We start from the raw sequence: 72,089 nt of genomic DNA, 5'->3' as shown, positions 1-72,089 counted from the left end.
AACATGCTGCCTGGAGGTACAGGTTCAGCAAGATGAGAGGTCAGCACTTGGGGATAAATATTTGGGGAATGTGATTGGAATGTATGTTGAGGAAGAGGATGGGAGCAGAGATGAGAATCCAAGATTGATCTTTTGGTGTGGGTGGCAGGGAGCTCGATTTATATTTCATCTTCTTCCAAACCTCTAGACTCCTACTGCTGTGCAGAACTTTCTGTTCCCTGAACTTCCCATGCTTCTGTACCTTTGAGCATGTATTTTCCTCTGTCTAGAATTCCATTCACTCTTCTTTTTCTGGAAAACATCTCTTTAACTTAAAAAATGCAGTTCCAAATTTATTTTGCAAATCTCTTGCTGAGCCAACCAATGTTGAATTGGATGCTCTTGTTTTGAGATCCTTTAGTCCAATATTGCCTCAGATACTTACCTCAGAAGCATCATTTTTATGACTCTGGAAGAATGAAATAGAGTTGCTGAGAACTGATGGTCCTGAAGATTTTCTCATCCTATATCTAAGTGTGGAGTTGATAATCCTGCAAGGTTATTCTAAATGTATAAACTCCTTAGATTTTAGGACAAGGGAGAATTGAAAGCTTTACACACACACACAGACACACACACACATGCACGCACACACAGGCAAAATCTGAAACCTTGGGTAGGGCTTCCAGAGATCCTCACCACTGCCCCCATACTGCACGTTCTCTACCCTCGACATATCTACCTGATACCCTCACCATGCTTTGTACATAATAAGCAATATGAACAACTGAAGTTCAGAGGAATTACGTAAATTAAGGAGAAATATGATCAAGATTAGAATGAACTAGACCCTTATGGTATTTGGGCCTTTGCTGGGAAACAGTGATTCTGTCACATTGATTTCCAAGTCCAACATCCTGTTTCCAATGCATATCTATCAACACCTTCACCATTATCTTTTTTTTTAAAGAATTACTATTGTATTACAAATGTTTTCTTTTGGCTGTAAAATTTTGATTCAGCAGTAAAGTTAGATTTACTGACTGGGAGAGCAAGGACTGTTTACTTTTTTCTCTGCTTCGTGCCAAGTCTGTAGTGTGTGGTAGAATAGAGCAGTAGATAATTATTGTTTTTCAAATACCATTATTTTTTCCAATCAAACATTCATTGAGAGTCATGAATTTTACAAGTGAATTGATCACTAGTGCAAATATAGTGATAAATTCATTAACATTTATTTTATCTTCTCTATTCACTGAATTTCCCATATGTACAATCAGGGTCTATTAAATAAAAAAAGAAGAAAGACCTATTAGGGACAGCACAGCAAAACATGAAATGCAGAGTTAGCAACTAACTGGTAAATCTAGAATTTTCAGGCAACAATAAAAGGCTTATTTGTCTATGTTCATTGTCCCCCCTCTCAGATATTTACTGGCCCCTTTACTTTGGGCTATATTGATCAAGGATAAAAGGGAAGCAGAGATCTATGGCTTGATTTAATCATTGAAAATAAAAGTGTTTGTCTTTGAAATATAACTTGGATCATGGTCTCATAGTTTTGTGGACTGGTGCTAATGCTGAAAATTCAAGACTAGCTTTTGTGATTCTTGGTCAACAGTCAATGCTTGGCTTGGGCACTAAAGTCCTAAAAAGTGGGCTTGTTAAGTAACAAATACATCTAAGTTGGATGAACAGAACAGTTTCAAAATGTGTCTTTGGTCTGGCATTTCTGCATTATTTTTTAAACCCACAAATTGTAGATTTTTATCTCTAACTTCTGTTCACTCACTTGTGGCTACTTTAGGAAGTAGTTTTCCTTTTCTTTACTTCCTCAGTGAGAACTGCAAGATCATTGTTGGTGCAACTTGGCGACTGCTTAACAGAAGCAGCTTGTTTATATTACTTCCTGTATTTTTTTAAGACCAGTGTTTGTTATCCCTTAAGAATTTCTCAACGCTTTCTGTCTTAGGGATTTTTTTTTCTGGAGGAATAAGTCAGGGACTCAATTAGGCTAATAATTTCTTACCCATGAGGACATAATGAATTTATTCTCCACTCAATAGCCTTTGGAGAAAATTACTCAGTATTTAGAAGGGGGGAAAATCAGGCTATAAGAAATCCTTTCTTTGAGGCTAAATTTCCCAGATTCTTGCCTTAAAAAATGCATTTCAGTACTTTTAAATAATACTCCATGTGATAAATTAAGGCTCTCTATTTAAATCTACCTACTCTTTTAGGAATGAGAGGTATTAAAAATTCTAGTTTGGCTGAGTAAAGAAATATTAATGATCTGTCTAGCAGTTGAATTTAAGCATACTAGCTTGTGATTATGCTGCCAAAACAAATGAAAATTCATTGCTATTGGAACCAATTTAGTTAGGTAACACTTCATTTTTCGGGCATCATCAGGGGAATGAGTTATTCCACTTAAGTGAATTTTCCACATAAATGCTTTAGAATTATCTTTTTAAAACAGAAATCAAGGCATGTTGGTTTCTTATTGAAATCCTTCAGTGACTGTCCATTGTCTAAAGAATAATGCATTGCTTTATAATCTACCATTCCAGTTTCATCTCCCTTCAATTCCCCTACCACCTATGATCCACTTTAATTTGTTCACCATTCTCTAGACCTATCATGCTCTTTTAATTTTTTGATTCCCAGATGCTGTTCCACGTGGTCATGACTCCTCAACAATTTACTAGATCTCTTCTCTCTGCTTCCAGGGCCACAGTATGTTTCCAATATGGAAGCCATACCATATGGTGATTTTTAATTTCTATGTTAGCTTCCCTCACTAAATTGGGACCTAACAGTGGTCAGGGAACACACCCCTCTCCACCTTTATTTTTTAATCTTCTTTATCTTTAGAGACTCATTTAGTGCCTGAAAAACAGTGATATTATATTTATTTCCTGTGGGAGCTGTAACAAATTGCCAAAAACTGGGTGGCATAAAATGAAATTTATTCTCTCATAGTTTTAGTTTCTAGAAATCAGAAATTGAGGTGTCAGAAGGGCCATGGTCCCTCCAGAGACTCCAGGGGAGAATCTGTTCCATACCTCTTTCAGCTTCTGGTGTGTATCAGAAATCCTTGTCATTCCTTAGTTTGTAACCATAGCAGTTTATCTTTGCCACCATCTTTACATCACCTTCTCCTATGTACATCTGTTTCAAAACTCCATCCACCTTTCTAAGGAAATACATACAATTTTACTTAGGGCTCACCTGGATAATACAGGAGAAGTTCTTCCTCTCAACATCCTTAACTGAATCACATTATTAGCCACATAAGGTAATACACACAGGTCCTAGGCATTAGAACATGGAAACATGTTTGGGGGCCATTATCAGTCTATCACAGATACTTAATGTATTTTAAACTGAATTACCCATTCAAATGCTAAAACTTTTAAAATATAAAAACATTTTAAAAAGCTATTAACTCATATCATGCTTATTTGCTTCCTTAATTACAACATAGTATTCAAACCATATTTTCATATTTTCTTGATACTAGTGTTTTCTGACTTCCAAAATAAACTGTACTTTCAGTCATGGATTAATTTTAGGCTTCTAAAGTATTTAGGAAAGCTCTTTCACTGCTCTCCAAATATATTCAGACTGCAGTAGTTATTGAGTATCTACGTAATGAAGAGCTATACATACAAATAAGATTCAGTTCTTTCTTCAAAGAAGTTACTGATTAATGTGGAAAATAGACATGGAAGCAGACCTATATCAATAAAATATGCAACTGTTGTGTGGCTAAACATTAATAAAACCACTCAGCTTTATGTATGAGCAGTTGACATTCGGTTAACTTTCTCTCTCTGTTCCCCTGGAAACCTGGTAAAAGTAACATATCAACTTTATTTTTGATAATGTTGGTTGTGGTAAAAATTGATTGATTAGCAAATTCCATCTAGACTTGGAAGAAGTATGAATTAGCCATATTAAGAATAAATGAGGGTATATATGTATACATATAGCTGATTCACTTTGCTGTATAGCAGAAACTAACACACCATTGTAAAGCAATTATACTCCAATAAAGATGTTAAAAAAAAAGAGAAAAAGAAATAAAGAATAAATGAACTATAAATAATTGAAGAGGATGCCATAACAAGATTGCCAGGAAGTGCTAAGGGCCTAGTTGGGGTTGGAGATGAGAATTCATGGTTGATCTAAGCTATATAGTCATGTGATTTTTCTCCAGCAAGACCTGGTCATCCAAGTACAGGAAAAGGCAAGATGAGTTTGTAGTATTCTTCAAGGTTAGAGTTTTGCCTGGTTAGTTTTAGTGGAATAATTTGGGTACTAGGGACTTAGAAATGCTAGCTAGAGAAATTCTGGTGATAAACCATGGGCTCTAGGGAATGAAAAGTAGATAGAAAAGGATTGATAAATTAGAAGGAAATGGAGGCCTCAAGGGCCTTTGCCCTTCTCAGTGGTAGAAAGATGTTGTCAACAAGGGCATGAGAAACTGAAAGGAAAAGAAATAGTGATTGAGGAAGAGTTGTTTGAAAGAAACCAAACAGGGAACTATTCCCTGTGGTGACAAGGATGTGCATTGGGAGGCGGTGACTGAAGCAGAGAGTAGGTTGAAGGTAGCTGAAGCTAAGAGTTTCAGAAATTATTATGCTATTGTGTAGTTGGATAATATGACTAGATGTTGAGATGACTCACAATAAAAAAAGCACTTGGGGTGGAGACAAGACTATGAGTCAAATGGCAAATTTCCAAAGAATAGGAAGAGTTGCTCAGTGTCAACAGATGATAGCGGCCAAGAGGAAGAAAGAGACTCAGAAAACAATGAGTTATTCGATGGTTGCACAAGGATACTTAGCATAGCATTTTGGTAATTAAAAAAAAAAGGAGAGAGAATTTTAATGTCCATTAATAGAGACTGGTTAAATTATGGTGCAGCTATATTGTAGAATCCATGTAGAATCCATATTGTAGAATCCACTTAAGATTGAAGTGGATCTGTTTCTACAGATGTGGATGGATGTCAATAATACATAGTTGGGTGAATAAAGTTGCAGAACAATGTATGTATTTTAAATAAAATCTTTGTGTATATGTACTTGTGTGTATAGAAAATGTCTGGAAAACACCCCAGAATTCTAATATGATTACTTTTGGAGAATGGGACTTGAAGTGGGGAAGATATCCTTTTGTACTTTACATATTTTGTATTTTTCAAAGCTTGTATCATTTTTTGCAATTAGCAATTTGAATAAACTTTGAGAAAGTAAAAAAAAGAAAAAGTGAACAAACTAACCAGAAATCTATTCTTTCATATAAAAATCTGGAGAAGCTCAGATTGACTAAGTCTTTCTACTTAAAATAAATAATAACCACCAAAAAAATCCACAATGAGTTATTACATAGAGAGGGAAGAGTACTGAAGGGCTGGGAGAGAAGCAATGCTCTCTCTAGGCTCTGAGATGGCTGATGGGTAGGAGAAGAGACACTTTGCACTAGAGGCAGTGGCATTGTGGGAGAGGAGGCTTTGTTCATAATAGTGAAGTAGAAAAAGCACTTTCAGATGGGAATGGTGAGTGTTTACAATGGACAGAGATTCCAGAAAGCCCTGTGACATGAATTTGGGTTGCAAGAGAAGAGCAGTAGGGAGAAAGGCAATTAATTGTGCAGAAGATGTAAAGAAAGCATAAGGTAGTTAGGTGATGATCCATTTTTTCAAAAGGCTATGTTCAGGAAAAAGCAGTGACCAAAATTAAAAGAGGAAAGATGCATGCATGGAACTGATGGCCTGAAATATCCCAACTTTGAAGCCAATCATTTGGGTGTAGGGCCCTCAGAGATAACTGGCTTGGTTTTAGCAGAGCAGATGAGAAATATCACAAGGTGGTGAAGGACCAGTCTCAGCTCCAGGGGATTGGTGAGGATTTGGCACATCAGTCACTTCTTACCTCTGTCGGGGTAAAAATTGTTTTTTATGGTAAATTGTATCATCTTGAAATCTACTGCTTTTTAATCTATTTTGAGACTGGAATTGGATAAAAAATTTTTTTTCTAGAATCAGACAACTACTGTTCAGTATAATTCTTTTGTTTTTTAAAGAGGATGGGGGTAGGAGTTTATTAATTAATTAATTTATTTTTGCTGTGTTGGGTCTTCATTTCTGTGCGAGGGCTTTCTCTGGTTGTGGCAAGCGGGGGCCACTCTTCATCGCGGTGCGCGGGCCTCTCACTATCATGGCCTCTCTGTTGTGGAGCACAGGCTCCAAACACGCAGGCTCAGTAGTTGTGGCTCATGGGCCTATTTGCTCCGCGGCATGTGGGATCCTCCCAGACCAGGGCTCGAACCCGTGTCCCCTGCATTAGCAGGCAGATTCTCAACCACTGCGCCACCAGAGAAGCCCCCCAGTATAATTCTTTTAAAAAAATCCTTCCTCTCTTTCTGGTTTTCTTCCTATGATTTTAGTGTATTGGATAGATAAGATGTTTTCATATTAAGATTTTAGAAGATAAAGTCTAGTTTCCTTTGTAACGCTGCATAATTTTCCCCTTACATATTGAAAATAAAGATTTTCATTATTAAATTGGTAGATGAAATTGTTTAATTATTGCTTAATATTTTTTTAAATGTTAAAAATTACCTGCTCAAGGTAAAGTTCTTAATTTGTGGGAGGAAGTAGTGAGTCAAGCACTCATTAGTTTTAGGGCTAAAATCTAATTATTTATCCATGTTTTATTAACAATATAACCTTGAGTTTGAAGTTTTGCCTTTTTTTTTCTACTTCTCTAATCTTTTCAGCTGGGAAAAGTCAAGCCCAGGAATCATATATCTGTGACTTGGGCTGTTCTATTCTAATGTCCTAACTCAGAGACTCAAAAACACTTGTATCCCTTTGACATATTTATATTCTTCCAATTTAGAAGAGGAATAATAACTTTTAGGTCCAACATTTCCAGCATTTTGCAATTTGATGGTTTAGAACATTTGGTTTAGACTTAAGGACTTTCCACAGTTGCAGAGATATTCTCTTCCTTGTAGATCATTAAAGATAGTTTTCTTTGACCTGAGTTAATTTCCCCAGATAATCTCATTATATTCTTGGCACCATAAATTCCTAACTTAAACTGTGCTAACTAAAAGCTGAGGTATTTAATATTTTCAGTAGACCTACTTACTTTTGTCTCCTGTATGCCTTACATTGACTTTCTCACTCCAGGTATGTTACGAATAAGTGATAAATGTAATACTGAGATTATAAAATACTTTCAAACCTATCAAGATTTTTCAAGAAAACGTCTTGACAGTAAAGGTCACATTTATTTTATTAATTATAGAGCTCCCCCTTCCAGTTTTATTGAGGAATAATTGACAAATGTATATGTAAAATCTGATGATTTATATACATATACATTGTGGGATGATTACTAAAATCAAGATAATTAACATATCCATCACTTCATGTAGTTAACTATTTTTTGTGTGTTGAGAATATTTAAGATCTATCATCAGCAACTTTCAAGTATACAATATTATTATCTATATTCTTATAGATAATATATTATCTATTAACTGTAATATTATTTACTAGTCACCAGCAGACTGTACATTAGATTCTCAGAACTTATTCTTCTTGTAATTGAAACTTTATACCCTTTGACCTACATTTCCCCATTTCCCCTTGCTCCCAGGCCCTGGCAATCACCCTTATGTTTCTATGAAGTTTGCTTTTTCTTTTTTTATTTATTTTTTTAGATTCCACATATAAGTGATACCATACAATATTCGTCTTTTTTCTGTCTCACATTTTATTTAGCATAAGGCCCTGCAGTTTCATCCATGTTGTCACAAATGGCAGTATTTCCTTCTTTTTTTATAGCTGAGTAATATTCCATTTTATATCTACACCACATTTTCTTTATCCATTCATCCATCAGAGGACATTTAGGTTGTTTCCGTATAGTACTGGCTATTGTGAGTAATACTACAATGAACATGGGAAGGCACATATCTCTTTGAGGTACTGCTTTCATTTCCTTTGGATATATATCCAGGAGTAGGATTTCTGGAATATATTGTAGTTCTATTTTTAAGTTTTTGAGGAACTGCCGTACTACTGTTTTCCATAATGGCTGTGCCAATTTACATTCCCACCAAAAGTGTGTAAGAGTTCCCTTTTCTTCACATCCTTGCCAACATTTATTCTCATTGAATATATATATATATATATATATATATATATATATATATATAAACTGAAACAATCCTAAAAAAGTAATTAAAACCTGTCTTTTCTTTGCACTTGTACAATAGATTTATGGAAAAAAAAACAGAGGAAACAGACAATAGCCCTTGAAGTATCTTACAGGAATAATTTTCCATATATGATAAGTTTTAAAATGAAATGTTTACATTTGTGATCTTTAAAGCAGACTAGTATAGGAAATCTCTTTAATTCTACTAAAAGTTTGGAAACAAATATATTTAATTTTTAAACTTCTTTCCAAGCTATTTTAGTGTATTTAATTAAAATAATTTCAGTTTTTTTAGGCAACAAATTATAGCTGAGAAAATGGACTACATTTCTCTTCATTTTTCTCTCTTTTTTATATGTTTTTCTATGCAAGCATGGTTATTAAACATGAAAAAGTTGAAGTTACTTGAATCAAAAATAATCTTTTCTCACTTGTTATATCAATTTTATGAAGGTAAAATGAGAATTATTCTTTGTTCCACACAAAGTTTGAAGAGAAGCCATTATTGCTCTTGCTATCTCAGACCTGGAAAAAGTTTATTATGATCAAAACTTTAAATTAAAGCAAGAGAATACAGTGACTCATAAGTAGATAAAAATGATGTCCTTTAGCTTAAAGTTATTCTTAGAAATTTATTGGAATTATATATATATACACATATATATGTATATATATTTATACATTTCTTTTAATTAGTGATGCTATCAGATTTAACTATAACTTTTATTATGGAAATGAGTGCAATATAATATGGCAGATGATGTTACCTTTTTAGAAGAAATGATTACAGGATTCGAATATAACAGACTCTGAGATGACTTGCCAGCGTGCAAATGCATAAAGATGATATTCTCCCAAATAATACAGTGCCTTAAAACAGCTTTCCTAAGACCAGGCAAGTGTTTAGCTATCTAGTGACTAGGGATTTAACAAGAAAAGCGTAATGTCTTTGATTTCAAACTGGTTTGGATCTAATTTAATTGAGTTGTTTAATAATGTTTTCTTTTAAATAAGAGGGGACATTTTCTCTGCAAATTCTAATCCTTTGGCTCTGCTATCATGTAGGATCTGCTATTAAGATAGCTTGACATTTCACTTCTAATTCCTGGGCAAAGATTGCAGCAGTTTAGCTTGTGCAGAAAGGCACATGTTTTTTTCGCTGTTGACATTCCACTTGATCATTTACTATCTCTTTGAAAAAGTGACCTCCCAGCTTTGCTCTTTATCTCTTCTCTCTGTCACTTTCTGCCTCTCTCAGTCTCTGTCCTCTGGAAACCCTTTCGTCAACAAGCACAGCCCTGCCCAGCTAGCTAGCGAGCTAATTCTAATCTGAGCAAGAAGTGCATTAAAGCTTATAAATCCACCAAGCCTGGAATTATTCCTGCTATTATCTGGGGCTTCAAACTAAACTGCACAATCTTTGCCCCAGAGGGAGACATTACCTTTATTATTCTGGTCAGGAAACAAATCTGCCCCTGCCCCGGAGACACTAACTTCCTGAGTGCTCAGTAAATTGAATGGAGCTTGTCCTTACAGATGGACTTAATTCATACAACTGATTTTCTGCTTAGATTTTCCTGTCTAGGATAAATTTCTGCCCCAAGCATACTCTCCTTGACTGGAGCCCTTACATCTTACCTAATTTTGCTAATCTCCTTCACCAAGATGCTAATCTTTTCCTTTCTCCCAATCATCTCTGCCTTATGTCCTGTTGTGAATGGGCTGATGACATGGACCCCAGACCCCAAGGACTGCATTTGAATCAGACTTAGATATGAATATATGCAAACATGCACCAAGTACAACTTCATCACACCTCTTTGGGCTTTTTTGTCAGACTGTCCAGTAAACCTCACAACCTATTTTATTTAGATTTTTTCCTCAGATACCGTTGCTGGGGGGTAATTCTTCGTAGCATTTCTATATGACTGTGACAGCTTTTGTTTCACGCTATCTTTTAAAGGTTGTCTGTATATCAAACAGTCTTAGAAGATAGAGTTTCAATATACCCTATAGAGGTAGAGGGCAGATTTGTTTCCTGAACAGGATAGTAAAAATTTTATCTCCCTCTTGGACAAACAATGACATTGTTATCTGGCATCACTCTTTATAAGACTGAATATTTTCCTGAACTCAAGGTTCAACAAACTCATCTGTCTGCCCAGCATCCACCAGGGCCTCTCTACACCGCCCTGTGGTGTTTGGGGGGTGGGGGGAGAACTGACTTAAACATGAAACTCATACTTCTTGCTGTGCTGTGAGTGAAAAAGCTCTTTGTCTTTGACCCAGGAGTCTCATGTCTTCTGCTAGCATGTGTGAAACTGAGAAAGGCTAAAATCTCAGACTCTTCACAGGTTTTGCAACTATTCACCCCTTTTTCTGTGGAGTGGAAAGAATGCAGGCTTAAGAGTAAATTGTACCAGAATTCAAATTCAGCCACTTACCTGCTTTGTGATCTCATACAAATTAATAAGCCCTGTCAGTCTCCTCATTCATAACATGAGCTAATGTTGTTAAGGATTAGAAAGTGCGTGTATATAGAAATGTATATGTGTATACAGCTTTGCATATTTCATGGATCATAGAGGTAAGGATTGAAGCCAGGACATCTGGTTCTCAAAGCCACGTTCTTTCCACTGTGCCACATGGATCTGATAGGAAATACCATTTGCTATATTGACTAACCCTCTTTTCTTTCTCCTGTTTCACTAATTTCAGACATAACTATTAAAAATACACTTCACTGTTTCTAGTTAATTTTTCACTAGATATTTTCAGAGAAGAGGAGGTATTTATATTAATTTGGAAGTATTGGTTGAATTGAGGATCTTGCTTCCTGGAAAATGACATTTTGCATACATTATACATTTCCCCTTAAAATTTAAAGAACTGTAATCCTTTAAAAACTTTGCCTCTTCCTCTTCTGTTGTATTACAGATGATATCCAGACAGATTTTGCATTTAACTTTTACTGGTTGAAATTTTCAAAGTACTGTTCTGCTCTTGCCAAAATATTCCCACTTTGCAATCATTCACTTAGCCCTAAAACCTCCTCAAACCTACAAAGCTGATCAGATATGTTGTGTGACTAATTGAACCTCTTAAAACATAGTAATATTTTTAGAGAAAACTCTTGCACTTCTTCTCAGGAAGTCATGTATTCCATACAGTTGCATATCATTAGTATGATGCCATTTTAGACACATGTGAAAAAATTAGATTATTTATCCTACATTAAGGTATATCATACCTACAATAAAGATCAAATTAGAAGTGTTTATATCATCTATTTTATTTAACATGGGTCTCCTTTAGAGTCCTGTTCAGTTAGTACCCTCCCTGCATCTCAGTCTTCTCTTTCAATGAAAGTTATGAAGGCAGCATTTGCCTTTCCTTAAATTATTAAACTCCTTTCTTTATTCAAGGAATTTTTGAAATCTCATTTCCTTGTCTGGCTATGACTTGGGAAAGTAAGTATGTTTCCTTAGTTTGTCCCTAACTAAATATGCAATTTCTGATGATTTCTGTAACTATCCTACCATATGCATTTAGATATGAAAAATACAGATATATTTATCTGTCAATTCACATAATGATTCTGTTTCAATAATTTGCATAATGCTTAGCTCCATTTTATCACTACTCTTTTGAATTTAATTATTGCTAAGTGGCTGAAATAATGTTCACTTAATTTCATCTGTTTATTTATTTGCAAACTGCCTATTCTAAAACGATTAATGTTATGTATAAAAATATATATACTATAACTAAATATTAAATAAATAATAACTAAGAAAATTGGGGCAAACAGAAAAGAGCCACATATCTGGCTATAAGATTTCACGCAAACACAGCAAATTGAGCATTAGGATTCCTGTTCAATTAAATGTCCATGAAATAATAAAAAAAATTATTTTCTCCTTATTACAAAAGTAATTTTTTCTTCTTAAATATAAACTGTACAATGTAATTAACAATGTTCTCAGCCAAATATTTATGCCAACTGTCTTAGTCTTCTCTGGATGCCATAACAAAATGCAACATACTGGGTGGCTTAAACAACAGGAATTTATTTCTCAGTTATGGAGGGTGGGAAGTCCAAGATGAAGGTGCTGATTCAATTCCAGGGAAAGATTCTCTTCCTGGCTTACACAGGGCTGCCTTCTTGCTGTGTCCTCTCTTAGAGTCCTGGTGTCTCTTCCTCTTCTTTTAGGGTCACTACTGGATTAGGGTCCTACCCTTATGACCTCATTTAACATTTATCATCTTCTAACAAGCTTTGTCTACAAATATAGTCATACTGGGAGGTTGGGGCTTCAACATATGAATTTTGGAGGGACATAAACATTCAGGACACAACAGCTATAGCAATATTTCATAAGACCATTTCTTATAAAATCCTTAAGTGTAGGCCAAAGGCAGTATCCCAAGTACATTTGGGTAAATGCACAACTGGTGTTCATTTTGATAATAGCTAAATCTAAATTTGAAAACAACATAAATATTTACTAGCAGGATGTGGACTAAAGAAATTTTGATATTTTCATACAATAAATTTTATGTAAATATTAAGACTCTATCTTCAGAGAATCCTTAATTAGGTGGGTAACCATGAAATGAAAGTTAGTGAAAGAGTGAGGATACAATCTATTTCTGTCTTCCATTTCCCAACTGTAGTAATGTGTAGAGGAAACACAAGAACAAAAGATTAACAGTGATTAACTCTGGGAAGAGAAATCTGAAGTGATTTTATTTTCTTCTTTATACTTATAAAAAAAAGTTCCCACTTACAGTGCTTACACATAATGTTTATATAATCAGTGATGGAAAACAGTAGATGTTAAAAAACAAATCATCTGACTTCTGACCATTAAAGAAATCCAACTACTGGCACAACATTTAAGGCACCATGACCTATTTCTAATCATCCTTTCTGCCTTTCCTTTCTCTTCATAGATCCCATCCCCTGGTCAAACTAAACTTCTTGCTGTTAGATGAATAGGTATTCATGTTTCTTTAACCTCTGTGCTCATGCTGTTAGCTCTGCTTCCACCACTAACTCTGCCCCTCACCTCTAAATGTTAAAATTCTATCTAGTGATAATCTCCTCACTCTTCAACAACTGAATGAATTGTCTTTACTTCCCTAAACTCCCCTTGAACACATCCTTCCTACAAACTTCCAGGTTACTTTTGGCTTTTTATAGCAGTAATCAACTTACAAGAAAACAGTATTCATATAAGTGAGTTTTTTCTCCCTTTAAGCTCATAGTTCCTTAAGATCAATCTTTTCCTACTCATTTTGTGTCCTTCATGGTGGTGCGCAGCATAGATATAGGAGATGTTTCAATTATCTACTACTCTGAATAACAAACCATCCAAAACTTAGTGACTTAATAACAGCAACTGTTTTGTTTCTTTAGGACTTACCTGATCAGTTTTACTGCTCCACATGATGTTGGCTAGTACTGCAGTCACCTGAGGATTCAAATGGGCTGGAATAGACAAGATGGCTCACTCAAAACCTGGTCATTGATCCTGGCTGTAGGCTGAAAGCTCAGCGGGGCTGGTCTACCCGAATATCCTGGGCTCCTCACAACATTGTGGCTGGATTGCAAGAGGAAGCATGCCAAGAACAAGAATTAATGCTCTGAGTCAGAAAACAAAAACTGCCAGTCCTCTTAAAGGCCAGGTCTGGAATTGTCACAGCGCATTTCTGCCACGTTCTATTGGTTGAGGTAGTCAGAGATCCGGCCTAGATTCAAAGAATGGAGAAATAAGTGCTACCTCTCAATGAAATAAGTGACCAAGGACTTGCAGCCATTTTGAATGACCACAGCAGGTAAGCATGTTCATTTATTCAGCCAATATTATGGAGCACCTATTATGAACATTATTTTAGGCACTGAGGTTAGAGCAATAAGAAAAAAAAAAAATGAGAGAAAAACCAAACAGGCAAAACTCCCTGCTCATTGTGAGTTTTTACCAAGAAAAGAAAGAAAATAAAAAGTAAAATATATAATACATTAGAAGATGATAAGTACTATGAGTGAGGTGACCTTGTTACAGTGTACCCATTGCCTATTTGTTCCCGTGTAAATATTTATAGCATCATTTTCCACTCTCAAAAGTATCTTGATTTGGACAAATATTTATTTGGCCATCCTAACTGTGGTGAAAAATGAAGCAGAGAAAGGCATAGGGAGTGTACGGTATTGGAGTCTACATTTACAAATAAGATGATCAATAAAAACATCACTGAGAAAGTGACATATGAGTAAAGATCTAAAAGAGGTAGGGGAGCAAAATGTGTGAATATATTTATGTGCTTAAGCCCAGTGAAAATTTGCAATTTATATATGCAAATGAAGAACATAATTTTTGTTGTTGTACTTTGTAGATAAAATTTTCAGCCTTTTGCTTCTTCTAAATTAGTATGCTCTGCAACTAATTTGATTAATCCAAGGTACTCAAGTCCCCCTAATTCTTATTTGTTTCTGGAAGTAAATTTGCATGTTACATAAAACTCACTTTGGTGTTGGAACAACTTCTGAAATGAATTAAATTCAATTTGGGCACATGCTTCCTTAACCAAAACCGAAAAAAGACACCAAAGGAGCTACTTCTAAAAGCCACTTGTAGATTTTGCAGCGTATGCTATTTGGAGAAAATTATGAAGTATTAATGTTGTTCACCAGGGGGTGCTATAGTCATCTGAAATGAAGTACAGCAGCACAGCCCAACCTTCAGGTATTCCCAAGAGCTTAGACTTTGGCTTTGGAAACATAATTTTTAAAATGTTCTCCTTTTTTCATTTTCCTTTCCTTCTTTTCCATTCTCCTCATATTACCTCCAACTCCACAAAATGTATCACTTTAATGATGTTTTATGTCAGCTAATATTAAAATCAGTTGAGATCACTTGAGCCATAACTACTGATAGCAACCATGAATCATAAGCGCATAAGTAATTCACAAAATGATGTAGGTATATCTAAGCAAGTATGATGTGCTGAAATACATTTCCTGCCTAAAAATTACCTTCACGTTTTTACCATGGAAAACACTAACATCTGGTTATTACACAATGTCCTCTAAATGAATAAATACATAATTATACAAATAAACAGATTTATGATGATGATAGTGTGCCTTTTGTCCATGGGGCTCAAAGTTTATATTCAAATGAGTGAATAAAAAGAATCATTGCACCATAAATTACGATAACTTATGAACCAGTTAAGTTACCTTTTCCCATAAGCCAGGATGACCTGGTTTTACTGCCCATAAATGTAAATAATAATAGTACTTATCTCAATAGGTTGTTCTGTGGATTATATAGGTAATCCACATGAGACCTCTAACACAGTGCCCGGCACATAGTAAGTCATTATTGTTGTTTTTTGCAGATCTAGAGTTGGGCTATCTGGGTTCAAATCCTGCTATACCACTTAATATCTGAGTAACATTGCTTAGGTTATTTAATCCTTGTGTACCTCTTTTTTAAAAAAATTAAAATAGTGATAACCATAGCGTTTATCTCAGATTTATTGAGATATTTAAATGAAACAATACACATAAAGCATTTATCACAGGGCCTTTCTCAGTAAACACTCCATGATTATTATTACCAACTGGCTGTACCATTTGATCAACTACAACATCTTTATTTCCCAGACTTTTCTGTTCCTTTAAAATACCCAGCCATGTTCTGTTTGATTTCTCTGATGCTGACTTTTCTTTCCTTGGTCTAAATTGTCTTTTCTTTGGTCTAAATTGTCTTTGCTTACCCACATTTGGGTTCCCTTTCCAACCAAGTGATATGCTATCTGCCATTTTATCTTCAGGCATGGATGTTACCCAAGTGTCCTTGGACAGCTTCAACAGTCCTTTCATGTGGTACTGAAACGTCTTCATTTCAGTTCTTTACTGCCCTTTTCCCTAATTATCAAAGAAATCATTTCCATTAAAAAATGATTTGGAAAGCTCACAGATGCACAGTTGAGTAGAAAAAAAGGCAACCATTATATTAAGAGCATGCGTGGATTTGGCTCTGCCACTTGCTCACTGTAAGGTTTTGGATCACATGCTCTTTGGAAAGCCCGGGGCCCCTCCCAAGTGTCGTGGTCACTTCAGGCTCCAGCTTACCACCTTCAGCAGATTCTCATTTGAAGTTCTTCTTTGTATCTATCCGAGCTTCCACCCATAGGTGAAATCAGTATCTGTCTTTGTGTTTCTCCCAAATACCCTTCTCTTATAAGGACTCTGCTTGTGTGAGACTCTAAGTGAAGGTCTTAGAGGGCCAAACCGAGTTTACTTCGGCAAAGCTAAAGTAAATCCTAAAATTGAATATTAGAAATTCTTATTCTTTAAAGTTTCTGGGTGATTTCCTTATGTTATTTGGCTCTTTCTCCTACTACTTTTCCTCCCTTCTCTTCTCAATCTTATTTCTCCCATGAGAGAAAGAAAACAAGTTCTCCCACTCTCTCTGGCAGAATAACTTGACTCTCATCAAACATATAGAGTTTTCTATTTCACACTACTTTTCCCATATAAATAAAAAACCTTGTGAACAACATGTTAATGGCTACATATTATTCCATAATATTGAAATACATCATGTTCTTAATCAGCAATGGTTTGGACATTAAAATGGTTCATGATTTTTACTAGTATAAATTAATCTGAAGTTAACACTTCTTTGTGAATACATTTTTGCTCACATCTCAGATTATTTCGAGAATACTTAGTTTAGTGTTTACTCATTAAAAGCTTGATAAAAATAATTTTTTTTGCTGAAGAAATATTCTTAATTTAACAAAATACAATTATTAAAAACTTGGAAAAATTTCAGAGCATTTTATTATTTTTTTCTTACCTTTCATTTCAACATCAGTTCCTACCTGTGTTGGTATTTCCTGAAAAATTGGCTTATTTTATATGTCATCTGTGGAAGTTTGCACTACCTGTGGTGATCATAAAACAGTAGGTACTATTAGCATATACAAAACACTGTGTTGTTTTCCTATCTTCCTTGCATATTATTATCTTGCCTCTTTGGGATAATATTTCAACCCACAACTCATTTAGTCCCCCAGTCAAGCATTCCCCATCCCCCAGCTCTGTCTCCAGGCACAAGAAAGCCTTTCCCACTGTCCTTCACCAAGGGCTGCAGTAGCAGTGGACTTACTGGACAGGTCACTTCCCTTTCCTCTTCCACAGGAGCATAAGGAAGGGTATTTACACCCAGTAGTAGTAATGGAGCATCATTGCGTGGCTGGGGCAGGCTGTGAGTGGAGGACAGGGGGAGGGGCCTCCTACCTGCTAACACTGCATTCCTGTTAATGCTCAAGAGGACTGGGGATAGTGGTAGAATTCTACTTGAAGTGACTGGAAGGTTCCCTATGCTAGTTTGCAAAAGCTGGTAGAGTTGAACACTCTTGCACTGTCTTTGGGCAATAATTTCCCCTGATTGACAATAGCCTGATATCTAGAAGATGATTCTTTCCAACTGTCACAGTATAGGGTAAAAATGGCACTGAAATGGCAAAATATAAATTATACTAATAATTAAGGTGTGATACAAGTGAAGTTGTTTCTATCTGTTGGCAAATAGCTTGTTTCACTTCTATTGCCCTTTTTTTCCATTCTGTACCCTGTATTTAAAGAAATAAGAAGGCAGTAGAAAATAATTCTAATTTCCAATCCAAATGTAGTACCACATAAGGGCTGCTATGAATACATGCTTTTTGCATTCTCCTTAGGCACACAGAAGGAGTCATTCTTCCTTGTACTCCATTTTGTCTAGGTGGTACATAGAATGTTAAAAAGACCAGGGATTCAGATCCCTGAAGACCTTCTACATTCAATTAGTTGTGTACACTGGAATGAGCACATGAGAAGAATAACATGATTTTTCAGACCTTTCACAGTATGTGTAGATGAATGGTGTTTAATAGGCAATACTGTTAACTTCTCAACAACTCTTCCGTGCTGGCCTTTTCCATCTATCAGAATCAATGTGTTGCCAGACAAAGAACCCTGATTCATTTAGTGTATGCTGGTCACTCATTATACTGGCAATGAAGACTCTGGTTAGAGAGTTTATTAGATTTAGAGATTGATGATTGTTGAGGGCTGGAGTCTCTGAGTTTTATGAATGCTTTGTAGCTTTCAGTTTTAATGACTAATAAGGGAAGTATTCCTTAGGCCCCTGCTGTTAGATGACACAGGCATCAAAAAGAGACTCCTAATTAAAAAGAACCAGAACCATTTTGCTCTGAGTTCTGGGGATTGGTTCACACAGTTTGGGAATGAAGAGACTTTTTGCTTGAATCAAATCCAATAATTTTGTTTAGATTTGGAAGAGCTCTTGGAATTTCTCTTCCAATACTTAGTGGGCAAGTTAGAAACATTAGTAACATTTATCTGGGGGCCTCTTCCATTAGCTGAAGTGTGGGCTAGTGTTGGGAGCCAACATTGAGCAACCACAGGGGCTTTCTGGTATAAATCAGTGGTTGCCTGCCCCCGTAGCAGTGTTTTCTGCTATTGCTATCTGCTAAATCAGAATTATATCTCCAACACTTGTCTGAAGTCTTCCTAAGAGCTACCCCATTTACAAGAATAAGAATAAGAGTAATGAAGATTCTAGAACAATGAGCACTTACTCCGTACCAGGCAATGCTCAGTTCTTTAAATATATAATCTTACTTTAATCTTCAATACATGCCACAGGGTAACAAATAATATTAATTTTTTTATAGAGGGAGAAACAGATTTAGAGAGGTTTAAAAATGTATCCCAAGTTACTTAATAAGAGACAAAGTGAGGATTCCATTTTAAGTCTCTGATTCTAAAACCCATGCTTTTAGCTCCTGTGTTATATTACTTAAGTTTACCTAAATTGGTTGTATGATGAACTATAGTAATTGAAAGATTGAAGTTCCTGAAACTTCACATTAGTTATAGACTTAAATGTTTGCCTCCATGTGAATTTTCAAAACCTCTAGAACATTCACCTGAGTGTCAGCCTGTCTTGTTTCCGTGTTTCAGTGTTCCAAATCTGAGCAGAGGGAGATAGCTGAAGGCCAGTGTGATGCTCAAACTGGATAAACCTGCTGCAATGGCCTCTGGCTGAAGGCTTGAGAGAATAACAACACTGACAATTTTTGTTTTATGATGAGTATAATTATATTTTTAATAAACTTCAAGTGGCTAAAATATCTTTCCTAGGGATCATAGCATCATTTAAAAATAGTCTTTTTTTTTTTGGTAGCATAATGTCTGTAGCTTTCACATATCTTTTTTCCTTATTATTCTTAGTGCTTTTATGGTCACAGAGGGTACATTGCCACAGTGCCTTTTGAGGACAGAAGAGATCAGAAGGGTTTGGTTTTGATGCCAATTTAACGAAATAGGTTGAATACCCAACCTCTAAATTTGAAAATATAAACTGAAAAGTGTATAGTGTAGTGTGAGAATGTAGTGTGCAAAGTATATCTAACTTTTCTTATATTTGTCTTTGATGTACCTAATTAACAAAGTAAAAGAGCCTTACTCCTGGGAGGCTTCTGAGGGTGTCATTGAATTTCACTTTTGGGCATTTTCAAAAATATAGGGAAAAGATCACCTAAAAGAAATGATTCATTCTTGTTGGGTTGCATTATGGCATTACTTATATATTGCTGTCAGTGCCATTTTAAAGTTTAGACCCTTCGGTTGCTTGGATTACTAAGGTTAGCTAACAAGCTATTAGAAATGTAAACTTAAGAGAGAGGCAGTCCCTAGGATGTGAAAAAGGAAACTATCACCCTCTTCTTTTTCCATTTAGATTTTTGCTCTATTTAAAGGGTTGCATGTATATTATTTTACAAGGAAATGACCATGCCAAATGTCCTTCTTATATCAATTAAAGTCAACAAATTCATCTGGGGCATTGACCTTGTGCCAGACATTGAATGAGGTACAATGTCTACATTGGCTCCTGTCTCTTCTATCACTAGGATTAATAATCCTTCTATAGTTTCAGTCCCACCTCAGATTCCTGTTATAAGAGAGGAAGAAGTGAAGAGTTTTATTTTCTTTGTTTTCTCTGAACCTAGTACCTTGGTACATATGTACCTGTCGTACCCTCAAGTTTCCAAGTGCTAGGCTTTCTTTCTATGAGTTCCTTGTATTCTATGTGGGTTGCCCTTTACTGGGGCCTCTACCCAGTAGCAGCCTCATATTGCACAGATCATCCAAGTTTGTGTGGGTTCTGGAGAGGATCTCATTTCCCTTCTGTTCCTTCCTCTCTGGGCTTACCTCTTGGTTAAATGAATGTTCTTTCTTGACTTGCACTCTATAAAAACATCATATTTGATACCAAGTCTTCAGGCAGCAGATACCTGTACTCCCAAATTTAGTTGTCCAAAATCTAAATTATAAATCTCCTAAGCCTTTGCTATTTTATTCTGCACTTACAAAGATTTCTATTTTTTAAAAAATCTGAACAAAACAGTATAATTTGTCCTTCAGTTAGATTGTGAATACTCTTCAGTAGTCTTCATTTCTTTAGTTAATTGTTTGCCACTTTTTGATCAAAGTTAAATGCAATGCTGAGTCTAAGTTGTATATTTATGTGTAATCATGATAAAATCCTTCGGTTTTGGTTACAGATATTTTACAGCACTCTTCTTCAACATGAAGTAAGATGAGGACTCTATCCCTAATTAGGACTTTAGTAAAATTTTGTGCAAGAACCTAGGAATTATTTTGAATTTTAGCCCTTCTGCTTTCTAATCATCTTTGTCTTAATCATACTGTTTCTTTTTTTTTAATTTATTTTTTTTATTAGTTTCTGCTTTATAACAAAGTGAATCAGTCATACATATACATCTGTTCCCACATCCCCTCCCTCATGCATCTCCCTCCCTTCCACCCTCCCCATCCCACCCCTCCAGGCAGTCACAAAGCACCGAGCTGATCTCCCTGTGCTCATACTGTTTCTTCTGTTATTTTCCTATTGCTTTGAATTTTCTGGAGAAACAAAAATTGCTTATGTGAAGGGATAACTATTTGGAGGGAAGTTTACTCAATGCATCCAATGACCAGTTTTGGGGTGGCATTAATTGCTTATATCTTAGTGATACAGAGGGGGTCTTGGTGGCAAGGCAACTTCTCAAGGGTGACAGATTGTCTTACAAAGATTGAGATCTAAAAATTAATGAAAAAAATTTAAATAACACATTAAGTATATAGCAGAGGAAAAATTCTTCTCTACCTTCTTTGGGTTTCTGGCTATGCCAAAGAATTAAACTGACGTAAGACAAATTAATAGGGCAAAATTATACAAATGTTATTGAATTTTTACATGCACATGGGAGCCTTCAAAAGAGAAAGCCTGAAGAAATGACCAGAGCAGGAAGCTTTTACATCTTTTAGACAAAGAAGCAATACATTTGTGAAGAATTGACAAGACAAAGGGGTTTGAAGAAATAACCAGGAAGATACGGGTTAGTTTAACAGCCTTTACAGCCCTAAATTTCCTGTCTCTGCTGATAAGGTTGTCTTCTATTCTCCAGGCACAGGCAGGGTGCCTTTCTCATAGAATATTTATCTTCTGCTTTCAGGAGTACAAAGGAGGGTCAGAATAACCTTTATGCACTGGCTGTTTCTTAGGTACCTTTAATTCAAAATAATCAGTATACCAAAGTGACATATTTGGGGTTGCCATATTCTGAACCCCTTTGAGTATATTCTGTGCTCTGAGAACTCCAGTATTAAATTAGGTGGAGAGCTCTCTGTTGGAATAAAGGCAGATAAATGTGTTCTACACCCTGACCTCTGATCCACATGCATGACGATAAAGTTAGCCCTTGCCCTTTATTTGAATGTATTGAAATTATGTATCTAAGAGTGTCTGCCAGTTAGCTTCTGGCAACAGGACAGGGATTCATGTGCTGCATGAGGAGATGAAGTACACGTGCTGAGCTCTGCGGACTCCTTCAGTCCTTTTGGCAGCAGGACCCAGGTCAGTGATACAACTATGCTGAACAACTGCTACTGCACAATTGAATATCCTGCTCTATACTTCCTGCATCATCTGTGGTCATTCACAGTAAGTCATATGGCCAAGTGTGATGTCAATGAGGCAGGAAAGTATTATACTGCATTCACTGGCAAGCACTGCAGGTCACATGGCCTGCCTCTTAATTCTTGAAAACTAGTATTTCATGATCATATATTTTATAGACTTCAGTTTCATTGTCTTTTAACAGTTATAGTATGAAAGAAAGCATACGTCTATTGTTTAGTGTTCCCTTTCCTTTATAAAATATAGTATATATATATCTCTCCATAAACAATGTATTTTAGTTTCACTTGTTCCTAAACTTCATAAAAATGGTCTCATACTGAATCACTAAATGTAGTTCTCTGTGGCTTAATGTCATATTTGGCTCAATATTATAAGTTATGTAATTTTGGTTTTATTTTGGGCTCTTCATAATGTTTATGTGAATAGGTATGTCTGTTTCTCCTCCAATACAACCCTGTTTTAACTACTAATAATTGATAATAACTCACTGTTTTCCAGGACAAGAGTCCCCCCACCTTATTGTTGAGAAGTATCTTGGTTAATCTTTGGGCTTTGCTTGTCCATATAAATTTTATAATCAGCTTGAAAAATTCTGTGAAGAACTTTGTTGGGGTTTTGATAGGAATTGTATTAATTTTGCAAGTCTCTTTCTGTAAATTTGACATTTTTTGGAATATTGAAGCTTCCTCTCCACTAGCGAGTGATTAATAAATACAGTAAATGGGGAATTTTTTGTTTATGTCTTCATTAATGCTTTATAGTGCTTTATATAGAGTTATTGTACACTTTCTTAGGTGTATTCTGAGATACCTTATATTTTATGTGTATCTATTTGTGTGTGTATTTAGATACAAAAAACATGTAGTATATATTTTATATAAATATATAAATATAGATTTAAATATATGTAATATATAAATATATTTTTGTATTACACATAAAATATTTAAATTATATTCACATAATATAATTTATTTAATACTAATATATTGATTTTAAATCTGGCCAGTTTGCTAAGTGCTTATATTATTTAAAACAATTTTCTGGTAGATTATTTTCGGTTTTCTTTGGAGATAAAATAATCAAATAATGTCTGAATAATAAAAATTTGTTTCTTACTCTTAAATCTTACTTTATCTTCATCTTTTCTTAATAAGCTTGCTAGGACCTCAACTCTAATGTTCAGTGCTTTGTCTTTGATTTCAATCAAAGTTATGCTACTAATTGCCATTAAAATATTTACTTTTGTTCTTTAAAAAACACTTTACTGAGGTATAACTTACATATGATAAAATTACACTTTAATAAGTATGATTTTTAGGTTTTAGAGTTGTGCAAATGTCTCCACAGTCTAGTTTTGGAACATTTCCATCAACCCAAAAGTTCCTTTATTCACATTTGCAGTCAATCCCCACTCCCACCTTCACTACTAGGCAACCACTGATCTGTTTTTGTTGTTATAAATTTGTTTTTTCATACCATTTCACATAAATGGAATTATACAATATGTAGTTCTTTTGTGTCTGGGTTTTTTATTCAACAATGTTTTTGAGGTTCATCCATGTGTAGCATGTTTTATTGCTGAATAGTATTTCATTGTATGAGAATACCACACTTAGTTTATCCATTCTTCAGTTGATGGACATTGAATTATTTCTAGTTTTTGCTATAAATAATGTTGCTATGGACATTTCTGTATATGTATCTTTGTGTACATAATTTTTTATTTCTCTTGGGTAGATTCCTAGAAGTGGAATGGCTGGGTTGCATAAGTTTATGTTTAATATTTTAGGAAACTGCCAAACTGGTTTCCAAAGTGGTTGTACTATTTCACATTCACAAGTAATGTATGAAGTTTTCAGTCTCTCCACATGCTTGCCAATACTTAGTAAACTGGACTTCACCAAAATTAAAAACTTTGAGCTTCAAAGGATATTAACTCTTACAACTCAACAGTAAAAAGAAAAATAACCCATTTGAAAATGGGCAAAGAATTTGAATAAACATTTCTCTAAAGGAAATATACAAAGGCCAATAGGAACATGAAAAGATGGTCATATAGTTATCCATTAGAGAAATGCAAATCAAGACCACAGTGAGATATTTCTTCCAATTCACTAAGATAACTGTAATAAAGACATACAGTAACACGTGTTGGTAGGGATTTCGAAAATTGGAATCCTCATCCATTGCTGATGGGAATGTAAAATGATGTAGCAACTTTGGAAAACAGTTTGGCAGTTCCTCAAAAAGTTAAGCATACAGTTACTTTAATATGCAGCAATTACACTCCTAAGTATATACTCAAGAGAAATGAAAACTTATTTTCACACAAAACTTGTACACAAATATTCATGAATAGAATTATTCATGATAACCCAAAGTGGAAACAACCTAAATATCCAAAACCAGAATGGATAAAATATGGCATATTCATACAATGGAATATTTTCAGCAATAGAAAGAAATGAAGTACTGATACATGCTACAACATGGATGAACCTTGAAAATATTATGTGAAGTGAAAGAAGCCAGTTGCTAAAGACCACATGTTGTATGATTGCATTTATATGAAATGTCCAGAAGAGGCAAATCTCTAGAGACCAAAAGTACATTAGTGGTTACCTAGGGCTGGAGAGAGTTGGGGGTTACATAGGTAGTGATTTTTAGTACGTGTGGGTTTCTTTTTGGGCTAACGAACATGTTTTAAAATTAGATAATGCTAATGGTCACATAACTCTGTGAATATACTGAAAATCATGGAATTGCACACTTTAAAAGGATAAATTTAATTGTGAATTATGGCTCAATAAAGCTATTATAAAAATCAATGGATTATAACTATAAGGGTTTATTTCTGGACTGTCAGTTCTGACCCACTCATATGCCTATCCCTGGGCTAATACCATACTTATATGATTACTGGTGCTTTATAGTAAGTTTTGAAATCAAATAGTTTTCCAACTGTGTTGTTCTTTTTCACAACTGTTTTTGGATATTCTATGTCATTTGCATTTCCATACAGATTTTAGGATTAGATTGTCAATTTCTACAAAAATGCCTACTACAGTTGATAAGGGGTGCATTGAATTTATAGATCAATTGGCAGTTACCATGTTGACAATACTAAGTCATCCAATTCATGGACATGGAATGTACCTTCATTTATTTAGATCTCTAATTATCTCAGCAATATTATAAGATTTTCAGTATGCACTTCTTACACTGCTTTTGTTAAACTTATTCCTAGGTATTTTATTATATTAAATACTATCATGAATGGTAATGCTTCCTTAATTTATTTTCAGTATTTTCATTGCTAGTATACTGAAATACAATTGACTTTTATTTATTGATCTTGTAGCAATAAAATGTGACCTTCCTTATTTATTAGTTCTAGTAGATTTTATATGTGTGGATTTTTTTGAGATTTTTCTACAAACAAGACTATGTCATCTATGAATAAAACAGTTTTATACTTTTTCTTTTCCAATTTGGTTGCCCTTAATTTATTATTATCACCACTACCACCACCATCATGATCATGATCATGATCATGATCCTCATCTAGTCTTAGAACCTCCAATGCAATGTTGAATAAAAGCAACAAGATCAGACAACATTGCCTTGTCCCCACCCTTAGGAGGAAAGCACTCAGTCTTTCACTAAGAATGATGTTAGATGTGAAATTCTGTGTACGATTCCCCTTTATCAGGTTGAGAAATTTTCCTTCTGTACCCAATTTGTTGAGAGTTCTTATTATGAGTGGATGTTAGATTTATCAAATAATTTTTCTGTATCTATTGTGATCATAAGTTTTTAATCTTTCACTTTATTAATGAAGTATATTATATTAATTGATTTTCAATGTTAATGCATCCTTGCACCAATAGGATAAATCCTTTTTATTATGCTGTTTCTTTTTATATATTGTATTTGTTTTGCCAATATTTTATTAAGGAGTTTTGGATCTTTCTTTATGAGTGATATTGGTCTGTAGCTTTCTTTCCTTGTGATGTCTTTGTCTTCATGCTTTGGTTTCAGAGTAATTGTTGTCAGAGTACCAATAACTATTGGTAGGTCTTCCCTTGGCTTGTATTTTCTGAGGAAGAATTGATATTATCTATTTTTCAAATAGTTGATAAAATTTCACCTGTGAAGTAGTCAAGCAGTCAAGCAGCAGTGCAGTAGCTAATCAGGCCACAAGTATTACTACTGCAGTTGTTAGGTTGACTTTTCACACATATTTCCATAAATTAGTCATATAAGAAGACAACAGCCCAAATGAATTCAGAGAGTTTATTACTTACACAGAAAACAAAAGTATGATCAGCAGAGTCTAGTCTCAACTCCCCACATCCCTAGTGCCATAGGATGACACAGGACCATAGTCCAGATGGCAGACAACACATGCAGTGTGTCACTCTGTCATGGAGAAGTGGTCTCTAAAATATGACCAAGCAGTTTTATAAACTTCTGTAGAAGCCTCCAGCTGTATCCTAAGGAAGGGCTGGGAGGGCAAGTTGGAAAGTTCTGTACTCAGCTGAAACCAGAGAGATGGATGAAAATGGCTGTGGCAGTCTTCCACAAGATAGGAATGAGAAATTGCCTTGTGACAGCTCCTCAACAAACTTACCTCCTCTTGTTTCAGAAGAAATCATAGGACATTCCACCAAGACTTGGGTTAGACTGTGGTCAAGCCTTGCCTATGAGGCCTCCTACGTGGCCTACATGGAAACGTGCAAGGTTACTAGAGTGCTTTGGCAGAGGCTTTCTTGTACAAAAATCCTGGTACTGGGCTTTTCTTTGTGGAAATATTTTTAATTCAATTTCTTTCCTTATTTTAGGCCTATTCATAATTTCTATTTCCTCTTCAGTTAGAAAAGATATTTATTCAGTTAGTTTCAGTAATTTATGTCTTTCTAGGAATTTGCTCATTTTATCTAAGCTATCTAATTTGTTGGTTTAGCCTTAATTTATAATCATTTTATTTCTGTGAGATTGGTAATAATGCCCCTCTTTCATTCCTGATACTGGTAATTAGCATTTGCTCTTTTTTTCTAGTTCAGTGTAGCAACGTTTGTCAATTTTGTAATCTTTTCAAAGAACCATCTTTTTAATTTCATTGTATTTTTTCCATTTTTCAGTTTTCTGTTTCAGTGATTTTTTTCCTCCAATTATTATTTCTTTATGTTTATTTTGCTGCATTTATCTGGTATCTTTAGGTGGAAGGTTACATTATTGATGTGAAATCTTTTTTCTTATTTGATAAAAGCATTAAATGCTCTAAGCACAGCTTTAGCTGCATTCCATAAATTTTTATATGTTGTATTTTAATTTTATTGAATCTTGGTTATTATCTTTAATGAGTGAAGTTTGATATTGGTTTTTATTTCCAGGGCAAGGCTAAAGATATCTGAAAGTACATTTTTGTGTGTAAGGTTTGGATTGATTGGGTCAAATGTTTGTGAGTGGCAAGGTTTTTGATACTCCCAGCTCGATTTTTAATCTTTATCCTGATTTTCAATCAGAGCTAACAGACTGGAATGTTTCTGAGTGCCAAGAGCAGAAGAGTACAAGGTTTCTGCAAAACTTTGGAAAGGATGATTAACTACTAGACAAGAAAATTTTCTCATTCCAAACAATTGGATTGGATTAACTAGCACTTTGGTGAAGCTGTTCTGAGAAGCCACTTTTCTTTTCCATTTTCTCCTGCTGCCCCACATCTAAAGAGCACAAAGTGTTTCTAAGGCTATACATAGCCATGTGGGATAGTATTGTAATTAATACTGAGTTCTGAAGACCCTGCTTTTGCTAGTGAAATGATAACATATAGGAGAATAATGAACGTGCATTAAAAGTAGTGCAGTTACATTTGTTTTTGCCAATTTTTTGATTTTTTTAGCAGATGCAGACTTGCTTCTATGGTACTATAATATTTTAATGGTAAATATAAGCCTCATGCCTGAGATCTGGCATAATATACCTTTGGAGGTGTTGCAGATACTACTCTTGTCTCAATGAAGAAGAACCTAGACCATAATCCTGCCTTCAACTATTGGGGTCACTTTGCTGAGACTAAGCAGGGAAAGAGAGAAATCAGGGAATAGAGAAGATTTTGAACATTAAAAAAAATTTAATTGCACCATGAAAATATGAGAAGTTAGATTTAATTTGTTGGAAAATGACTTTCTCTTGGCAATGGAGGAGATTTATGGCAGCAAACTCTAAGTGTTTTTTTTTTTTTTTTTTTTTTTTTTTTGTGGTATGTGGGCCTCTCACTGTTGTGGCCTTTCCCGTTGCGGAGCACAGGCTCCGGACGCGCAGGCTCAGCGGCCATAGCTCACGGGCCCAGCCGCTCCGCGGCACGTGGGATCCTCCCAGACCGGGGCACGAACCCGCGTCCCCTGCATCGGCAGGCGGACTCTCAACCTCTGCGCCACCAGGGAAGCCCCACTCTAAGTGTTTTATATTGCTGATGTTGGCTAGGGAGTGAGTTGGTGAATGAGGTCACAGTGTGGTCCTACAGTAAGATTAAAAAGAAAATAAACACTAGTATCTGTTGAACCCTTGATAAGGGTCAGGACTCCCCTAAATGGTTCTTTAACCTGGTCTCTTTGCTGACGTCCCTCAATGAATGTTGTTTATACTTCTGTATCAGCACTTTTCACATTGAAACTCATATTTTAGTTATTTCTATGTGTAGTGTTTCCCCCCAGTATTACATCTTTAAGGGTAAGGGCCGGCTGTATTCACCTTTGGTCTCTCACAGTGTCAAGGACAATGCTTTGCATATAACAAGTACTTAGTACATTCCTGTTAAGTTGAATTGAAATAAACAAGACATCATAAGCTTGAATGACACATTTCAGATAGATATAAGCAGAAAATCATAAAAAAATGACATAGCAGAATTGCCAAGTGTTGTAGAGCAGCTCAAAATGTGGTATACTCAAACAAATGAACAAATCAACAAACAGTGCCTTAAAGTGTGTTCCAGGAATGAGGATAGCTTTAAAAGGATGACACTCTTCTAGGTGAGAATATTGTCTCAGCTAAAGCTATTTATGCTATCCCCACATTGTATGATGTACATTGAATTTGTGAACCCAAATCCCTTAATTTCTAAAATGTCATGTTGTTCTAGAAATTGGAGCTGCCTAGATGATTAGTTGAGCGGCTAGTATTTTTGATAAGAAATTTCTATCTCCTATTCCAGGGTATATATACTATAGTAACTTTCCCACATGGACTTTATCATGTGGCCTCAAATTTGTGCCCTAGATTTTGGAGCCTTGTAAAACATAGAACCAAGCATTTAGCTTTTTTGTGTGTAATAATTCAGTTTTTGTTTTTACTTACCATGTTTTTTTTTAACACAGAGATTAAATTTATAAAAATTTAAAGAGAAATTTTGTTCAACTATTTCTTTATGTGACACCAAGACAACTTGGTCTTTCTCTTTCTTTCTTTCTTTCCCCTTCCTTCCTTCCTTCCTTCCTTCCTTCCTTCCCTCCTTCCTTCCTTCCTTCCCTCCTTCCTTCCTTCCATCTTCCTTCCTTCCTACATTCCTTCCTTCCTTTCAGGCAGGGCTCAAGAGAAGTGTTGCTGTGTGGTATAGACAGAAAGAGCAAAGACCTGAGAGAAGATGTGAGTTTGAACTTGAGTTAAATGAATTATGGCAAATCGTATGTCCCTTCAGCTCCAGGATTTCGGTTTTCTCACTTGTAAAACAAGAGGGATTGAGCTAGAGACTCTTCTAGTTTAATTTTCTTTATTTTTAAGTAGGTGAACTTACAACACACTTCTGCAAATGATGGATGATGAACTCTGTGAAGATAACGTACATTTAGGCTAAAATATAAATGTACTGGTCTAAAATGTAAATGTATTATTCTTTAGGTTTGTTTTTTTTCTTGTGGTACGTGGACCTCTCACTGCTATGGCCTCTCCCGTTGCGGAGCACAGGTTCTGGACGTGCAGGCTCAGCGGCCGTGGCTCACGGGCCCAGCCGCTCCGTGGCATGTGAGATCTTCCCGGACCGGGGCACAAACCCGTGTCCCCTGCATCGGCAGGCAGACTCTCAACCACTGTGCCACCAGGGAAGCCCTGTTCTTTAGGTTTTAAATTGTGAGCTTTTCCTTAAGTCATTGATTTACTTTCTTTGCACTCAGTGTGCTCAACGTACATGATTTTTGTAACTGTTTCCCTTTTTCGGAAATAAAAAACAAGATTGTTCCTAGTATCTTCAGGGATAATTAAATGTTCTGTGAAAAGAGCTTTGAAGGTGAAAAGCACTATGTAAATGCAAAATTTTATTATTATTCTTTGACTGTCAACAATGCTTTTCCTAAGTGCTTTTCTGGACTCAAAACATATTTATTGCACTTCTGTTGTCCAGTTCCTGCTCTGAAAAACTATTATTTTTAGCTGGCTAATAGCTTTTTATTCTTTAGCATAAAATTGTTTAGCTCAATAAAGTCTCAGCCAGGAAACCTGCGAAACAACCAAATGTTTCCAAGTGGGAAACTTGTCACTATCTTGGCCATTCTTCACAATTTTTAAGTAATGTTATTTCATTGTTGATATAATAATGCTACATGAAAAAATTAAGCAAAATAGAAAACAACAGAAAAGCAAAATATCACCCCAAGGTTTTATAAACTCGAAATAATGACCATTAGCTTTAGGATCCCACTGAAATTAAGAACAAGAGATTATAAAAGCATCAGTGTGGTGTCAAAATCTCTGTTTAATTATTATACAGCATTATGTGACCTCTTATGTGAAAATAAGAAAGTGAGTTCTTCTATTGCCTCCATCCTCCTTATTTGATCTTCAGTGTTTTTATTATTTATATTATTCCTTTTTTTGTCAAATCTTCTAAAGCATTCTTTTTCTAAAACATAAATCTCACTGATGTTTAGTTTTGTTTTTCCTGCATTTGTTTTTCACTGATGTTTAGTTTTGTTTTTCCTTCAGTGCCCACCAAATACCATGATCATTTCCACTGAGATCTTTCTTTTGATTTATCTTTTGGTTGGTTGGGCTTTTTACTTTTCTGGAAAGGCTCATAGGTATTATATTCCATGACTTCTTAAATATTTCAACTTGCCATTTTGGTTGTTTCATTACTGTAGAAAATATTTATATTTTGTCTTTGAACATATTTTCTGTGCCATTTGTTGCATATGCCATGCCACGTATACTGATTTCCTTGGCCTGGATCATCTTTTCCTTCTAGGTGCATCACATTCTCTCTACTTGGTTAAACTCTTAATCTATTTCCTTTACATGCACTTGATAATCTCATGACTATTTGTATGTCTGTGGCTTGATGTTTATAATTTATTTTTAGTTTGCAAATGGTGTTTGAACTCTCTGTTTCTCTGGCTCTGGAGTTTCTCTTTTTATTTCATTTGATTGTTTATCTTAGCTTTGAGCTCTTATATTATTGAATTTATGTTCTTATTAAGTTCTTTTATAGCATGATGTATTTGTAGAGAATGATCTTCTTTTCATTGGGTTTGTTTATTTGTTTTTCTAAAATAAATTCTTCATCTGGTTTTGCATGCCATGATCTTCCCTGACTTTTTTTTCCTTTATTTTTTTTTGGTGTAGTGTGCGTGTGTGTGTGTGTGTGTGTGTGTGTGTGTGTGTGTAATAGTTTTCATTTAGCTTGTGCTCAATAGCAGCAGCTCTGAACAGACCGTCTATTGGAACTGATTCAGGGAGTGGGTGGTTGTAATTTGCCTATAACTACCATATTTGAGAACGATTCCTCCCAGAGAGCTGAGTTTTAGAGCCATGTCGTGGGAGGTCTAGCCACTTTTTCAGAGCCTGCTGGTGAGGATGGACCAGGAAAGAGGTGATCTTGTTAAGGCCTGAATCCATTCTGTGTTGGATGGCCCTGGCCTCTGTTTTCTATTCGTAGATTTTGTCCTGTATCTAGTTATAGTTGTACTCTTAGTCCTGTGTCAGTATATTCTGGGGTTTCAGATCATTTTTCCAATTCAGAGTGAAGCCCTATCAGATGGTGAGCCCTGAAGTTTCTTTTGCGTTTGCTCAGAGCCCAAGACCTAGTCTCTAATAATTTGGGCCTCTATTCTTGAGGATTTTACCACAACTTCTTCCTAGTTTCTTTTGTCTCTATAGATTATGTGGTATTGGTGAGATTTGTCAGAAGTTGATTTTCCTTTTTCCACCAATACAGCTTCTGAGGCCCTGGTCAGGAGCTTTGCTCTTCTAGCCAGAATCCCATTTTTCTCCTTGGCCATCATTTTCAAAGTTCATGGAATGAAGTTGGGTTTCTTTCACTGTATGGTTACTACTGGTGAATTTCAAGGCTTTTTTTCCCCTTGTTGTGCATTTCATCAATTTTTGGCAGATGATCAGTCTGCAATCTGACTTCACTCTCCCATCTATACCTCAGAATCTCCATTGTTTACATTTCAATCATCAATTAGATTTCTGAACACGCTAATAAAAACAATTACATTTTTGCTGGTTTCTAGAGACAAAAGCCGACTGTAGACCTTTACACAAATCTCCAGAGAACTGGCTAATTTTCCCCTTTACCTGTCCTAATAGAGCTTTTGTTCTCTGGGTTCTGCTACTTCTTTATTTGTGGATTATAAAGACTAATCTTCTCTTGTAGAAACAAATACATTTCATATCAGATTAATATGCACATTGACTTTCCATGAACACCTACCTGATTAATTTGGTTAATATTTTAAACAATATCGATAATTTAGGACTTTCAGTATCAATAATCTAGGACCTTATTGGGCCAAACCCTTAAATATACATGTTGCACAAGAAAATCTTTTCTATGGTTGCTATAGAAGAAACTTTATTGAATTCAGAATTAAAATTGAGATATGGTTTGCTCTTTTATATTATTATGCTTATTATGCTGTTACTACCTATTTTGATATTTCAGAATAAGGATATTATTTTTGTTTTTAACTTTTAAAGTATCAGTTTAAGACAATGACAAAATGTTCTTTTTTTAGCTGATATTTGGTTTCTATTGTCTAGCAAGTTTGTAAGAGAATTTTTAGATTAAAACAAGTTCTACTGTGTTTAATAGAAGGAGTGGTTCACAGTTATTATTGTTTAACTGGTCAGTTCTGGTTTGGGCTGCATCTATGCTTTTACTTTTGAGGTTCTGTCACTTATATATATATATATATATATATATATATATATATATATATATATATATATATTCAGATTGCAGAGGAAAACAGTTTATAACTCAAACATGTTTTGTATTTTTATTTGTTTACCTGAAATACTGAGAATTTCCAGAGCTTAGAGATACCCACACATTGATATATGCCCCCCCAAATACATTCCAAAGGCAGCTACAGGTTTGGGTTCATTTGGTTGTATTTTAGAGAAACTGAGATTTATGACATGGTATAATAAAATCCTTCTACATCTTTGGGGAGGAATGTATGTGTGTGTATGTAATTTCTCCCTTTGTGTATGTTACAGATTATGAGGAGACAAATAGCATGAACAATGTTTTTATTTTCATGATTTACATACCCCATTAAGATGTACATAGCCCTCCTCTTTACTTCTGCTACCATAGAACCTGTGTGGAAGGAACCTGACAAGACTGACAGCCATATTCCCACCCAGTTCTACTTGCCTTATGTTACACTCTCATTAGCCATTACCATCTCTCTCCCTGCTGTACTCATATCACTTCTCTCTCAAAGTGTTTCTTCCATCTTTCTCTTTGAAATTAGCAATTACCCCACATGTCTAAATAACCCCATTTCTGTACTTGCTTGTCTTATGTTTAAGAGCAAATTTCCTCTTTTGGTTATTATGTGTACCATTTTTTTCCCATCATCAGTATTTTTACACAGCAGTTGAATTCTTTCAAGTTCAGGTTAAAAATGTCAAAAGTCACTATTTGCTTAGTTAACATATATTCTATATGATATTCCATAGTATATGATTATTGACTTTTTATTTTCTTTTATGATATCTTTGAAAGGTTGAGCAAATAAAAATATTTCTTCTTTCAGTTCTGTTAGGTCTGGATAAGACATGTTAAAATACTTATAGTCAAAAACCTTGCAGTGAAGCCACTGTTTCTTAATCTTTTCCACTACCTGGTAATGATGTTTCAATAGTAAAGTCATTCCTTGAGTGCTCTCTCTAACCTTTATGCTTTTGAGCAGTCTTATGTAACAAGGCAGGAAAGAAAACAGCAGCAGTTATGTGGTGAAAGAAAAAAAATCACTATGCATGAAGGAATTTAAGCAGTGTTTATATTAACTTCTATTCCTATTTTTAAAGTAAGCATGGTGTTAGCACAATTTTAAATATCCAAATGCAAACAAAGTCAGTTCTTTTCTTTCTAAGTTTAGTGGAAATCCTTCCTAATACAGGATGGCTACTGTGACAACGTCATAAGCTGGATTATACCTGCAGGTTATTATTTATATTTTACTTTGGTATTTCATAGATATTAGCATGTTGGTACTACTAGTAATAAGAATTGTTACAGAGTTCTGACATCTTTTATTTCAAATTGAAGAAACGTGGTCACTCCTTGGCAGAAGAGATATAATGCAAAAGTAGTGATTAACCTTCTCATGAAACTCTAAATGAGACTGGCAGTTATTACAATTAAGAATGAATAGATGAATCCAGGATGTTATTTACATCTTCCACATCCCAGGTTCTATTTTTCCACTTTCTTGGGAGTAGAAATATATGTTATTGTCCAGAGGATCCCATCACTAGTGGTAGATGAAGGATAGACAGCCCTTGGTGCAATGGCAGTACAGTTGTTAAAACATTCACAGTGGTGAACTAGGATACACTGGAATGTATACTGGCAAAAGGGAATTCATTAACTGGCTCACTGTATTAGGAATTTAGAAATATGAGAGGAAGAGTAACTGTAATGACAAACTTGGTTGATGCTCTAGACAAAGATAAAGTGGAGAGTGGAGAGCAAATATTCAACCATTCAAAGCAAAATATGAAAGCTAGGCAACCTCCTTGGGACCATATAAAGAGACTATCATCACCTGCAATAAGAGGAAAGAGCTTAGGACCAAGACCAGGAATTAATTGTCAGAGCAGCTGAACACCAATGAAATTAAATTTCCAAGTAAAGCAGACTTGCTATGTGAACACTGAAGCACTAGTTGGGAAATGATGGGATACTGATAAATGTGGTGGGGAGATCTGAGCTGTTGTCCTTGTAAATCTGGAAAGGCATGATTCCCCTGAACCCTCTGGACCTGTGTAAGTGGTCTCCCTATAGGAAGCTGGGACTTCCTTCTTGCTTGGAAAGGAAGCCTAGACCTCGCCCCTGCAAGGCAACAGGTGGCAGCCTTAGGATCTTCCCTTTCCTTCTCTTGGGAATAGATAGTGCTTGATCAAGGTAGCTAGAAAATAAAGTTGGATAAGGGAGAGTTTACCAATTTGGGACTACTTTCCCAGGATACAGAATTTAACAGTCTTGCAAATATCCTTCTACGAGGATGGCTTCTAGAAACATAGAAAAAGCAATGGCCTACACCAGGAGAGAGAAAACTTTTGGTGCTACAGAGTGATGGTAGATATTTAGGCTTTTCAGGCCAGATGGTCTCTGTTGCAACTGTTCAAATCTGTCATTGTCATGAAAAAGCAGCCATAAAACCATACATAAATGAATGAGTGGCTGTGTGTGTTTTCCAATACAACTTGATTTACAAACATGGTAACAGGATGGTTTAGGTGTATTGTTTGCTGACCTCTGGCCTACATTAAGTGAGGTTCAGATGCCAGAATTTTCATGGCAGACTGTGGAAAATGTATGGTAAAATATTCAGGCAAGTGTTTGTAATAGAGTGAATAAACTATGTTAAGCCCAGAAGACCCACCATAGGAATATGTCCATGGAAAGGTCCACTGGTGGCTGTCAGGAATGTGCTGGTGAGAGGGGCACCTGCATCACTTAGTGATTCAGTGGTGGCTTCTTTTAGCAGGCCAGGGCTGAAGATAGGAATGCCATTCTGGAACACATAGCACTGAGGACGAGGGGCATACTGAAACAATGAAGGCCAGGTGATAACGTTTATGAATCAGGAACCAGGTATATGTAATTATCACAATGAGTGGCGAGGTTGGAGAGACAGCCTGGGTGCCTGAGCATGGAGATGCTTAGTAGAACTGGTATCTCTGACATTAAAAAAAAGGATAACCAGCAGTTTACTGCTTGATCTGTACAAAGGTTTCAAGGGCGATGATCAGGAATCTAAGAGCAGTTGCTTCAGTTAAAAGTCATTATCCCTGGCCCTCAAGCAATTTCACACCTGAATTCCATTGACTGAAAGAGAGGCCAGATTCCATGGAGGAAGGACCTGGTAACACCATGGCAATGTACATGGTAATGTGTACCCAATTCTTTCCCCAAGGGAACCTATGGACATTTAATCAGGCAACTATAAAATATGGAAAAGGGAATGCCCAAACATTTTGGGAACTAGATACAGGGTCCAGGTTGCCATCATGATGCCCTGTTACAGTGGGAACATATGAAAGCCAGGCAATAAAATGCAATGGGCTCAGGCCTGGGTCCACAGATCTACTTAGTGGTCATCTCGTCAGTTTCTCATTGTGTAATTGGAATAAACATACTTGATAATTGGTGCATTCCCCACATTGTCTCCATGAGCCTATAGTAGTAGAAAAGGTCAAATAGAATCGTTTAATTCTGTCTGCCATCCCCTGAACAAATAGTAAGTTCATAATATTTCATCTGAGGAGGACTCACAGTGATTAGCACCACCCTTAAAGACATAAAACCCCAGGATGGTGGTTCCCATTATATATATATATATATATTTATATATATATATATTTTTTTTTTTTTTTTTTTTTGCGGTACGTGGGCCTCTCACTGCCGTGGCCTCTCCCATTGCGGAGCACAGGCTCCGGACGCACAGGCCCAGCAGCCATGGCTCACGGGCCCAGCCGCTCCGCGGCATGTGGGATCTTCCCAGATGGGGCATGAACCCGTGTCCCCTGCATCGGCAGGCGGGCTCTCAACCACTGCGCCACCAGGGAAGCCCCCCATTATATTTTGATTTATCTTACCAGTCTTATACCTACTAAAACCTGGTGGATCTTTGAGGATGTTAGATTACCACAAACTCAATCAAGTAGTAGCCCCAGTTTTAGCTGCTGTGCCAGGTGTGATGTTGTTGCCAGAGTCCATTTATACAACGTTGGGCACATTGTGGTGATTAATCTGGGAAATGCATTCCTTCCAGTCTTAACAGAAAAGGGGATCAGAAAGTTTACATCCACATAAAACAGATTACAGAATACTTTTACCTTTTCCCCCAAGAGATTTAAACTCTCCTGCCCTGTGGCAAAATGTCAACTCTCCTACTCTCTGCTAACCACATTCAGCCTGCTCAGTGCTTCTCCATGTGCATTTCAGCCTCTTTAATCTATTCTTAACCTCTTAGCACCTTAACTTCTGTTACTTTTTAGCAGTGACCTTCTGTATGATAGATGCATAACTTCTTCAGGCTTCATTTCTTCCTTAATAAATGGGGATAATAATTATGCTTCATAAATAAATGAGATCAGTTTTGTGTTAAAATTTAGGTGAACATGGATCAGACCTAGTGACTCAGACTTTGTGAAATGTAATCAGGGTCTGTTTTAGTCAGCTTGGGCTGCTATAACAAAATGCCACAAACTGAATACCTTGTCAACAACACAAAATTCATTTCTCACAGCTCCGGAGGCTAGAAGTCCAAGATCAGGGTGCCGGCATGGCTGGTTTTTGGTGAGAGCCCACTTCAGGGTTTCAGACCGCTGACTTCATCTTGTATCCTCACATGGTGGAAAAGAAGAGCAAGCTAGCTCTGTAGACTCTTCTTATAAGGGCGCTAATCCCATTCATGAGGGCTCTACCCTCATGATCTAATTACCTCCCAAAAGCCTACCTCCAGATAGTGTCACACTGGGATTAGGGTTTCAACACATGAATTTTGGGGGATCACAGTTAGTTCATAGCAGAACCAGGAAAAGAGAATGCACTTCAAGTAGCTGCAGCAGAGGAAATTTAATGCAGGGAATTATTTACATAGGTGATGCTGGAGATGAGAACCAAACAAGGAATGCTGAAGATCCAGAAATTGGCAGCAGCAAAAGTGTTCATCACCACTAGGCTTGAAAGACAAAGGAATGAGATAAACTGATGCTGTTAGAGCTCAGGGGTTAGGTTGACTTAATGGAAACTGGAACCATGGTGGGCTTGTCTGGTGGGAGCTGAAGCCAAAGAGGAAATTCAGCCTTTTTCGAAAGAGCTGACAAAAGCAAAGGATGGAGAGATGGAGAGAGAAATGCTAGGGTTACTCCATTTCCCCTACCTTCCAGTATCTTGCCTCTCAGTGGCCAGAAGTCAGTTGACATTGAGCCAGGAAAACACCACCTGCAGAGGTCAGCCCAGAGCACAGGAAATATCTGAAGCCAACAGTGTTTTCATCTTTAGGAGGTCATGGCATAAGGCTGCATCCTTGTGGGTAGGAGTGGGTGTGGGGTGTCCCATAGATGTGCTACTATTGCCACTATCAGCCCTTCTGGAATTAAGTTAATTCTGATTTAGGAAGGTGAGGAATTGAAAAAGAAAACTAATGGAATACTAATCAATAGGAAATGAATTTCAAATGCATTATGCTAAGTGAAAGATGCTAGACATAAAGAATATGTATACTGAGTGATTCAATTTATATAAAATTCAAGAAAAGGCAAAACAATAGTGATGGAAAGCAAATCAGTAGTTTCAAGGGGCCAGGGTATAGAGGGAGAGGAGTAACTGCAAAGGGGCACAAGGAAAATTTTTTAGGATAATGAAAATATTTTTTATCATAATTGTGGTGCTGGTTGTATAACTGCATATAGTTCTCAAAATTTATCTAATAGCACATTTAAAATTGGTGAATTTTATTTTGTGTAAATTATAACTCAATAATACTGACCAAAATGAATGAAATCAAATAGTTATACACATATATTCTTAATACATATATATTTTAAAGGGACATTAATTGATTTCTCAAACATGAAAATGTCTCCAAATTTATTATCATTTACTATTATGTTCTGTTCTCTTCTTACAAACTCAGCAGATGGGTTGCTATCATGTGGGAGACTAATTTTCTAACCCATCCTTTGATTATGTTAGAGAAGTCAAAGGCCATTTTTTCTAAAGTCACATTTAGAACTTTGGTTCTAAAATATATACTCATCTGAATGGTTGAGAAGATCTTCCACTTTCCAACGAGCATTTTGTCATGGAAGCCCAGTTAGAGTATATGGCTCATATGAGCCACACATATAGCATTTGACATCAGGTGCTTTAATTTTCTACACCATCTAAACAAGGCAAGTTATAGGGAAAATGACTTTGTCAAGAACTCCGGATTCCACATGAAAGGCTTGTTTCAGGAAATTATTTTCAGAATCAAACTACGTAACCCCATGACCTCCCTGGAGGGAAAACTTGAAGTACTCTTGCCTAAAATAGCAAAGTTGGACTTCTAAATCACAAACACATTGAAAATCTGGAAGAAACTGCTCGGGAGATTAAAACAAACATCACAAAGTACAGTGCATAGAAAAGAGCTGATTAAATTCAATATCATTATGAAAAAGATGGGTGGTACAATTTCAAAACCTAATAATGTCGTGGACTGACTGGAATTTTTGGAAACATTACTTAATGGAATTTTGGCGAGGCTGATGGAGGAGTTGATTACAACTTAATGTCATATGGAGCTTACTTTCAAATACCAGTACTATAGGTAAGATCCATAACATGGTATTAAAGAAACTCTGTGACTAGAGAAAACTCATTGTAGGGAGAGATTTGAACTTCTGATGTGGGACAGGCTCTTTTGTCAGAAGGAAAATCCTGTCTCCTTGGAGCTAAGCCTGTAGACACAGACAAGGAGGGGGAGCTGTTTGAAATACCAAAGAGGGCATAGTTATTGTTTCCTGTATAATTGTCAGTGACCCAACAAGAGCAACTTATCTGCTTTGACATATTGAAGGTACACAAAGACCGCTGGGGAGTCTTTTGACATCACTCAGACTCTAATCTTGCCTCTGAAATAAATTCAGAGGAACTTTTATGTTTCCTAGAACTGGAGAATTGGTATGAAGGTGCATGCTAACCATACTTTATCTATTTGGAATTGTTCTATCTTTCAGGAGTCTTCATGCTCTTCCATAATGTATTTCAGTCATAATGGACATAATCAGCAGTTTGTCTTTTTGTAGATTTTTAGCAATTTAAAATATATCATTAAATGTTATAATAAATATGAAGGGAGACCTTTCTGCATTAATAGTGCTCAATACTATATTTTTTAATTGCACCTGAGTTTCTGGCATTATGAAAATATTTTCCAGTGTCACTTTGGGGTCTTAAAGCTGTACTTAATCAGGAGAGTTAGGTCTTTGCCAGTGGAGTTCGTAGAACTTTGTTATAATATCACCGTGGTATTACAGTGGAGAGGTAAAATGTCATTTTTCAAGCTGTAATACAGAAACTTGATAGGCATGAAATTTTATCATTCTGAAACATGTTTTTGTTTAATCAGATTGTGACTTTAATCTAAGTGCCACAGTAATAGAGTTTTAAATCAGTAAGTTATTCATCACTCACAAAAGGTCTGTTGCTTAGGGAAAATATATAGGAAATCTTACTCACTGGATCCTTATTTCAAAACCTTTCTGTCACTGGATTGCTACTTTTAAGTGCATTATGTTTTATGTCTTTGTATTCTATACAGCTCTGTTTTCTTTGAACACATAGCTGTTGTAGATGAGGCTGTCAGACTGAAAGGTAGAATGGATCTTGGGAGGTATTGGGGGAAACCTGCACTGGGAAGCTGAACAGATGTACGGAATGTGTTTTAATCCCTCAAGTCTCTTCAGATGTCAATTGGCTTATGTTTCTGGACGCTATCTGTCAGATCACATTGAACTATCTCAGTTTTATATTCCCAGGGATTGATTTTATTAATGAAGAACATGCCAGAACCTGGGGTTATCTGCAATGAAAGATAATTTCTTCAGGCCTTGTGAGCTGAAAGATGACTGGATGACCATTTCTTCTCAAGTGGAAGAAATTAAAGCTTGGGGCCGTAGTGTGAATACTTTTAACAGCAAGCTGGAAAAACAACTGGACACACTTCAGAACTTGCTGGCAAGTGCTTACAATCAACTGGAACAATTTCAGGGCACATTAGGAAAAGGAGGAGGAGGACTGGACTGCTGCTGTGAGAAACTGGTGCACAGAGTTCTCATCTTACAGCAATTAAATGCCAAACATTCCCCCGTCTATAGGGAGAATGATGTTGGGTTGAGTGAACGCTTAGAGTAAAATATGCATTACAGACATAACAAACAGCAGATATGACTAGGAAGTAGAGCGTATTCTGACCTGGCTTGTGAACTTTATGTTCAAACCTCTTACTGCTTTGTGTGCTGAAGGCAGTCAGACTTTAAATCCATCTATGACGTTAGAATTTAATTTCCAAGTTATACTCAGAAAACAAGTGACTCATGCAGATTCAAAATCGGAATCACTGCTTATTTAAATAGAGCCGTAGAGCATTTAATATGTTGCCTGATGTCTGAATCACAACTGTTTTAGCCTATAGCTATTTCCCAAGGTTTCTTAATGCTTTAGTATTGGGGCAGGCTTTCTGTTGGAGCAGACAGCTTTGGTCAAGTGATCTTCTGCAGCCACGTGTGCTCTGAGAACCCTACAGACACCCCAGGAACACCTAAACTCACAAGAATGAAGTTTTTATGTACTGTTCTATAAATTATTAAATATTACTCGGTAAAGAGCCATTATTCTGTTATTCCCATTAAGCAAAGAAGGGTATTTCACTGAATCTAGAATAAGCCTATTTTTGTTTTTGTTGTCTTCTATTTTGTATTCTGGTATAACTTAAGAATGATGTGTATCTGCCGTATACTTATAAAGTCTATTAAATTTAGTTTACCACTTTCTCTAAAGCTGACATTTTTATCTAAATTGGACTTTTGACTCATTTTTATCCCAGAACGTTTGAGAACAAAGGATGCTTTCCAAAAGAAAAATCTGGACTCCAATTCTGTTGAATAGTTTGCAATTTACTTGCATTTTAATGTATAGGTTGAATTTTGTTCATTCCATAGCTTGTGTCTGCTGGAAATTTAAAAAAAAAGAAAGCCTCCAAAAATTCAGATTTGTTTTCTATGTATGTATAAAGAATCAAAACATCTTTCCTGAGTATCAGATATTTTATAAAATACTCTACTTAAATCATTATGTATTGCTTTATTGAGCAGTCTGAACTGTGGGAAATTACCATGAGGCTTTCATTTATTTCTCAATCACTGCCTGCAACCATGTGCTATTGACTACCCCATTTTTTTTTTTAAAGTCCACAGCTTACTTTATTTATTTATTTATTTATTGCTTTATAACAAATTTAATCAGTTATACATATACATATGTTCCCATATCCCCTCCCTTTTGCGTCTCCCTCCCACCCTCCCTATCCCACCCCTCCAGGCAGTCACAAAGCACCGAGCTGATCTCCCTGTGCTATGCGGCTGCTTCCCACTAGCTATCTACCTTACGTTTGTGACTACCCCATTTTTATTGTTACTTTCCAGCATAAAAAGCTGTCATCTTCTTAATTCTCATCTTTTTCTTTTGTTTACTCATCTCTTGCAGATTTGTCCCAAGAGACTTAAATCGGAGAAGAAATGTTTGTCTTTTCACTCTCCTCTTTCTTTTCTGTGTGTATGTGTGTGTTTCCTTTCCTTTGTTAAAAAAAGGGAGGAAGAAGATGGAGAGGGCTGAATGTCTATAAAGGAACTCGAATTGTTTGTCCTTTTGCCTTTTGATGCTCTTCTGGATTAGAGAGTTTGATGCCAATTCTCCTTTAGGGTGTATGTCTGAATTTCTTGGGGTGCCTTGTGTTTGGGAGTGCAGTCTGCCCATTTCAAGGTTCCCTGATGCGAGGGACCAAATCCCATTTGATTTTTTCCTAATTACTTCTCAGAATCTTTTCCTGAATGTTCAGTGCAATAGGCCTATGTTGCCACCTTGGGCTTGGAATGTTCAACAGGGCTCAAGACTAGCTATCTTCCATGAGATCCACTTGACCTGCCTCCTTTCTGTTCCTCATGGTGGTAGTTCAGACTTTCCACAGCTGCCCCCTCTTCTGTTCTACCCCCTTCCCCCGCGTCCTATTCTCCTTTTCCTTTGTTCAATACAATAATGAAAAAGATCAACAAGTCTACTTCATAAGTTAATGTCCAGCTAGGAATAAAATACCAGTTTCCTTTTTTTGCAGGCACCTCTTATGAATAATTGTCTTGAATACCTTCTCCCCAAAATTGGCAGTGGGAAAGGAGGAAGAAAACAACAACAACCATTCCCTACAATTCCAGCAATTTTATTCCAATTCCCCCTACTTTTCCCATCCCTGCTTATGCAACTAGAGGGAGGCGCTTGTGGAGATTACTAAGAACAGTGGGTTCAGCCACCACTTAGTAACTCCTGGAGGAAGGATTCCATTGTTTGCAGTTCTCTTTAGGTTGATTAGTATAGGATATCTCTTTGTAGCTCAGACCTGAATCTTAGTCACTAATTCCAGGGCAACAAAAACATCCCAATTCATCATGTTGCTACACTTATAACATAGCAAAACAATTTTGTAGTATAGCTCTATATACATAAGGCATTATAAGTATACCTGTGATTGGTTGTGCTTATGTTCACTTGCAATCTCATATTGTTAATGAAAAATGACTGTAAACTTTAAAAGGTTATCCAGGGATGTGATTTTTTTTTTTTTTAGCAGCTCTGATTTTTTTCTCCATCAGTCCACAGTCTCCTCCACATCTGACACTAATGGCTGTTAACCACATTCTCAATGGAACGCCTCCTGTTCATTGTTCTGAGCACCCAGATGTAATACCTTTCAAATATTCTTTCAGTTGTTCGCCTGTACCCACTCTTTAACAAAAAGATGGATATGCCTTCTTCCTCGCTGTCATGGCTTACCATTCTAGACTGATCTCTTTTAACTTAAGTTGCTGTAACACTGTGACTCCAGTTTGATTCAAACGCACATGTGTATTAGCCAGACTAATCTGGCTAATCTAATTTAAAAGGAACTTTCACAGAGCTTTCACCAACTTTAGAACACTGTCCTTTTTCAACGTTTACCTTAAAGACAAATTCTGCAACAACACTTTCAAGACTTCAACAGAGCTGTCATTTTCTATCTTTCCAAATTTTTTCCAGCCCTCTTTGCCTCTCAAGCTTTGCTTCAGGCATACGTGTATCCTCTTGTCTTCAGTGTCTCAGGTACACACACCTGTTCCTGTCTCTGTGTTTTAGCAGATACTTCCCCTCCTAATCAGAAAGGCTCCTAACTTCACTCACCTGCCCAAATAATGAGTTTTAAATATTATGCTCTGTCATGAGATATTTCTGGAAGGCTCTAGCTCATCGAGATCCTTTCTCAATTTCTACATATAGTAGGTAGACTTCATTTTGCTTGACTTTTCATTCAATATGTTTCCTGCTATGTTTGTTCCTCCTTGGATTTGAGTGTTTTGACTCGCTAAAACATTAATACTTACTAAGGTTGGTGACCATATCTTAGATTTCTTTGGTTAATATACAATATAGTGCAGCAGAAAGAGCTCTTGGCCAGCCCTCAGAATAGCAACGTAGCCTTGGGAAATACTGCTTTACCTCTTAAACCTCAGTTCTCTGGTCTGTAAAGTAGGAAAGTAATGTCCTTTCTGTCTACTTTGAAAGATTATTAGAAGTTGCAAATAGGATGTGAAGAGCTTTTAAATCTGAAAACAATGTTTTGCCTATTATTTTAGATGCATTTGGAAAAGTCTGTCTAATCTTACCCTAAGTTCAATATAAAGAAAACTACAGTAGTTGGATGGAAATGGGGATTTTTGGTTTTGCACACTCAGAAGGACAAGTTGATTATATCTTTCCAATGGAAAAATTTTCAGATTTGTTTGGAGAAGTAAATTTATTTTATCTGTTTAGTAGACAAGGGTGTTGAAGCACACAGAAAAATTTTGTGTCTTATATAAGACCAATGGCAGAACTAGAAATACACAAGTCTTGTAACTCTTGGGGATCTGATCATCTACTTAAGTTTTTTATATTGTTGTAAAATTAAGAAAGCAACTGAAAGTTTGAAAAAAATTAGTTTTGAAATGTGGGGTTTTATACTTCATTAAATCTAAAATCAGTAGTTTTTCTGAATTTAAAAATAATGTCCTCTATAGTTTTGTTTACCATGATTTGAAGACAAAGAGGGAGTTGATGATAATAAAAAAATTGTACAGTATTCTGCCCTAATATTTCCTTATGGATTCTCATTTGTCTGGCATTATTTAAGGATGCTCCAGAGTTACATTTAGGGAGATCAACTTCTAATGGGACTTCCAGGTTTATAACTTATGAAAATTGACTTGAAATATTTGAAGGGAATTAGGTATACTTTTTTCTCCTGTGACTAATAATTCAACTTAAAATGTGGAGAGCAGTGCACACCCAGAACTGTAACTACATAAATTTAGATCAAGTTGAATATTTATTTTCTTAACATTCTGCCTTGTTCTACTGAGGTTTGTGATACAATTCTCAGCAGAGAAACAAACAAATGCCAGGATATCCATACCGTATCATATCAGAATGGGAAAGAATGTGCTTTGTTTCACAACCTCTCCATCGTGGTAAAGTAACACTGTGACCAGGGTAAGGAAATGCTGACTCAGTGTTTCCCATCCTAGAATTTTAACAGCAATACCACAGACCTTCCTACACCCCTGCCAGGGAAAACTGCCTTTATTTGGTATAAATAATTGAAGTGTATCTTATTGCTAAATTAGTATTCACTTCTAAATTCCTGAACATGTTTACCACAAACACTTTGTTCCTTCCAGCTTAAATAATATATTGCTCTAGGGACTAATTCTGTGGCTTTTACTTAGGAAATATAGTCCCAGAAGTAAGTCAGTTCTATACTGTAAATTTACTCTAGTTCCATCATTTTTTTTTCCAAATTCTAGTGCTCCTCTCAGATCATGTTGATAATGAAGATTTGTTGGAAGGGTACTGGATGTGATTATTGTTTTTGTTTGAAATGGGATTTCGAGTTTAGATTGTTAACATAATTTTTTCATTAGTTTCTTGAATACATTTTTCTTAACACCTTTTTTTTTTTTTTTTTTTTTTTTTGCGGTACGCGGGCCTCTCACTGTTGGGGCCTCTCCCGTTGTGGAGCACAGGCTCCGGACGCGCAGGCTCAGTGGCCATGGCTCACGCACGGGCCCAGCTGCTCCGCGGCATGTGGGATCTTTCCGGACCAGGGCACGAATCCGTGTCCCCTGCATCGGCAGGCAGACTCTCAACCACTGCGCCACCAGGGAAGCCCCCTCTTAACACCTTTTTAAACAGACTTCTTTTACAGTAACTGACAGGTTTTTTTTTATACTGAGGAATAAAAATTGGTGAACAACTTTCTATATAAATTATTTATTTCCCTTGCTCTAATCTGAGTACCTTTTATTTATTTATTTTTATTTATTTTTATTTTTTTAACATCTTTATTGGACTATAATTGCTTTACAATGGTGTGTTAGTTTCTGCATTATAACAAAGTGAATCAGCTATACATATACATATATCCCCATATCACTTCCCTCTTGCATTTCCCTCCCTCCCACCATCCATATCCCACCCCTCTAGGTGGTCACAAAGCACTGAGCTGATCTACCTTTGCTATGCAGCTGCTTTCCACTAGCTATCGGTTTTACCTTTGGTAGTGTATATATGTCCATGCCACTCTCTCAATTGGTCCCAGCTTACCCTTCCCTCTCCCCGTGTCCTCAAGTCCATTCTCTAGTAGGTCTGTGTCCTTATTCCCGTCCTGCCCCTAGTTTCTTCAAGACTTTTTTTTTTTTTTAGATTCCATATGTATGTGTTAGCATATGATACTTGTTTTTCTCTTTCTGACTTACTTCACTCTGTATGACAGACTGTAGGTCCATCCACCTCACTACAAATACCTCAATTTCGTTTCTTTTCATGGCTGAGTAATATTCCATTGTATATATGTGCCGTATCTTCTTTATCCATTCATCTGTCGATGGACTCTTAGGTTGCTTCCATGTCCTGGATACTGTAAATAGAGCTGCAATGAACATTGTGGTACATGACTCTTTTTGAATTATGGTTTTCTCAGGGTATATGCCTAGTAGTGGGATTGCTGGGTTATATGGTAGTTCTATTTTTACTTTTTTAAAGAAGCTCCATATTGTTCTCCATAGTGGCTGTATAAACTTACATTCCCACCAACAGTGCAAGAGTGTTCCCTTTTCTCTACACACTCTCCAGCATTTATTGTTTGGAGATTTTTCGATGATGGCCATTCTGACTGGTGTGAGATGATATCTCATTGTAGTTTTGATTTGCCTTTCTCTAATGATTAGTGATGTTGAGCATCTTTTCATGTGTTTGTTGGCAATCTAGGACAGTGATTCTTGAGACACTGGAAACAAATGAGGTGAGGCCTACAGTTCTCCAAGTGAATTTCTTGACAGTGAGTCCAAGCCCTTGTGTAGGGAGGAAGAATCCAGGCACAGCCCAGCAGACTCCTTAAGTAGATGAGATGGAGCTGACCATCTGGGGAGATGAAGGCAGTTAGAGTTCACAGGACAAAGTGTTGGAGAGTAGAGAGCTACACAGAAAGAGAACTTCTAAGATAGGCAGAGTCACCCTCTAGTATTCAGCTGATTACTTATCAGCTCATTCATGTAAGGAAATTATCTAGGACAATCCAAAAGGATTAGAGAGAACAATGTCTAAGATTCACACAAGAACTGGAATAGTGCCTGTTCCTACCAGTCAGACTGGAAAAACTTATGATACATGGGGTTTTAGGTAGAGCACCCAAGAGAGTCTTGGTTCATTAGTGGGAAATAATTAGCCTAAAGGTTGCTCTGGTTCTGCCTAACAAAGCTTAAAAATAAGACATAATAGGATCTGTTTCTAAAAAACTTAGCTGCATTCCAGAGCAAAATTCAAGAATATTTATAGTAATACAAAAATATCTAGTGCCCAATAAGGTAAAATTCATAGTGTCTGGCATCTAATAAAAATTATTTGACTTTCAGAAAAGATGGACAATATAACCCATAATAAGTAGAAAAACAATCAATTAAAATATACCTAGAATTTAAACAGATGCTAGAACTAGCAGACAAGGGCATCAAAAGTTATAACTGTATATATTTTATATGTTCAAAATGTTTTGCAGAGACATAAAAGCTTTAAAAAATACAAACTCCCTCAAACAAAAACTACAGTCTGAGATGAAAAATACACAGGATGGGGCTTCCCTGGTGGCTCAGTGGTTGAGAGTCCGCCTGCTGATGCAGGGGACACGGGTTCATGCCCCGGTCCGGGAAGATCCCACATGCCACAGAGCGGCTGGGCCCGTGAGCCATGGCCACTGAGCCTGTGCGTCCGGAGCCTGTGCTCCGCAACGGGAGAGGCCCCAACAGTGAGAGGCCCGCGTACCGCAAAAAAAAAAAAAAAAAATACACTGGATGGGATTAATAGTTGATTGGATTTTGAAGAAGAAAAGATCAAGAAAATATTGAATTTGAATACACAGCAATATGAACTTTCTGGAGATAAAAAGCAAAAAAATGCACAGAACATCAGTGATTTATGAAACAATTTTAAGAGAACGACTGTATGTGTAATTGGAGTCCCCAAAGGAGAAGAGAGAGAGAGTAGGAGACAGGAAGAAAAAATTGAGGAAATAATGGCTGAAAATTTTCCAAATTTTAAGAAAAACTATAAACCCACAGATACAAGAAGCCCAACAAATGTCAAGCACAGAAACATGAAAAAAATATAACAAGGCATACAACAATTAAAATAATAATAATCTGCTAGAAAAATCTTTAAAGGATCCAGTGAAAAAAGATATATTGTGTACAAATGTCTTAGAACAAAGTCAAAAGTGATAGCAAATTTTTCTTCAAAAAGTATGTAAAGACAGTAGAACATCTTTAAAGTACTAGGAAAAAACTCTAAAACTAGAATACTATACCAAATAAAAATATCTTTAAGAAAAGAAGGTAAAATATTTTTTATACATATAAGAGCTGGAAGAATCCAACACCAGAAGAACCACACTAAAAACATATTTTAAAAAGTTCTTCAGATAGAAAGAAAATGATATCCATTTATTTAAGTCTTCTTTGCTTTCTTTTATCAGTGTTCTGCAGTTTTCAGCATATGAATGTTTCATATATTTTATTATATTTACACCCAATTATTCATGTGTGTGGTGCTATTATAAATGACACCAGTTTTTAAAATGTTTAATTTCTAATTTTTCATTGCTAGTATATAGTAATGCAATTGATTTTTGTATGTAGATCTTGATTCCTACAATCTTGCAGTAATCTGTGGGTATGGTGAATTACATTAATTAATTTTCAAATGGAACTAGAGCTTGCCCCCCAATATTAATGGGCCAGAGAGTATGGCCAAACAACAGAGTCTGATCCAAGGATGTCAGTCTCAGTTGAGGTTGCTTTTGCCTTGTTTTTCTATAGAATCAAGAAATAAACTACATGAAATATAAACCAGTTATCAAGAACAAGACAGCATGAGAAAGTATACCCCTCACAAACTCACTTATACCTAAGAGAGCATGCTGTCAGTTCAGTGGTCCTAGCAGTCAGTGTGGATAGAGGATCCATAACCATGGATGATTCCTGTCTTTTATTCTTCTTTATCATTTTTTTATCTGAGAGGGGACTCTTTCAGTTCACTTCAAGTTATTTCATCCTAATGTTTGCATCTGGGTTAATCTTTCTTGCTGCAATACAGGTTTACAACCTACACTGTTGTTGTTGTTTTTTTGTGGTACGTGGGCATCTCACTGTTGTGGCCTCTCCCGTTGCTCTGGACGTGCAGGCTCAGCGGCCATGGCTCACGGGCCCAGCCGCTCCACGGCATGTGGGATCCTCCCAGACCGGGGCACGAACTCGTGTCCCCTGCATCGGCAGGCGGACTTTCAACCACTGCGCCACCAGGGAAGCCCAACCTACACTGTTTTGTTGTTCACACTCAGTGCTGCACCACTGAGCCTGCTACTCAAGGTTTCAATACAGGCCTAGCCATGACATACCATAATAAGCTTATGATCAGTATGTGCAAAGAAATTCTGGTAATCATACAAAAAGGACTTAAACAACATTTCAGAAATATATATATTTTCCTGAGGGGTGAAAGAAGTGTGTAAATAATCACAAATTTTAAAATGTTATATGCACACCAGAAAACTACTAGAGCTCATCAGTGAGTTCAGTAAAGTTGCAGGATACAAAATTAATATATAGAAATTTGTTGCATTTCTATACACTAACAATGAAATATCAGAAAGAGAAATTAAGAAAACAATCACATTTAACATCACATCAAAAAGAATAAAATACCTAGGAATAAACCTACCTAAGGAGGTAAAAGGCCTGCACTCCGAAAACTCTAAGATGCCGACGAAAGAAATTGAGGACGACACAAACAGATGGAAAGATAAAGGGAACCCTCCTACATTTTTGGTGAGATGTAAATTGGTGCAGCCACTATGGAGAACAGTATGGAGGTTCCTTTAAAAACTAAAAATAGAGCTACCATATTATCCAACAATGCCACTTCTGGGCATATATCTGGAAAAGACAAAAACTCTAATTTGAAAAGATACATGCACCGCAACGTTCACAGCAGCACTATTTACAATAGCCAAGACATGGAAGCAACCTAAGTGTCCATTGACAGATGAATGGATAAAGAAGATGTGGTATGTATACACAATAGAATATTACTGAGTCATAAAAAAGAATGAATGCCATTTGTAGCAACATGAGTGGACCTAGAGATTATCATATTCAATGAAGTAACTCAGACAGAGAAACATAAATAAATTATACCACTTATAAGTGGAATCTAAAGCAGTGATACAAATGAACTTATTTACAAAACAGAAATAGACTGACAGACATAGAAAACAAACTTACAGTTACCAAAGGGTAAGTGCAGGGAGAGATAAATTAGGAGATTGGGATTAACAGATATACACTACTATATATAAAAGAGATAAACAACAAAGGTCCTACTGTATAGCACAAAGAACTATATTCAATATCCTGTAATAAACCATAATGGAAAAGAATATTAAAAAGTTATATATATATGTACTTCCCTGGTGTCACAGTGGTTAAGAATCTGCCTGCCAATGCAGGGGACACGGGTTCCATCCCCGGTCTGGGAAGATCCCACATGCCGTGGAGCAACTAAGCCCGTGCACCACAGCTACTGAGTCCCGTGCACCCTAGAGCCTGTGCGCCACAACTACTGAGCCCACGTGCTGCAACTTTTGAAACTCACGCACCTAGAGCCTGTGCTCTGCAACAAGAGAAGCCACCGCAATGAGAAGCCTGCGCACCGCGATGAAGAGTAGCCCTGGCTCGCAGCAACTAGAGAAAGCCCGCGTGCAGCAATGAAGACCCAAAGTAGTGGAAAAAAAAGTTATACATATATATATATATATATATATATATATATATATATATAAAAATAACTTTGCTGTATACCTGAATCTAACACAACATTGTAAATCAACTATACTTCAATTTAAAAATGTTATATGCAATAAACATGATATAAGTTGAAAAGCGAAAAAACTGGAAAAACTGGAGCATTTTTTCCTGGAAAAGGATATTATAATAATTGTCTTTAAATATTGAGAGGATTGCTGCATAGGAGAAATAATTAATTTTGTTATATTTAAATAGAAAACTAAGGCTAATGGGTGGAAATATTAAGAAAGGGAGATTTAAAAGTCAATGTAAGGAATAACTTTAGAGCAACTAGAGCTGCTAAAAAATTGAATGACCCAGTTTTTAGGTAATGAATTCCATCTTATTGGTAATGTCAGACAGAGATAGAAGGGACGTATGTCAGAAATGCTGTCAGTAAAATTTCTGAACTGGGAAGGGTTTGTAAAAAAAAAAGGATTTCTAATTTTTTTTCCCTAAAGAGCCCAATTAAAGTAGGTCAACAGAAATAGTTTTAGAAGGGAGAAAACACTACCTTGGAGACAGAAACATTTAAATCTCTTTCAGACTGAAGAGGCACAAGAACTTTATGTCCAAACAAGCATTTTGAAAAATCTCAGTCCTGTTCATGAAGGAAAAATTCTATAAAACCCCATTTAATTAGAATATTAGGATCAGGCTATTTTGTGTCTCTGAGAATAATGGAGATGTACTCTCTCTTCTTGTCCCTTCGTAGTATTTCAGAATGTTTGTTCAAAGAATAGCTGTTTACAAAAATTAGCATATTGCTTTTCTGTCCCTTGTAAATTAGCATCCCTTAGTGGCTAAAAGATTTTTCTAGGCTTCCAAGGGTCTCTATAGCATTCATCAGAGTAACTGAAGCTGAATACATTTTTTTGCTTGCACAGATTTGTTGCTAAGAAGAAAATTTGGTACATCTACTTATGTAATGCTGCTTATCCTTCTCCCTAGGAAACACCCCAATTTTCACAATGTTAGAGAGCCCCAAACTTAGCCAAAGCATGCTTTGTGTTTCTTTCGGGATACTGGGCAACAGGGTAGTCTATGGGATAAAAAAAAAATTCATTACCTCTGTCATTAGAAGACTGAACCTAAACAAAAGCCCTTTAAAAATAAGCAATGTCTGTCATGAAGTGTTTAATGGTGCCAGTTTCAAATAAGTCTTTATTTTAAAGGACATGAATTGTATTTTCTGCTAATCTAGGGTGCTGATAAAACTTATATTCAAGAATTCAGAATACTTAGAAATGGCATCTCAAATGAGATTCTTAAACTACCACTATACCGACTTTGCTACAAATGTAGGTCCTTCAAATTTTGTGACAGGCTTAATAGAGTATGTATTTCTGGTCTGCTTAGCCATCCTATTTGTTCTTGGGTCTGGAACTGACACTTCCAGGTGGAGTTCACCCGTGACAAGCTACAGGTCATCATCTAGCTTGCCTCTGCTTTCTTCTGGCATAGTCATGATGGGATTACAGACAATCTTCTATTTCTTTCTGTTAGCACTTTCATCTTCCTGACCAGCAGTCTGATTCCTAGCCAGCCAATTGGATAATAATGCTTTTTTTGTCTTTATTATTGATCGTAACTTAGTACTTTCTCGTCTCTAACATGAATTTTTTTGTGGAAAGATTTATGTCAGTTTCTAAGAAGAGACCTTGAACTCCCTGTTTTGTATTTCTCAGACTCTTAAACCATGTGTTTAATATCTTCTTTGTTACAAATTATTTTAATATTGCCATTTTGCCTATACTTATCTAAGCAGCATACATTTAAAAAATGCTATTAGCATTAATGTAAAAAATTAATTTGTGTCTCTGTGAATTCAAGTTTGTCAACATGTTCTTATCTGTGTTTAATGCCTTCTTACATTCATAAATCTGAACAAAGGCATTAGGCTAGTTAACTGAGTAAGTGGTATATATTTGTGTGTGTTGGGGGGTGGAGGGGATTGATATTTTATTCCTAGTCTAGTAGTTATTATGTCACCATCAGCCCCAATATCAGAGAACATTAAGTAAGTATGACATCCAAGGTGTACCAAGAGGTAAAGCTAGTCTTCTTGTTCTTCCTGACATTCTTTGGGTTCTTGAGCTTGAACTTGGCAACCGAATGATTGACCTTTGATTTGTCAAACTCTTCTCCACCAAAATGGGTCTCCGGGTTTAGTCTTGACTTCAAAGTTTCCATTTTGAATAGGGACCTTGGCAATATCAAAAAAGTCTCTTCCAAGGACCAAATCATTACTTGACTCTATACAGCAATATTCTTGTCCAAAGAATAAGAACTAGCACAATGAGTTGGCCCTTTCCTGATTCAAGTTCTTATTAAATAAAAGATCGCTTTTTCTCTGTAAAGGAAAAAAACAATTTTAGTATAAATCATAAATTATAAGGAGGTGTGCTTCAATATTTAAAGTGGAATGAATGATATAAAATTTAAATTGTGAAGAATTAGGATTGATTCTTTTTCATGGTATAATTTTGACCCTCCCAAGTGTTTAATGGTCATGTAATTAAACAGTTTTTCTGCTTTCCCTACTTACCCACATTTGGATTAATGTGGATAATCCACATCAGTATCTGTATCTGGATACTGATCAAGTTCTTTATTTTCTAGCTCTAAATTTTCCTATATACAGATCCAATGCCTTAGTAATAAGAAATTAAATGTTAAATGGAAACTCAATTGAAGGTCATTTTGTCTTGTTCCATTACAGCAGAACCACAAAATACCACACTTAGTGAGATCTGACTTTCCGTATAATTTTCTACCCAATGATATAATATCTTTATAATTTGCTTCTTTTCTGAGCCAGTTTCTTTATTAGCAAAATGTCTATTTGGCAGTAATATTTTGTCCTTTTTAAAATGTGGGAAAAAAACCCTCCACCTGCATTTCAGTTATCAGTGGACTTAGAGTTTTGGTCTTTGTTTGACTCACCTACTATTTGTCCTACTAAGAGACCTTAGCAGGTGTAGGGAAATGTAGTGGGTTTTGAAGGACATGCAGATAGAAAAAGGAAAAAATATCAAATTCAAGGACAATAGGTGAACAATCATCTAACTTTCTCACGGTGGTAATTTATTACATCCGGAAATGCTGGGCTCTTCAATTTTTTTTATTTCATTGTGGAAATTGTGAGGAGAGAACAGGATATAATATGCCAGAAGTATGTCAAAAAAATGAGATGAAAATAGAAAATAATGAGACAAACTCTTTTCATTTTCTACACGAAACAGCAAAGGAAGATGTGTCTTTTCATCTTGTCCAAATGTCATATTCCATTATTTCATTTTGGAAGTTTTTTCAAAAAAATCTGGATTCTTTGCTCTGGACTTCTTTGTAGCAATGAGTGTTACAGTTAAGGTTTTTGATACTTATTGGGGATTATCAACGTCAACAAGATTTGAGGGCCAGAAATTGTAGGCAGTAAACAATGAATTGATATGAGAAAATTGTAAAAGTATAATGTTTTGCACAATGTAAATTATTGCATCTATTATTAGGGATAACATTAAATGCCTTTTGTAATTTACTTGAATGTTATGATTTATTTTTCTTATTTTCATGTTTGTAAGGGTTTACACTTAAGGGAAGTGCTAAGGTGTTCAATCTTTCTAACATTTTATTAAATATTAAAATTGGGGTTTTTTTGGATGTAATTTTATTTACTCCTTAGCTGATTTGATGCTTGAACCTGAATTATATTCACCCAGGTACAAGTGAGGGGAAAATTGGGATAGGGATTTATTTTCCCTCATGTTTAACTGGTTTTTTGTACTGTCTTGAAATATACATGCTACTTTTCTGGCATTTAATCATTACTGCATAGCTCAATACACATTTTTTATAGAAATCTGGCCTATTTATTTTCAAAGAAGATTGTGTTTTTGAAATATTATGAACATTTGAATCCTTGAGATCAGATTACATGTGAACAGGAATAATAATAGTAAAAAAATACAGAGGAGCAATGACACAGTAATATAGACAAAATTTATATTTGGTTTTGAGTTATGTTTTGAACTAGAGTTGAACAATGTCATAATCGATATTCTATGAACTAAAGTACTTCCAACAAAATAATGTCTCAAGATGTGTTAGAAACAGCTTAATTCCCAGTTCAATATCTTATTATTTATAATTTTGTGGGGAATGCTTAAATTGGTTGCATTTGTGAACTTAATTTAAAATGTTGTCTCTGCTCCCTCTCATCTTACTATTATATCGTATCATTTTGTATTTCTTTGGGACTAGGAAAATAAATGTTTATAATTTTTAAAAGATGTAGTTTAGCAACTAAACTGCTGGCTAAATATAGAACAAGTAGATACAGATAAGGTTAATATCAATAAGAACCATTGCAAAGAGAAGAGATAATCACCTAGTAGGAAAAACTTGGAATATGTAGTCAAGAGATCTGGATTTACCAATGGATTTACAACTAATTTTCTATTTCTTCTTTTTCCAATTAACCTCTCTGAGTCTTAGTTTTCTTATCTGCAAAATGTGGCTTAGAACTTCTATTACTTCAAATGTTTGCAAAAGGAAGTGAGATATCAACTACAATGCAACAGCCACAATAAAAAGATAACCTTTTCCATAGGTAGCTTACTGGATTGTTGTATGAATCAAGTTAATAATATAGAGCTTTATAAACTCTAAACTAAACAAATACTATTTTTAACAAAACGATAACTGGGTAATGCTGAGAGAGAGCATTGAACGTGAGTTTGGACTGTAAACTCCAGTGAAAAGAATTGTGACTGTAAGCTTGTGCTTGTTGAGGTACAATGAGGAGGATTTGGTGAGAGAATGAGAGACCTGTTTAGACAAGACAGGGTTGGGTACAACTGGATACCATTTTTAGGGTTAGTCTTTGATTTATACCAGCATAATCATGTACTTCAAAAATTGCAAACTTTTTGCATAAACATGACAATTTTATTTGCCTTATCTTTACAAGGGAGATACATTACAACCTAAATGACAGATGAAGAAACTGAGAGACCCAGTGGTTAAATGCCTTAGCCAAGGTCATAAAACTAAGGAATATCAGGGCCAGTATCAAACCCTGGGATTCTTAACTCCTAAGGTGGTGTGGTTTCTGCCACATTGTCAGTGATGGTTTGGATATGGGATGATGAAGTAATGAATATGGATAAAAGTTTAAAATACTTGGACCCAATATCTGTTTTTTGAATCCATCATTTTCTGCCAGGAGAGTGCTGAAGCCAGGAAACTGCTCCCTCAGTGAGAATTAGAGGAAGAAACCACTTGAATCGCATATGAAACATTCAGCCCAATCAAAGCAACCTTCAAGAGCTGAAAAGTAACCACAGCTTTGAGAGTCCATGCAAGTAAGCCAATAAATCATGATACTTATTAAATGTCCCATTAAAGTGACATTGAGATCTAGTCCTTTGCCTACATGATTTCAAAGTTGCCAAATTTAAAGATGGTAACAAATAGCAAAATACCCGGAACTTCTAGGAAGGGCAGGGGAAAGAGGTGAACCACTCTTTCCCTGGGGAAAAAAAAGTGCTATTGATATATTTATGCAGTTAAATCCTATCAGGAAGATACGACAAAGAAAATTCTTGGATAATGACAGAGATTTTGAGGTTCCTAAAATATGTACTATTTCAGGAAATATTTAATATCACATCATTGCTTAACAGAAAAATTTGGACACCTTTAGAGAGTGTTTCTGTGATTTGATCTGCTTATTAAAATACTTGTATTTGAAGGGTTTAGGTTTATTTTATACTTTTTATCTTTTCCCTTTCTCATGTTTTTTTCATATGTAGATATCCTTTGAACATTTATTGACCATGTTTTAGTAACTATGAGTACATCAATTTATCACATTACAATTTATATTTGATAATTATTTATATAAAAAAGAATCACTTACCTAGCATAGAAAATAACTAATTTTACTTAAATGAGGTTTTGAAATAAATTATGGTGGGTAGAAGAGGATCCAGGTCCATAGGCTCTGCTTCTTATGGTAGTATTTTGTAGATATGTAGATATGTATATCTCAATAAATGTTACCTGAATCATTGAAAAAAATAGATGGGATTATCTCTGAGCCTTAGTTTCCTCATATATAAAAGGAAGATAAAGATACCTATGATAGTGTTGTTTTTAATGAGGAAATTTATATCTAGTTTCTGTTGTAGTGACTGGAACACAACAGCTGCTTAAAAATCATAGGTGTTACATAAATATCAGTTTCCTCTCCCACTTCCTGTTCTTTTTCCTTTGATTCATTTTAGGTGGAAATCTTTCTAAAATGTTGCCTATACTTTTCAAAAAATAAAGGTATCTAAAGTAATTTTAATGAAGACTAAGAACATAGTAATAATGAGCATTAATTGAGTTTTACTATGTTCTAAGAGCCATAGGAATTATTATTCTCTTCTTAAATATGAGGAAATCAAAGCTCAGATAGGAAAAACACTATCTCCAAAGCCATGTAGTCATTAAAAGAAGGAGTCAGAGTTTGAATCTAAGCTTTTGGACTGCCAAATTCCTGTGCTTAGCCCTAATGCCATACTGTCATGGTTATGAATAGTGATTCTCATATTGGGCTTGAATACAGGGAAACAGTTAGAAATTACTAATGATTGTTTGTCCTACACTGAATATTCTAAGTAGATTAATACTAATGTGCTTTTAAAAGTTCAGGCTGTTTTTGATGATTTTTTGTTCTTATGCCTATTAACTTAAGCATTTTTTCCTTCATAGTCCAGGAGAGAGTGCTTTTATTTCACTGCACTGCTGTTTTGTAGGTTGAGAAATCATATAACAATATGTTTAAGAATCTGGATAAGACAAAAGTAAATATCCCTGAGGACTTCTTCTCTTACTAAAAGATATAAAATTTAGTGCCTGAACTTCTGAGGTGAACTCATTACTAATCCAACTAATGCTTATTAAGTGTTGGGCATTAGGTGGAACACAAAAATGGGAAAGACTTGTCCCTTACCCATAGACTTTACAATGAAGTCATACAAGGTACAATATTATAGACAGATAAAAAGCTGCAAGATAGGTTGTATGTTTAAATCAGAGAATACTCATTTTTAAGTTGAGGAGAAGACAATATAAAACTTGTGAGCATACCTGGAGCAGAGAGTATCAGTAGATTTTCCTTAAGTTGAATTGAATTCTTTAAGTTGAATTCCAAGATCCTAAAGGTCTTGATGAATATAAAGAGCAAATAATAAAGGGCAGCAAATACATGGACAAAAATTAAACAGGAAAGCTTATGTTCTGAATAATGTCTTCTGAATAAGTGTGTTTTAACTAAATTCTTGGGTTGTAATATAAAGATAAAGTGAGTTGTTTTTTGTGTACCCCTTCCCTTACCCAACACCTGTTCCATTTCTGTGCTGTGCTGAAATTGACTGGTAGCTATTTCTGTAGCATTTACTAGTATGGAAGATTGTATTTTCCAAAAATGGCTGCAACAATATTTGCCATCACATATGCTCTTTAGCAAAGCAACAATAGAACATATTTCTGGACAGCAGAAAGCAGATGGAAGTGAATGTATGACTAAACAGAGCAAAAGAAATTATTGTCCAGATCACTCTATGTAAGGGCTGCAGGGGGGGGAGGAGCCAATCTGTCAGTGAAAATCTTGGGGGTAAGGAGTAGAGTTGAAATCAGGAGCATTGAAGATATCTCTTATAAAATTACTTCTTCTCGTCTTACCCCTCCCACCTGCACATGCCTATGTGCTAAACAGGCAGCTGGGATTTACCCACATGCAAAAAAATTCAGCAAAGGGCTTTCTCTAGAACAATTGAAAATTTTTTCTGAGGAAGAGCTAAGGTTGCCTGAGGTGGATTTTAGTGTCTAGAGAAAACCCTATTTATGTTGACATCTGGGGACCTAAGCCTCCAGGTAGACTTCTTATCTGTACTCTCCAACTTGAAACTTGCCCTTTGATAAGCTCTACCCAATGACTCAGATCTCTGTCTTCCTTCCCTTTCAAATGCATAAATGCAACAGCAGAGGAAACCACCCAACCACCTTGAATCATCAGCCTATTCATTTATTATTAAAAGTAAAGGGACCTCTAGATGTCATTAGACATGTGAGTATAACCAGCGGCATAGAAGAGAAAGATCATAATTAACAAAACAACAAAACCCAGGGCAAGCAGAGATAATTTGGGAAAGAAAGAGAATATTAAAAATGATAATTTCTATATTTAGGGAAATTCAAAAGTTATATTCCCATAAACAGAAGAAAATAATTTAAAAAATGATCAGAGAAAACATGAGGTTTTGGATATTTAAAAAAGAGAATTGCCAAAATATGGTTTAATGAAAGAGCTAGAAGGTGATCAAGCCTTCTAATATGTAGGAAACAAAAAATGATAGAAAACGTGAAAAAATGATTAGAGGAATAGAGGATTCCTCCAAAAGGCCCAATTTCTGAACACCTCACCATATAGGAGTCTCAAAAGAGAAAACAGAATATGTGAAAGGGAGCAAATAATCACATAAATAATAAAAGCAAAATTTCCCAAAGCTGAAAAAGGAAATTTCTTCTGACTAGAAATGCTTACCTTAGCCTGACCGGGATACATGAAAATTACATCATTATGAACTTTCCACATACAAAGTATAAAGACAGGATTCCAAAATTTACCAGAAAGATGATGAGGAGAATATAAGAATATAAAGAATAGTAGGAGAATATAGAGGCAAAGAAGGAGGAGGAACCCTGCTTTCAATCAGTGGGGTGGGGGTAGAGGGGTGGTGAGAAAACAGTAGATGCTTCTGAAGTTCTGAGGGAAAAAGGTTTTGAATTTATGATTTTGTACTCAGCTAAAATTGTCAGCTAAAAAGTCCAACTAGAAATATTTTCAAACATGCAAAGATTGAGAAGTCTTACCATCTATGCATTTTTTTTCCTTGAGAAATTGTTTAAGGTGTTACTTTAGTAGTGTGTGGGAGAAAACCATGAAAGTGGAAGATCTGAGATCCAAGAAAGCATCCAACTCAGGAATCAGGGAAGGGAAGTGTCTCCATGTAAGCTGTGCAGACAATCTAGAACATAACTGGTTCAGATTGGAGGAGGGGACTGGTGTGCTCAGAGAGAGTATGTGTCCAGGAAAAAAAAGAAAGATTCCATGCAGTAAATGACCAGATTAAGACAATGGAAAACTCTAGAATATTGTGAACACAGATTATTCTTTTGCCAAAAGGGAAGAGAGCTGAAACTCTAGGGGGAAAAATTATATGAATCTGTCATAATTAAAATATGAAGCAAAGTAGACTGTGGTTTAAAGTGTTAGAACATAGAGTTGATTTTGATGCTAGCAACATTTCTCTTTGAGTGACACAGGGTATAGGACACTGGACCTGTGAAGAGGAAATATAATTCTAGCACACAGTTTTGAAATATAAATGATTCATAGGCACAATAACAAAGCACTGTATTTAGGGGTTCAGCTATTAGAATTAACCAATAGAAAAACATGCAGACCATTTTTCACTATCTTTACTCTGTGAGTTTCTAGCACTGTGACATGTCACATGACAGATTTATTGAACTAATTAAGCAATGACATCATGACCAAAATGAAAAAAAAATCAAATGTATCAAAAAAGGCATGTTTGTTTTAACAAAATGCCTTTTGGTTAGTCTACATAGAGAAGATATTAAGTGATCTTAAAACATAAATAATATCACTCCTAATATAAATTATTTCAGTGATTTCTGGTTGTACTTAGAATAAATTCTAAAACTTTTACTCAAGATCCTGTATGTTTAGCTTCCTTTCAACATTTGCTTATAGGGTTTCAGGCTGCATTCTCAGCAACTCCCCTACCTAAAGGCGGTTCCTACCATTATCATCCATCCACACCACCCTGCAACATCACTCTCTATTTCAGCTCAGTGTTTATTATATCATCTCATTCTACTCATTACAGGTACCACAATTCTTTCATTTTAAGCTGGTGTTTACTTTTTATTTCCCACTAGAAGGTAAGTTCAAGGAGCAAGAATGATGTCTGTCTTGTTCACTGCGGTTTCCTTGCTCTTTGTTCTATGAGTTTTAATACATGTGAAATCTACATTCTCAGTGACATCTTGATGAGTGTCTTAACAACATCTAAAACAGTGACTTTGCCAAAGATCATAAAATTTGAAGGGACCTTGCTGTCTTTTGAAAAAATTCTCCAACTAGGACCATCTTGAAAGCACAGGTATAATACTTCAGCTTGGACAAGCTCAGGTCCGTGAGGAAGTGGCTAGGTTGTAGCAGAATATTGAATAGGCAGGGTGTCTCACATTTAAAAAGCCAAAACAGGTTATTAAGAATGCTTTATAAAATTAATAAGAAAGGATGGTGTGGAATTCTTACAGTAGAATTACAGCCAGGCTCATTTTATGAATTTTAAAATGAGCAGGATGCTACTCTGGCAGTGCACTCCTCATTTTATTATACCCCAAAATTGCTGAGAGAAAGTGTTTTGAAGAGGATAAAGGCAATGATCTCATCAAGTATGCTGCCAAAATGTGTTACTAATTAAACAATAAAAATGGTCATTGAGTTTGTATGAGATGCCTGGCACTGTGCTGCGCCATCAACATACATGACATCATTTAATTTTCCTAAAGAAACTTTGATCTCATCCCCATTGTACAGATGATACCCATGTTCAGGGATGTTAAATAACCAAAGTCACCAATTTAGTAAGTGACAGAGCCAGGCTTCTAATCTAGTGTATGATGTTATAAAGGTCAAAATCAGAAAGCAATGAAAAATCAAGGCAATTTAAGTGAAGGAGGAGATAATCTTTCCTAAAATATTTATTCTGTTTAATCAAAATATTCTGCATTCACAGTTAAAAATTACAGTGTTTTTCATGGTTCCTAGAGTAAAGTAGCAAATTCTATGCTAAAGGCATAAAAAACAAAGTGCCATAGCGTTAAATGGATTTGATGATGAGTTTTATCATAAAGATATCCAAGAGTTTTAAGAAATCCTTTCCCCTCTAGAATGAAGATTCTTTTTTTAATCAAACAAGTAAAGAATGCTTTTGCTGAACAGGATTATTGTTGTGAGAATAGGATTTAATGCCATTAAATGTCCTGGAAAAACCTGTGAAGAGGTAACACTTGTGTATGAGGTCCTAAAATTCAAGGGGAAGCTTGGTCATTCATCTGTAATCACACCTCTTTTCCATCTTATTTAAGACATTTATACTAACAGACCCTCACGTTAGGAAATGTGTAAAATTCTTTGCTGTATTACCTAAAAAACCATCATAGTAGTAGGTTTACACAGAACAGGTATTCAATATTTGTTGAATATATTAATTAATGAATAAAGGGTACTATCAATAAATATTTACCATATATTTTGCATAATATCTTGTGTTTTAATATACCGTGTCTCATCTAATTTCTAAATAACCTTGTAAATTATTATTATTTACATTTAATTTACATTTAATTTTTGTACAATTCAATTTTAACTATTTGAAATAGAATTTTAGAATGTTATTTTTGGTCAATACATCACATACATATGATTAAAATACATGCACAATCATGAATTGGGAATAATTTGGTTCAAAGCTTAAATCTAGCTTCAAAGGACTTTGCAACAGGTCAGGAAATATTACGTACATTTTATAATTTTGCAAAACAAAGCTAAGGCAGAAATGTACCCCATATCAAACACCTTAACTGTTTGGAACCCAACTCTTCTGACCTCAAAATCACCTATTTTTCCATAATAAACTGTCTCAATGTCTATATTTTTGTTGAGAGCTTTGCTCATTGGGTTGTCTGAAGAAGATGAGATGTAAAGAACGTGTGTATGTCTCTCTTTTTCCAAGAATCACACTGAGTATATACCTCACTGGCTTTCAAGTATTAAACAGGGCTGGAGGTCTTTAATTTTCAGCCAGCCTTTGGCAGCTCAGACATTCTGTAATATTGACAGAAGGAAGATCATAAAAAAGTTCTTAAAAGAAAATTGAAGGTGTATTGAGTTTTAATGAAATGCTCTTTTAAGATACATATTGCTTGGCTTTTCTGGGCTCAGTTTCCTTATTTCTAAAGAGAAGACAATTGTATTATATGGTATCCATGCTCCTGCCAAGAGCAGGACTATTTTCAGTATGATGAAGAAAGTGCTTGTATTTTTTTCCAGCTATTAGTAGCTTGTTTCTTTCTTTCTTTTCATCACTCTATTTGTAGATAATTTTTCCAGCATGATACATTAATGTATGATGGCTGATGGAGATGGTTTCCAGGACGCTTGTAAGATTATACATCTTCTTGTCTAATGACACTAATTTTCTTAAATGCTATTAAAAATTTGGGAGTATGGGATTATAAAACCAAGTATCATTAGCTATTCTACAGTCTGCTTCATATTGATATGTCATTTTTAGGTGTTCATGCTTATCTCTTTCTGAAGTGGATAGGAATTATATTCTCTTATTTGTATCTCCCAAACATATCACCTCACAGTGAAAGCCGTGTTGGTGATATCTTGCTGACAGGAAGAATGGTCTGTGCCAGTGATAACAACCACGTTCCTATTCCCTGACCCTGCTGTTTATCTTCTGGGTGCCACCTTTCATACCTTCTATAGGCTTTCTGGGCAGATTTTAAAATGACCATGCTGTCAACCTTTTCATGTGATGAGGACATCCAGACTGCCACCCTTGCCAAATACAGAAATTAGCACTTGCAATAGCCCAGAAGTCACCTCTGTTCTGACTCAGCTGTGACCAATGACACAGACTAAAACATGTGAGAGAACTGCTGCTTGTCCTGGGAAGATACACATACATGTTTTCTAAAGAAAGAAAACTATTTTGGAATTTCTGCATGTGACAACCTTTCTTGTTCACACTCAGTAAACACATTAGCTGGATTCTTCTGATTGTCAATTAGCAATGTTTTTTTTTTGCCAGGAATACTGGCATTGATGCTGTTCTTAGTATTGAAAAATCCTGTGGGAGAAATGAGGAATTTAGTTGTAGGTGTTATGATTCCCGAGTGTCTGACAGTCTTCTAGAACTATTATAACTAATGAACTTTTCAATCAGAAAGACTGACTCTTTTGCTGTTAGGTTTTAAGAGGAGTTTCTTTGAAAAACAAGGGCTCGGATTTAATCTACTTTCGGAGGCAAGTCACATCTCACATTATTGAGCGCTTGGACTGGAGAGCTCGCAAGGCAAATGAGGCCAAGGTCAGGAGTCTTCAGACATCAGCAGCCAAGTGCTGTCTTGTAAGAAGTGATTCTGTCCCTGAGTTACAGTTCTGCCCCTGGCCCTGACTTGCTTTCTCACCAAGAGATGGTGGTTGTACCTGACACAAGGGAGACCAAGAAAGAGATTGTGAATGGCAGTGAAAATCATCATGATACTGAAATAGAGCAGAGAGCTAGACTGAATATGGATTTGTAGCTTCCCCTTTGCATTAAGCTGAGCCACACAAAATTGCCAGTTTCGTTAGTCCAAAAAAGTAAAATAAGAACAATTTTATACTGTTCAAAAACTTACATTTTTCTGACGATAATATAGAAAGGAGAATTTAGAGAATTCTGTTAGGTCAGCTAGTCTCATTCTTTTTCATGCAAATACAACTTTCTCAAGTTAAATGATCAGATTCATATTTTTAATATGTGGTATTCTAAAATAAAATTTTAGTAGAAACAAGGTTATACAATCTAATAAATAAACTATTTCTCTTACTTAAGCCCAGTAAATTATGGGGGCAATATTATGTGATTATGACTACCTCCTGAAGCCAGGATGCAAGGTTCAAATTGCAGCTTGGATATGTAGTACCTTCACCTTGAGCAGGTTACTTACTCCATCTGTGACTCAGTTTCCTTACCTTTAAAATGGGAATGATAATAGTACCTATCTTGTTAGGTTGCTGCAAAGATTAAATGAGTTAATCTACATAAAACATTTAGAATGGTACTCAGTAAATATTAACTATTATAAATATTGTTACTGATAACTGCCAATCACCAAATGAAGCCATGGAAGAAAAATAATTAAATATGCAAATCCCTGTTGCTGTCATTGTTGCTGTTGTTTTCAAAATAGATTTTTGGTCTAGAGCAACTGATCTTAGAGCCCAGTACTATATTTTAGGACTGGCTGTTGGTATTAGGCAAAGCTCATGTGCATGTTGGGTGATAACATTGTCAAAGATGACTGAAGCATTTCACATGATGAGCTTTAGAAGAGCCAAGAACTCCAGTGAGCTCTAAAGATAGATCATCAGCCTGCACAGAATTAATCTCTGCTGGTTTACAGATCAGAAGTGCAATAACCTCACAGTGAGTCTTTTAGAGGATAAGTTCAGTTGGATGAGGACAATGTTAGTGACTTGGTTGGTCAACACGCTCTAGCCCCTATCAAATCTTTGGTGTCTGAAATTTTGTCACACTGATTCCTGTCACCAGGAAAAAGGGAGCCAACTCTGTCTTGTTCAGGAATTGTGTGAGGTTCAACAAGTACATAGCAACCAAGTTTTTATTTGAGCAGGGTGGCAGACAAGTTCTCAATATGCTACTAGAAGAAGAAATACCTGAGGTAGCAGTGTTTATGGTCAGATGACTGCTGAAAATACAAGAAGGTGGAATCTAAAAGCCAAGAGGAATTTTCAGGGCAACAGACCACTACATTTCCCTTCTTCCACTGAAAACTGTGAGGTCATGGACACATAGCCATAAACTCTGGAAAAAAATGAGTTCCTTTCATACTGTATTTAGCAGTGGATTTGAAGCAAAAGGTCCTTGGTAATTGTTTTATTCTGATGATCTTAGGGAGAGAGGATGGTTGTGAAAACACTCGACCTCCCTGCTTCTCTCTCACTCTGTCATATTTCTTTGTTTTGACAATTCCAGAACCCTGATTAACTATACAATTACTGCTAGTTAAAGTAATTGAATATTGCTGGGGAAGAAATTCACAACTCAGGTAAATGGTTTTATTTTAAATTCACAATATTTCTCAAATGGGCACTCAATACTCCCCTACAATCCTATGAAATTTCCCCAGAGTGTTCACTTTTCCTATACCCAACACCACTATTTCATGTTCTGTCCCATCCTCTCCTCTTGTGTTCATCTGCTGACTTTCCTCATGCTTCACAAAGAAAACCAAAGCCCTCTGATGGGATTACCTTTTTCTTCTCACCAGCAAATCAGGAACCCACCTGTGTTTTTGCCCATACTCTGCTTTTCCTCCCAACCTGTCTGCTCATTCTGCTTCTCTTCAAGGGCGTAGATCAGCCCTGTTTCTTTTACATCACTAATGTATTCCTCTCTAATGGATGCCTCCCATTGGAATTATAACCTTAAAAAAAAGTCTTGATCCTCGTATCTATAATCCACTAACACATTTTTTCCTTCTCTTTACAGTAAAATCTATTGAAAGAGTTGTTTATGTTCTCTATCTCAACTTCTTCTCCTTGACCCACTCCAATAAGACTCCCCTCTCCAGCCCTCCCCTAAAAATGCTCTTGTCAAGGTCAACAGTGACTTTTGTGTAGACACATTCAATGGTACCTATCCTCTCAGTTGCATTTGATAGAAAAGGCCCCTGTCTTCATCTCCATATATCTCCTTGTTTTCCTATGACCTCAGTGCCCATGCCCTCTCAGTTTCCTTTGCCAGCTTAACTTCTTCTTCTACCTTTCAATGCTGGTATACCTTAGTATCCAGTTCTGTGGCTCCTTCTCTTTTCCATGTATTACATTCAGTCTCCAGGTAATCTCGGTTATGGCTTTACATGCTGATAAATCCCACACTTATAGCTCTTGCCCTGGACTACACCACAAATCTCTGGACTCATATATCTAATTGTAGACTTGTCATACACACATGGCAAGTAAACTTTCAGTGTTCTAAGCAGTGCTATTAATGTATGTTTTCTCCTTTCCCACATATCTGTTTCTTCCCTATTCTAGTAAATACCATAATTTACCCAGGTAGCACAAAACAAAATTATACGTCAGCCTGTTCCCTTTGTTTTTTCACTCCTCATATCCAGTCCACCAGCAAATACTGTCAAGTGTTCTCTCTATATTTTCCGAAGGAATTTGTACCAGATTAGTGATATTTCTTCCTTAAATATTTGGTAGATTTAGCAGTGAAACTAATAGCCAGGATTTTTCTTTTGGGGAGGTTTTTGATAACAGTTTTGCTTTATTTGAAAGATGGCTGTTCAAATTGTTCTATCTCTTAAGAGTTTTGGCAAGGTATTTTCAAGCAATTTGTCAGTTTCATTGAAGTTGTCAAATTTGTTGGCATAAAATTGTCCATATTTTTTGTTATCATTGTCTGACCTGTAGAATCTGTTGTGATGCATCCCTTTCAGTATTGATTTTGGTAATGTATATTATTTTTCCCCTTTTTTTGGTTTATCAATCTAGCTAGGGGTTTATCAATTTTGTTGACCTTTTCAAAGAGCTATGTTTATTGGCTTTATTAAATTTCTCTGTTTGTTTTCTCTATTAAATAATTTTTGTCAAGTTATTTTAAGTTTACTTTGATCTTTTTTTTTTCTGACTTCTTAAGGTAGAAGCTCAGGTCATTGATTTTTAGAGGTTCTCAAATTTTGGGTCTCAGAACATATTTGCACTCTTAAAAAAAACAATGGAAACCCCAAAGAGCTTTTCTTTTATGGGTTATATCTATTGACTACCTATGATTATATACCGTATAATAATTGAAACAGAACTGTTATAAATAATTAATTTTGTTAAATGTCAATAATAAACCCATTACTTGTTAACAAAGTAACATATTTATGAAAAATAACTATATTTTCAAAAACAAAAACAATAGTGAGAAGTGACATTACTTTAAATTTCTGCATATCTCTTTATCATCTGGCTTTATAGAAGATAGCTGAATTCTCATTTCTGCTTTTGTATTCTGTCCTTTGAAATGTATTGTTTTGATTGGAGTTTATGAAGAAAATTCAGCCTCACACAAATATGTAGTTGGAAAAGGGGGTTTTATTTTAATAATTTATTCAGATAATGGGGGATATTCTCCTTTAATATTACACCAAAACTTGACAATTGTTTTTCAAAGGTTACTTTCAGTGTGTAGTCTGAAGCCATGCCTGTGAACTTTTCATACTCTTATTTTAAAATCTACTCATCTACCTTGAACTTTGAATGGAACTTTGAATCTCTTATCAATCTTTTTGTTTGTTTTCTGTAGTAACAGCATGCCTTGTTCAGCAGAAGATTATCAATTCACAGAGTTACACAAATCTTCCAAAGATTGACACATTTCATTGTACAATATGAAAAAAATCTCATTTGTTAATATCATCACTGATCTCCATTGATAAGCTTTTAAACATTTGGTATTTGCAGTGGCACATACCAGTTTCCCAAAATTATGTTTCCTATGAAAGCTTAAATTCTTTACTGGTAACAGTGTCAATTGTTTTCCTTGAAGTGACAAGCTCACTTCATTTATTTTTGACAAAATGTCTTCACAAGTCTGATTAACCATTCCTTGTCTGTCAGTCATTATTTCAAATAAAAACAATTCCATGAAAAATGTGGCTAGGTCATCTCACAACACAATCACATAGGTGCTTTTCCTTAAGACTGTCATTACATTTTGGATTTTGGTATGCACCAGAAGTGCTTTCTGTGTGATCTCATTTTGTCACACAAAATAATAAATACCTGTATACACCAGGTTTTAGATTTAATAAAGCTAATATTTTTACTGGTTTATCAATGATATTCTCAAGTAAAACTGGCATTTTTTTTCCTTTACTGCAAGTGATGATGCAGAATATAACGACTACTACTATTGTTCGGTGCCATTGCCTTGACTTGTGCTAAAGCACCAGCAGTTTTACCCACTATTGCTTTTGCACCACCAGTGTAAATGTAAACATCATGAAAAAAGCAAAGAATAACTTATCATTATTATCAATATATTTTTCTCAAAGTGTCTTGAGTGATCCCCAGGTTTTTATGGGCCACACTTTGAGAATCTCTGGCCTAGATTAATAAGAACAGGTGTGTGTGTGTATATATATATATACATGTTCCAAAATGCTTTTTCTACTAAAACTTTATTCTTTAATAAACAGCATTTTAAAATTTATTGGATATAAACTTAGATATATAATATGAGCAAGATATAAGATGATTCAAATATCTAGAGAAAATTTAAGAACTTTTTCTTAGGAGTCTTAATTCTTTAATCACTCTGTAACCTAACTTCTTCTTTATGGTTGTTTTGCATGTGTGCTTTGGACAATAAATCCTCAAAGGTAAGCTTTTTACTAGCTATTTTCACTGATTGTAATAATAGTACCTGCTGTATATTAAGCTATTAGTGTATGCCTGGCACTGTATTAAGTACTTTAGATTCGCTAATTTATTTGGTTCTCACAATAATGCTATAATGTGGGAATTGTGATTCCCATCAAATAGATGAATGCCTGATAACTATGCAGCAAAACTGTGTTGAATGAATAATTCACTGCGTAAGGTTCCTCCCTCCTATAGTCACCTCCCCTACTACCACTCAATAAATGGTAGAACCAAGACTCAAACCTGGCTATCTATGAAGCCTAGTCTTGTTCCCTATCAGATGCTGTTAGGTGTCCTGATAGAGCAAATGAACTATGTTTGGCCTCTTAACTCCATAAATTAGTTTTGAAGGTTAATTTTCTGGCTTTTTTTTAAAGCAGAGAGGGGTAACTAAGTAGTTGTCATCTGAAAAACCGCTTCCTCTGCAAAAGCCCAAAGCCATTGTAGCCCAGCCCTGTATCCATGACATCACAACCCCAGGTAGAAGAAACTTCCTTTAGTAACTCCACCAGCTCACTTTCCAGCTTACTACTCTAATCATCCCAGCTGATTAGCTTAATAAATATGTTTAATAAAATGACTAATGGTTTTTTAGAGTTGTATTTTTAGAGCTAGATGTCATTTTCAAAGATTTTTTATTAGTTTCCCTTTTATTATTTCCCTCCTTCTATTCTCTTCCCTTATCCATAGTCTACACTGAGCATCTTGAAACATACAATGAACACAACTGAAGGACTTTTAAAACAAACTTAGAAAACATTTTTCTTCACACATAACATTGTTGGAGGAAAAAGTGCCATTAAGTTTGCTTTGACTTTTAAAGTGCCTAGGGGCTCATGGGGGAGAAATACTCAAAGCATGCAAATAAAAAGGTTTTATCCTAAGATACCTGAAAAGCCTTTAGTAATATATTGCATTTATTTTCTCTCCTACTTTTCCATATGGCAAAAAAACACAACCCCACACTGTAATAAATACTTAATTTTTTCCTCTTTCCTCTGATCAAAGTCCAAGACACTTACAAAGAAATTCTCCTCCCCAGCTAAAAGAAGAGCAAAATTCTCAGACGAGAACATAAAATTTGATAACCTTATATCTCCCAGTAGACTGAAATTTATTTTGAAACCTAAATATGATAATGTGACTGAAAATTCAACCTACTAAAACTAATGACACTCCAATATTCCTGAATGTCTAACTTTAGCATTTGGCTGGTGCCTATGAACTCACCATTTCAATAAAAACAAACAAGTTAAATCTCCTTGTCCAAGAAACTTAAGATTTAAGTGTGTTTCCTGCACATCTTTACTATGATATTTAACAAGCTAAAAATGTAGTCCATTGTTGGGAAATAAACTAAGAAAAAGTCACATAAAAGCTGTTTGAAGTCTGAAAAATGTGATTACTTTTGAGCCCATCAGTGGAAAAGTGACAATTTTTACTGCCCCATCAAGACTTCTGGTAACTTAAGTCTGTTTCTCGTTATTTTTTTCTCCATTATGCTTTAAGGCATATTTCTTTCCTCTTCTTTCCCTTTCTGAATGAGATTACTACAGACATTACCTGCCTTAGAAACAGTGGGGGGGGGGGGGTATATCAGGGCTGACCAGATCCTGAAGTTTATGGCATAGCTTATTCTGAATGTTCTTCAACAAAAAGGCATTT

This window comes from Hyperoodon ampullatus, assembly GCF_949752795.1.
Source record: "Hyperoodon ampullatus genome assembly, chromosome: 12".
Lineage (NCBI taxonomy): Eukaryota > Metazoa > Chordata > Mammalia > Artiodactyla > Ziphiidae > Hyperoodon > Hyperoodon ampullatus.
Note: the sequence above shows the minus strand (reverse complement) of the source record.